The 72,089-nt window shown below is 41.2% G+C and overlaps 2 protein-coding genes across 3 annotated transcripts in view; one reads left to right on the top strand and one right to left on the bottom strand.

The window, feature by feature from the left end:
- Positions 1–11,553, top strand: part of SERINC1 (serine incorporator 1) — a 23,536-nt gene extending 11,983 nt beyond the window's left edge. Inside the window, exons 6-11 of one of the 2 annotated variants that reach the window (XR_008596779.1) lie at positions 817–986; positions 1,078–1,168; positions 8,003–8,144; positions 8,249–8,479; positions 8,688–9,028; positions 10,111–11,553. Coding sequence is in view for 1 of the 2 variants with exons in the window: in XM_054975640.1 (XP_054831615.1) it covers positions 817–986; positions 1,078–1,168; positions 8,003–8,144; positions 8,249–8,479; positions 8,688–8,826 (773 nt within the window). In the remaining variant the exon portion in view is untranslated. Of the gene's footprint in view, positions 1–816; positions 987–1,077; positions 1,169–8,002; positions 8,145–8,248; positions 8,480–8,687 lie in introns of both variants that reach the window. The other variant, XM_054975640.1, reaches the window with a different exon arrangement.
- A 1,857-nt stretch (positions 11,554–13,410) lies between these two features.
- On the bottom strand, positions 13,411–48,912 carry HSF2 (heat shock transcription factor 2). Its single transcript, XM_054991639.1, has 13 exons — positions 48,706–48,912; positions 25,580–25,688; positions 24,304–24,431; positions 23,782–23,906; positions 23,480–23,555; positions 22,844–22,905; positions 22,659–22,743; positions 20,296–20,441; positions 17,942–18,211; positions 17,162–17,267; positions 16,842–16,895; positions 15,485–15,569; positions 13,411–14,095 (listed from the first exon to the last, which is right to left on the bottom strand). Exons 1-13 carry the CDS (start codon positions 48,838–48,840, stop codon positions 13,806–13,808), a joined length of 1,671 nt encoding a protein of 556 aa, XP_054847614.1. The 5' UTR covers positions 48,841–48,912; the 3' UTR covers positions 13,411–13,805.
- Positions 48,913–72,089: the final 23,177 nt, after the last annotated feature.

Raw genomic sequence — 72,089 nt, 5'->3', positions numbered from 1 at the left:
GTCCAATTATACTTGAGCAAAGAATCTCCCCCTCCAGTTCCTTCACTCTTGCTGTTCTGGGAGATACATATTTCGTAACTCCCAGTGTTAATCTGTAGAAGATGAGGATGCATTCTGCCCCTGATCAGAAATGATGGAATCACATTCTTGCACACTGTTGCTCAGTACAGGTTTTCCCACACCATGGGTTGGGTTAAGTGATTTGTCAATGGAAAATGCTCATGGTTGTAGATCTTTTCCAGGAGCCATTTCCAACCCCAGAAAAGTTGATTCCCATGCTTTTGGGATCCCTGTGGTCAGGAGGCTTCAGTGGGATACAGGAAGGGGGCAAAATTGTCATTTCTGCTTTTTCATGATTGCAGCTTTGATGATAGAAGAGGAAGAAAGGAGCAATTTTGCTCCACTGCAGCCTCCTGATCTGCATGGTTTTTACTCTGGTTGGGTCTCAAAGGCCCAAGAAATCAGTTTTCCCAGAGTAAGAAATGGCTGTTGGAGAGAGAGGAAAATGGGGAAGATCCATAATCATTGGGTGGCCCTTGTGTGGATTGAACCCTTCAGATGCAGCATGCCCTGCAGTAATCTGCAGGCTGAATAAATCATCACCAAGTTGAAGTAATGATTTAGAATTATATTGCTTTGGTTAGGTGATGCTGCTAAGGTCTGTTGTCAGCTAGCACGCTCTTCTTCCAGAGATTATCTTGATTGTTGGATTTCATGAACTGGTCATATGATTTTTTTTAAAAAGCAGCATACTAATAAAACTTGCTTTAAAGGCACTCATCAAGTCTGAATATATCTTTGTTTGCTTATCCACAGCTTTGCTGTCTGCCACAGCCCTGAACTACCTTCTGTCCTTGGTGGCAATTGTCCTACTTTATGTTTATTATACTCGCCCAGATGGCTGTTCTGAAAATAAGACATTCATCAGTGTCAATATGTTGCTGTGTATTGGAGCATCTATAATGTCAATTTTGCCTAAAATTCAGGTATGTTTCAGTATTTGGTTGAGAATTGGCTAATACCTGGACTGCTTTGTGAAACTCTTGGCTTATTTTTCTTTGTTCTCTCTGCATGTAGGAATCACAACCAAGATCTGGGTTGTTACAGTCATCTGTCATCACAGTTTATACAATGTATCTAACCTGGGCAGCAATGACCAATGAGCCAGGTAAGATTTGATCATGTAATACTTATTCACTTCTCTTATACCCTATATCTCTCTGCAGTGGAGACCAAAGTGGATTACAAAATTCTCCTCCGTTTTATGTTGTCCTATAATGATGTTTATATATGTGCATAATGCAGGAATTGTTTTGGCTGAAACCCTTTTTCATGTTCATGATTATTTGTACAGCTAAAATTTACTTATATCTTGGAGTAAATAAATGGCATCACCCTTTACCATATTCTATATCATATCAAGTCATATAATGGACTGCAGATACTAGGCGGGGTGAGTGGGGGTTATTTAGGGCATTATTTTATATTATTCTCCTTGTAATTTTGAAGCTTCCTTGAGCCACAAAGAAAGGTGGGATACGAATGTTTTTAATAAGTGAAACATTACAGCAGAAAACTCTTTGTGATTTAGTCATAAGTTTGCTCAAATAAAGGGCAAAAATATTTAAGTAAATATAACAGTCCAGACTGCATTAGTTTTAAACAGCTATTCTACTTCAGAATATTGGGCAAAATGTTAATTCATAAGTCAGGTGCTGTCCTCCAGAGTTCCAAATAATTAAGAACAATCTTACTGATACTGAAGGAACAAGAGGCTTTTCTCCCTCTGAGATGGAGGACATATTCCTGGGTGATTCCTACCCTCCAGTCAGGGAGGTCGGAACAAAGTCTTTCCACTTCCTGTCTCCTTGGTAGGAGTCATCTATCTCCTCAGTTCTTTTCCAGCCTTGATAGAGAGAGCAGTTTAGAATAGGTGCTGTCTCACCTATTTGTTTTTTATTTCCTTCTCTTCAGCTTACTTCTAATTCTAATGCCTTTAATCAATTCCTTCTAATTCCTTCATTAATCTGCTGTATTTCATGTTTCTGCACGAAGAAACTTCGGGGAAAGACTTCTTCATTCAGGAGTTCTTATCACTCATGGCGGCCATTTTCTCCAAATCTGGCAGCATTACAGAGCGTGTTTCCCAATCGCTCTAAAATGGAAAACTGTTAGGGCAGTGACGGCTTCTTCTCCGAAAGAGAGTTAGAAGCCCCATTCACTGATGTTCTCGGTAACAACACCAGTGCAGTTGGTACAGATCACACAGAGACCGTAACAGCTACTGTTCACAATGCAAAAAGATCAGAGGCTCAAAAGTGTGCCCAAAAGAGGTGCCATTCCTCCCTACCCAAGGAAACCACGGTAGCCATTTCTGGCCCTTCTGACTTGGGAAACCTTGCCAACCAACCAGGGGGTAGCTGCAGAGTGGTTTAGCACATCCATAAGCCAATCAATGGGCGTAAGACCCAGTGAGAGCCAGTCAAGCCGTTTTTGCAGATCTTCAAATAGCAACAGCTCCAGGATCCAGCAATGATGTTGAAGGACTACCTGTGAGTAATGCATTGGGATCAGGAACCGTGATATTATCTTCGGATTTCCTAAACTTGATTACCCAAACTATGAGGAAAGAGAGTGCCAATTTTTGTCAAAGTGCTGAGAGAAGAGAGATCTCCCTCTGGTTCATTCTCCTGTCCTTCCCCTCCCAAACAGGGAAATGTAGAAGGGACAATTTCATACAAGGGAAACCTAGCTGGCCCACTAACGTAGCTAGAAAGGAAACCTATACCAGAAAAATAGAGAGAGAACTCTCAGTGGGAAACAGAAATTTATGCAGATAGTGAAAGTCAAAAAGGTGGCACGGTATGGCCTGATCCTGTCAGATTTTGGAAGCTAGACAAGATCAGTATTTGGATGGGACTCTACCAAGGAAGACTCTGCAGAGGAAGGCAATGGCAAACTACATCTGCTTTCTACGTGACTTGAAAGCCCCAGCAGGGGTTACCACAAATTACTTGTGACTTGACGACACTTTACACACATAATATACAATATAATATGACATACAACATCCCAGAAGAGGATGAGATAAAACCCCCAGAACTACCCCTAAAGTTCTTTAAATCAGAGGACTACCAGTTTCCCCAATCCAAGACCATGGCAGCCTTGGCTCTTTAGGAGAATCCATCAGAAAAAGAAATAGGTCGATCTACTTCAGAACCCAAGAGCAGACCAAAGGGGAATAAACAGTTCTTCGCTAGGTCGAGCATAGTGGAGAAGGTCTCCCCCTTCCCTGCATTTTTTGAGAAGCAATTAAAGATGGAATGGGCAAAAACTATGGCCAATAGGCAGTTTTTAATCTTTATTAAGTAACTGTATGCTTTACCATCATTTACTGATCAGTTTTTTCAGGTCCCACTAGTGGATGCTCCAGTAGCAATATTACAGTCATCTGAACTACTGTCAGAAGATGGTGAGGGCATGACTCAGGACAGCCTAAACAAAGGGCTGACTTCACCCTAAAAAAGTTCATGAAGCCACTTCAAGGGTCATCAAGACCTCTGCCATTGCTTTGATAATATCAAGAGCAGCTATGGTCTGGTCTAGAAAATCTCTTCAGCTCATCCCAAACAGCAACCTTTGCCAAGTGGAGAGAGCCGACAGAGTTCTCAAAGCCAACTCATTCACAGCAGATACAAAGTAAGATTCCCCAATCTTCGCATTCAGGGCTATAGCATCTTCAGCAGCCACCAGAAGAACTTATGACTCTGGGCCTGGCAAGCTGACTTCCAGCCTATTCATTTTCAGGGCAACAGTCTATTCGGGGATACTCTTGACAAGATCCTTATTGAAACCAGAGAGAAGAAAAAAGTGATGCCCAAGACACTTGAGTCACACTGTCAGGAGACTCCTTGGGAACTACTCCTTTCGTTCTCAAAGAGCGTTACTGAGATTCATCAAGGGCAACAGAAGACCAAGTTGGGACTCTTCTAGACAAGCCTCCATAGAATTCATTAGATCTGCACGAGAACAATGCCTTGCTTTTCCCATTTCCAAGGATTGAGGAAAGTTTTGCAGAACCTATGTGAAGGACAAAGAGTATCCTCCATATTCTTCATGGTGCGAAAAAAGAACAAAGATTGGAGGGTGATATGAGACTAGAAGTATCTCAACAAGTTCATCAAACTGAGGCACTTCAGATTGGAAATGCTGAAATCCATCTCAGAATCCTTACTACCAGAGGACTATCTTATCTCATTAGATCTAACAGAAGTGTATCTCCACATTCCAATTTCTTTTTTTAAAGATTCCTCTGTTTCGATACGGGGGTTCCATCTGCAGTTCAGAGCACATCCATTCAGCCTCTCAATGACACCAAGGGTCTTCATGAAGTTCTTGATCAAACCAGGTGTAAAACTAAAGGAACAAGGCATTCATGTACCCTTTTATCTGGACAACTTGTTAATCAGGTCAAGCTCTGAGACAACATCGCACCAAGACACAATATGAAATTGCCTCTTCCTAACTGAAACAAAGGCAAAGAAAATGAAGAAAATACCACAAGCGATCACAAGGCCAGGTTTTCATCATTGGTGACACTCGTGAAACTGATGGGCCTGCTGATTTTGAGCATAAATGCCATCCAGTGGGGTTAGCTACATACTAGACCCTTACAGCAACAGCTGAGACATTTTCAGCTACAAATTATGAACAAGAAAGATCTTTCCATTTGGGTCCTATTGGCAGTAAAAACCAGCCTCATATGGTGGACTAGAATGCCCAGTCTTCTGCAAAGAAAGCAATACTGCAGTACAGTAATAAAACAGATTTTCACAGATGCCAGTCTATTCAGATGGGGAGCAGTACTAGAAGGTTCACCAGTGCAGGGTCGACAGCAAGATGAGCCTTCCCACCAACCTATTAGAACTTTGAGCGATTTATCTAGACTACACACTTCAGCCCATGAATACTAGATCAACATGTCCTAATCAGAACAGACAACATATTGGTCAAAACTTACGTCAACAAACAGTGAGGATCCAGGTCTTCAGCATTACACAAGGAAGCAATCAAGTTCTTAGTGTAGGAAGACAAGAACCTGGCATTCATCAAGGCAGATCAAGAGATTAATGAATCTCCAGGGGAATTGGCTCAGCAGATAGACTATTCGGGAGTGGGAATGATCCCTGAAGAAAGATCTGTTTCAGTTCATCACAACACACTTCGGTCTTCCCCTGGTAAATCTATCACCAACCAACCATCAGGTGAACAGGTACTTCACCAGGCATTACCATCCCAAAGACGAAGTAACTGATGCCTTGTTGTCCCAGTGGCAAAGTGATCTGCTGTTTGCCTATCCTCCCATCCTGGTTCTTCCAAAATTGATTAGGAAGATCAAAAAACAGAAAGCAGACATCATAGTAGTAGCAAGGTATTGGCCTCAACATCCATAGTTTTTCCACCCTTCAGCAACTGTCAACATGTCCACCGCTAACCCTTCCAGTATCTCTAGACATGTTTCAACAAGGCCCAGTTTGACATCAACATCTAGAGCGGTTACATTTTAGATTGAGTAAAACAATTCTTACGATTAGGCTATTTCAGGGAGGTGACCAACACCTTTCTAGCTTCTAGGAAACATTCTACTAACAGAATATACAACACATCATGGAAGGCCTTCAAGAGCAGAAGAAAAGGTGTCGACCCCTTGAAACTTAAGATCAAATCTATTCTATCTTTTTTGGAAGATGGCCACTCAAGTTGTCTTCACTAAGACAACTGGTCACAGCTCTGACGACAGTGTTACCACGATTCCAGGGAATGAACCTATCCAGACACCCACGTATACGGCACTTTCTCAAGGGTACTACTCTAAAAAATCCACCGCAAATACACAGATTTCCAACATGGAAATTACAAGCTTTGCTATCATCTCTCGCCAGACATCCCTTTGAACCTATTAGAAATCCCTCTTAAGTGGCTGAGGATGAAAACACTGTTTCTTATATTGTAGTCCCATCAGCAAGGAGGGTATCAGAACTAGGTGTGCTGTCAGTCAATCCTGAGTTGTGCATTTTCCATAAGAACAAATAGTCATGAGAACAGACCCTACCTTTAAACTGAAGGTGAAGTCACCTTTCCATAGATCTCAGGAAACCTGGCTTCCATTGTTTTGCTTAAATCCCTCTCATCCTAAGGAAAGGTTGTGGCATACATTAGATTTAAGATGCACACTAAAAACCTTCATCTGCAGAACAGAACATATTAAGAAAACCAATTCCTTATTCATTCCATCCGTCTACCTAATAAAGGAATGAGGATGTCAGAAATCAACCATCATAAAAAATTACAAAGTTCAAAATTAGACATACTGGCTAAGATTACCACCCATTCTGTTTGAAGTGCTGCAACCAATGTTGCCTTTGCCGTACATGCTACAGTTGAAGGTGACTATCTTGTCATCAATATCCACATTTGTAAGACACTACAAGATGAACATCTACAAGTCAGCTGATGCAACATATTTTACAATCAGAAGATGATGACCCAACCAGAAAATGAGGATGCTGCTTTGGGAGGTCCCATGAAGCTGTTCTCCGCCTCAGAGGGAGAACAGACCATTGGATACTTTACCATAAAGGGTCCTTCTCTGATATCTAGTCTCCCTCAAAGTCATTGTCATTCTCCAATAATCTGTTTAACAGGACCACTTCCTGTCCTAGTGTTTCATTACCTGCATATTTTCTCGATTGTTGTCTTCTAGAACATTGAATTTGATAGTTTAGGACACTGTTAACTGCTTTGGGAGTGGACAGAATGGAGGAGATTGGTGACTCTCACCAAGGAGACAGGAAGCAGAAAGACTTTGTTTCTGCCTCCCTGATTAGAGGGTAGGAATCGCCCACCAAGATGTCCTCCTTTTCTCAGAGGAGAAGAACCCTTTGTGGTAAATATCCAATGGTAGGCCTCTGTCAAGGCAAGAGATTTAAGTCTTGTTGGGAAGAGGCTGAAGAAGTTCATAGGAAACCGAGCTACCCGCCATGAATTCTTTTATCTCCTCTGTTTTACAAAAACTTAATGTAATATTTCACATTGATGCTTAATAATGTTCAAGTTTCTGATTATGAACTCCAATTTTTGTGTGTGCTTGTGGGTATAGTTCCATGTTATCATCTTTACAACCAATTCTTAAGTATTTGCATAAGGTTTGAACATAACTTTTATTCTAGGAAAAAGGAATTAAAATTGAGTAATCTTGTTAGAGTAACTTCCACAAACTTTTTTTGAATGCTAACATTCACCAATTGTTCTCTATGTTTCTGGAGACTAGAAATAAATGTCAAGCTATCTAGTGTCTTGTACCATGAGCAAATAAGATTTTCTTTCTGCCATTAGGCAGTAGTAATAAAGTGAGCAGAGGCACATCTTTGCCTATGCTGATCTTTCTGAATGTTGCTGTTGACTTAATGTCAGCTGGCAAGCCTGAATTCAAGTCCTATACACAACAATATATCTGCCTGTGATTCTGGTAGAACAGGTTTGTAGGGTGTTATTAATCTGTTGATTCCCTCCAGTCTGTCTCTCATTTATATATGATGCATTTTCTTTTTGATTGAGATGTTACTACACAGTTTACGTATCTATTATACTTTAAACCTTTCAAACGCACTGGTTTATACTGAGAAGTACTATTAATTGCCTCGGAACCATTCAAATAATGTTGGCATTTAAGCTACACAGATCCTCTGCCCCCGCAGTGTTCTGTTGCTTGCTCCACCCCTCTTTTGCTGTGCATCAGCTGTTTTCCCTAGTGCCACACCAAAGCCGTCTTCTATATATGCCCAGTCCATTTCGAATGTACTGAAACTGCAATCTCCTTATCCTCATCTTTCCCTACTTCTTAGGGTGTGTGTATTTTAGTTACAAGAACAGATTCATGTTCAGGGAGACAAAAAGTACTGAGCAAAATTTAATGTTCATTTTTCTGTCTCTGCCAACACAGATAGACGATGCAATCCAAGCTTGCTGAGCATAATTGGCTATAATTCCACAAGCACTCAAAGCCAGAGCCAATTTGTCCATTGGTGGGATGCCCAAGGAATTGTGGGGCTCATTCTTTTCTTGCTGTGTGTGCTGTACTCAAGGTGAGGAGAACTTCTAGGAAACCATTTTTTCAATTTCTTTTTTTTTTTTTTGGAAATTATTAAAAATAGGCATTCAGTGACAGTGCCTTTTTTTCTGACTACAGCATCCGGACATCCAATAACAGCCAGGTAAATAAATTGACACTGACTAGTGATGAATCAACTCTGATAGAAGATGGGCTTCCCAGGAGTGATGGTTCCCTTGATGATGGAGATGATTTCCACCGTGCTATTGATAACGAAAGAGATGGAGTTACTTACAGTTACTCATTCTTTCACTTCATGCTTTTTCTTGCTTCGCTGTACATCATGATGACTCTAACAAACTGGTATAGGTATGTAAATTTTATAGGAAATTATGGCACTTCAAAAAATTCAAATGATACTGACAGATTTTCAGTGTTGGTTCTAGTAGTGATAATGGCTTGTATATTTAGGAGTGGGGCCTTGTCGCCTCCCTCTCCTACTCAGTAGAAATTCTTTGGGATTAGACTTACTTTTTATAATATAAAGAACAAAATTAACATTCCTTCTTTCTTCCAGCCCTGATCCTACTTCTAAGTCAATGACCAGCAAGTGGCCATCTGTCTGGGTGAAGATATCTTCCAGCTGGATTGGCATTGTCCTCTATGTGTGGACTTTGGTGGCTCCACTAGTGCTAACAAACCGTGACTTTGACTAAGCCAGGGATCTCATCTGAAAGAAGTTGTTTTGGTTGCTTACTTGAAGCTATCTGTATTCCTTACAAAGTTGTAAATATGAGTGTTGTGTACTATCATTGCATTTTACTCTTTGTTCTGCATGGTTACATTTAAATCATGTTATCTTGCCATTTCAGTGACTGTTTCCAAGCTGAGCTCACTTACTACAAGATTCACTTACAGGTATGCTAGATATGATGGTGACCTTTCTGAGTGTTTCTCCATTTGTATAGAAAAAGACGACTGGGGGTGGAACTATTAGCTTGGATCCTCAGCAGTGCAGGCAGAGTTCTGCTTCCCTGCTGCTCCCCTCTTCCTGGGAGCAAATCGGGAGTCTGCAGTAGGAGGCAGGATTTGCCAAAAATCTCCCTTCCCTCCTGCACAGTCAGAAAAACCATTTCATCAGACGCTTTCCTTTGCTGACCAGAACCTTAGGATCACAGACACTGTTTTAAAAGCAGGCACAAAAGCCTCACTTGCCCGTGGCTTATCATCCTATAAACCCTTTACTATATTCTACTCTTTCAGTTGGGTTTCTCTACTGAAAGTGACACTGGCTGAAGGGCTGCAAGGATGTAAACCATGGGAGTGGTGGGAGAGAGCTTGACTCGCCTCACCTGTGCACCCCATTTGCTTTGAAAACTGGATTTCTCCTCCTGTCATTCTAGGAGATTGGGGTAGTTTGGAGTTTAAATACATCTAGTTTGCATCTTACTACAAAATACTGTGAGTGAATGGAATTAGGAGGGTCCTATTTCATGGAGCAGGGAAGGAATGGCAACTGACCATGGTTCAAAAATATTATCTTCCTTTGAAGTGGCAACTGTAGTACTGTTTCTTTGAGCAGTATATTCCTCCCCTTCTCTTAGTAACTGCAGGAGGACTAGGATCCACATATTGCAAAGGAGATTCCTTCCTTTAGTGTTCTGAAGTATCCATTTTAAGGAAAGCAATCTGTAGACCTGTTTGCAATGAAAGGACAGTATTTTAGAGTCCTGACTTTTTGCAGAAAAATGCGCATTCCACAAAATGCTTTGAATACTTAACCCCATGAAAATTTGGCTCAGCCCTACTACTCACTGCTTGGGTATGCCTAGTTCTTGTGCTGAAAGATTTTTTTAATGAAAAGTATTTGCAATGTGTATAAATAGGACTGGATTTATCGCCAAATATTTGCTGCTATAATTACATGGATAACCACCAAGTGTTAGGAAAACTACAAGCCAGGGCTGCCTTTGACAATCTTCTTGGCCCTTCATTTGCAGGGTTGCAATCCAGTACTAATTTTGGTGCAGCTCATGTATTAGTATATAATCCTACTTTCAACCGAGATGTGTGTACTAGAAAGATGAAGAAATTAAGGCTATGAGAGAGAGCTGATGGCGGCAAGGCTTTAAGGCTACCGGTTACTTGGGAGAGGCTGAGTTTAGGTCTGATGCTTGAAGGTATGTCTCATCTTATTTTACCATTGACCAGTGGAAGCTGGAAGCCTGAGCTTCCTGAATGAGGACCAGCAGGAGCAAAAGAATGTCCAGCCTTTGTTGAAAGAGGAGGAAGCCATGGATTGTTTTTTGGGAGCGAAGGAACATTAGCTCAGCAGCCACTTCCTTCAAATTCTGGGTTTTCAAACGCTTACTCTGAAACGTATTTCTACTAGGAGTTTTCTGTCACTGGGGAAGAGTCTGAGCTGCATGGCCCTTGCATTCTGTAGTTGGTGCTGCTTTGTACCAAGTACAGGTCTTGCATTAGAGGGATGGGGAGAGAAATGTTTACTACAAATTTGCACTTCAAATTTGAACACTCTCGCATGAGGTTTCTGGATGTGAAAATAACTATCATGTTGCTCTGGTTTGTTTTTTAAAAAAATAATGTGCATTGCAGTGTAATATTAGTTATTAAAAGTGTATAGAATATATATAAGCTTGTTCATTTTTGTATCATTTTGGTAGTGCATCTTTTAAAATAAACTCAATCAGTGTTTGAAGATATTTAGCCAAGTGATAATTGCAGGAACTGAAGCCTCAAACTAGTGTCCCTCTAGTGCTGTTAACTGTAGTGGTATACCATTGTTTGCAATAGAACACACCAAGAAAATGGACTCCTGCTGTCAGCATTTGATTTTTAGTTTTCGGTTTGCAAACACATTAACAATGCTTTTTATGCTATTCTTCCAAAACTGTTCCTTTTGGGTTATTGTAGCATCCTTTGAAAAGTTGTGCTCTTCAGAAATATTTTTTACAGGATAAGCCGATGAGATTAGTATTAATTTGCATTTAAAGAACATCTGCATTTTATTGCTGGTCTCTGCAAGGATACTGGTTCATATGCAGCATGTCTTTCATTGCTGGCAATGGGCACATAGATTTTTACTGGGGGAATGCCTTTGTCTGCATATCCAGTAATTTAGTATACTTTAAGAACTTAAATATCATGCTTGTTGCTTTAATTGAAAGTACAGTTCTGGCTTATTCCAATTTTAAGGTTGTCCAGTTGGAAGTGAACTATATTTCAGTTTCTGTAGCAATCCTACTACTGGATACACTGCTTATTAAATTTATTCAAAACACATTGTGATGTATACTTACATGCTGATTACGTTCAGTGTGAAAAATACAGTTGAAGGTAGGTTTAATATTAAATGTGTAGCCATTTTGAATGTGAATGTATGCTGTACCAATCAATAAATGTTCAGATATATTTCTTCTGTTGCACGAGTCTAGTAAAATACTTTCTATGTTAATATGGCTTCCTGACTACCACATAGCAGCTGGATGTTGAATTTTGCTGTACAACTGGTCAGTGTCATAGAAGAATGTCCATGACTATGTAGTTTTTTAAGAATAGCTTTAAGAATGGAGGCTATCATGTTGTAAATTAGAACATGGGGTAGGTACCTGCTGCTGCAGGCAAGGTAGCCTAAACATGATGGTACTAAGGCCACTGTGAGAAGTTACCCTGCCTTTCACTGCCTTCCTCTTAATGTATGTAAAAGGAGCCCTGCTGGACCAGAGCAGTGGTCCAAATAGTTAAGCATCCTGTCTCACGCAGTGGCCAGCAAAGGCCTGCCTCTGATGAGGTTTACTGACTCTAAATCTGAAGGTTCCCTTTAGTCACTATGGCTAATAGCTACTGACAGACTTATTCTCCATGAATTTGTCAAATCTCCTTTTAAAGTTGTCAATGCCTGTGCCCATCACTACATCCTCTGAAAGAAAATTCCACATTTTAATTACTCATTGTATAAAGTACTATTTCCTTTTGTCCATTCTTAATCTGCTGTCCATAAGCTTCATTGAATACCCTTGAGTTGTAGTATTTTGGGAGATCAACCCTCTCTCTCCCTCTCATGTGCTTTACCTTATAAAGCACCTTACGTCATCCTTTTGATGTTTCTTGTAAACTGAAAACCTCAAGGCTTTGATCAGGCAGGCAACAGTACACAGTCACACCCATTTTCAGATAGAGCTGAGAGTCTGACAAAGGCAAATTTGTCTCATGAAAGCTCACATCCTAGAAAGAGTAAATATCTGTTATGGCCAGTATTTCTACCCATATTGCTTCTGATGAGTTCATTCCACTTACTTCACTCTGTCTCCTGTTTGCTATTCACTGCAACATCTTCCTGCCTGTTGAGCGTATACCCAGGAATGACCATATCCCATTATTTCTCTCATTCTACCCTATTTCTGAGACATCTGCTATTTTTATTTTTCACAATAGTACACTTGCTTTGAAGCTGCTGGAAGGGGCTGAAATAAACATTCAGATAGATCCTGAAGCCAAGGGTACAGGGTCGTTTTGATTACAGTGACACAGGTTGGTTATTCAGCATCACATACTGCTCTTGGAAAGAACCAAGTTGCAACTATACCCCAATTTAGATAATTTTAACACACTAAACAAATGCAGATAGGCACGAGACAATCTGGTGTATCGCCTGTTTTTATACTCTGGGACAATATGACAGGTTGCCTAAAAACACTGGGAGACATGCTTAGTCCTCCTGGTATCCTAATGATTTTCTTGCAAATGCTCTCTCCCCCCTTATGGCACGCAGAAAGCTTTTGTTTCTTTGTATATGCTCAAATATCCCTTTTTATCACAAATAAAGCAGAATGCTAGATTTTAAAAAGCACAAGTGTAGACCTCCAACAAAGAAGAACTTCCTTGGTTTGAACTACAGAAACACAATGAAAGGTACGATGAAGGGTAAAAGCAATGTGGTTATTTTGAGTTGGTTCAGTGAACCATGAGCTAAGCACTGCAGATCTCCCTCACCACTCACGCAGACTTTTCCATCCCCAAGGGAACTAATGACCTCACAGGTAGGGAAGAGGTTGAGTTTAGGGGGGGCGGGGGGGATGAACTTTCCTACTTTTTCTGGCTAACTCCAGTATGGGTCGTATAACCGCAGACATCTACTTTCTTCCTCAGTGAGAAAGGACCGATTGAGGAAGGGGAACAATGGAAAGATTCACTGGCAGAATGAATTCTTATCACTGGATCCAAACCTTTATGCCTGCAATACTGAAGATGTGGCAGCTCAATGATGCAACCATACTGAATTCTGGTCCCCTAACAGTTTTATTTAAACAAAGTTGTAAAAATAGAAAAACAAAGTACAGGAGAATAAAACTGGAGTGCTATGTCACCCCCTCCCCCCCACAGTACACTAATGAATTACTTGAATCAATCTTACATTAGGACCAAAAGCAAACAAGAAAACCGTAACAGGTTAATAGAGCATATTTGATTACCTGGTATATTCAGAATACATATAGTTCCAAATAGACGGCACTAAAAGTGTACTAATGTGAACAAACTGGGTTTGTATAAACACTTGAACTGCTCTGAATTGGTGGGATATAGAATTAGCTGTTCTGGGTTCCACATTATATGCTCTCACCAAACGCCATTTACAAAAGATAGTCTAAATAAATAATGTGTGTCATCTCTTGTGTTAGTTGTTCAGTAGTGGCATATCAGTGTCCATTGGCACAGGAGCAAGTTCACACAGATAAAATAGAGTGGCTTCATTGGCTTCTGCTTCCGTCAACGGTTCCAGGCGGACGAGTTTGCTTTGGGTTGGCTGAGGATCTAGACTACTTTCTAGGAGTTCATCTACTTCTAATGGTTTATCTACAGAAGATGCCGCTTCAGATGTGGAATTTGCACTTTCTACTGCGGAGTTGGGATTTCCATCAAGGAATGCAAGAAGGGGGAAGGCAGTATACTGAACAAGTTGTTTATCTACAAAAAGAATATAAAACAACAAACAATTATCAACTACAAAGAGTAAAAAACTAATGAAATATATACAATTTCTATATCTAGCCACTCCACTACAATTCCCTGTCCAGATATTTGCATTGCAAACCTTTATTCTGCTCAAAATAACCTGATGAAATATTAATAAACACAGGCTGATTTGGAAACATTCTTTCTACTATTGGGGAATACAAAAGGAGAATCCACAATGGCTTGCGGGGGATACTTCATTTTTTCCGATCTTACTCTCCTCCTGGTAGCCAACCACATTCTCTTTCCCTACTTCCTTCTCTTCCCACTCACCATCCAACTTTTCTTTTATCTGCCCCCTTCACCTTTATCTATTTACTTAATTTGTACTCCACCTTTCTCCCCAATGGTGGCCCAAAGCTGCTTACATTATTTCCTTCTTGTCCATTTTATCCTCAAAACAACCCTGTAAGGGAGATCAGAGTAACATTTATGACTAGACCAAGATCACACTGCAAAGCTTCCATTGCAGAGTGGAGAGTTTGTCACTCTAACCACTACATCGCATTAGCTTTCAAACTTTTCCTCCTCCATTCCCACTGGCAGCCTCTCCAGGCCTGGCCAAATCATGTCAGTTGTATGGAAGCCGTCACTGGGCCTAAGCAAGTTGTGTGGCATCAAGACATAGCCACTGCTGTACATCTGGTGTCCTGCACAAATTGCATCCTAGCAAGTTGCCTGGTCCTGATGAGTCCACTCTTAAGACAAGAAAGAGGGAATCAGGAGTAGACTGGGAGGCAAAAATAGCCCTGGAAGGGCCCTGCCCCCTCCCCATGCCTTTTATTGACAGAAATGTGTAGGCTGGCAATATTGTTGTAATTGTTAGCAAACCTCCCCCCCAACGACAACCAAGTTATCAGAAGGCATCCGTTTCTTAAAGGTACAGGCACTGCCTCTGTGTGCGTGTGTGTTGGGGGGGAATTTAGAGCTCAGTTTTTTCTGCGAGTCCAGGTCTTTTCTCAGGTTCGTAGAAATAACTGTCTTGTTTATTCAAGGCTCCAACCTCTGGATTCAAGCAGGGCTTTTTTTCAGGGGGAACGTGGGGGAACGGAGTTCCGGAACCTCTTGAAAATGGTCACATGGCTGGTGGCCCTGCCCCCTGATCTCCAGACAGAGGGGAGTTTAGATTGCCCTCCGCGCCGTGGAGTTCAATCTAAACTCCCCTCTGTCTGGAGATCAGGGGGCGGGGCCACCAGCCATGTGACCATTTTCTCCAAGGGCAACCCACTGAGTTCTACCACCTCTTTTCCCAGAAAAAAAGCCCTGGATTCAAGTATCCATGCATGTTGAGCAACAGAATATATACGTAAGATATACATACATAAATACTGATGCACCAACCTGATTTGGAGGTACAATCAGGCACATCTTGATTAGCTGGGTGACTGCCATTTGTTTTCATAGTTTCAATTCCCTTTGTCTCCAACTATGAAGAAATCATTACAGAAATCAGATTTTAGTAAGGCATTAAAAATGTCTAAAAGAACAAAATGAACAGGTAATATCCAACTGCAAAAACCCAATGCTGAGAAATCTAGGAGTTAAGACACAGAAATACCCTTATTTCCCACCCCCAGTAAGTATGAACTTGTTAGGACTAGACATGGGCACGAACAGCATTATGAACAGAAAAAACCCACGAACAGCCCAATCTGCTGTTTGCGAACAAGCTGATCATGATGCCCCATCCTAAACAGGTGGTCGTTGCAAGCCTCTTTCCTTGCCTTCGCAGCAGTTTCTCAAGCCAGACAGTCTGGCACCTGCAATCAATCCCCTTGGCAACCATAGGCAGGGACTGAACTCTGTCTGAACTCCTTCTGCCTTTCCTTCTGGCTTTAACCCTTCAAAGTACTTCCAGCAGAGACTCCTGTTTTTGCCACTGTGAAGAGAAAATGAAAGCCAACGGGGAGATCCATGGATCATGCCTTTTCCGGGGTGCAATCTCCCTGAAACTTGGGGGGTCTTCAGAGGACAGTGAGGACTATGTCCCCTGCAAATTTGGTGGAAATTGGACATCGGGAAGGTCAGTTGGTAACCCTTCAAAGTAGCTGCCAGCAGACACTGCTGTTTTTGCCAGGACAGGGCCCTTTAAACTATCAGGTGGCAGACAGCAGGGGGGAATCCCCCCTGCCAGCTGATAGTTTAAAAGGATCTTTAAAGGGCCAAGTAAGTGGGTTTGAGGGGAGGGGGGCTAAGTGGGGGAGGGGTTGGGGGGGTTCTGGCCCCCACAAACAACTAATAACGAACATGTCCAGGAACAGTTCATGTTCGTCCATGTTTGTTGTTTGTGGATGGTAACGAACGACGAACAGGGTGTTCTGGGTTTTTTTTCCCGTTCGTGCCCATGTCTAGTTAGGACAACCTCAAATAAAAAAATGAGGCATTTAAAATGATGCAATTTCAAAATCAGTTGTCAATGCATGCAGCTTTTCTCTGCTAATAGATCACATTTTAAAAGGAATTACTTGTGTAAAACTACTATTCTATCAGAATGGATCAGTCTCCAGTTACAGAACATGAAGACTGTTTAAATGCAGATGGGTAACTTTTTCATAACAAATTTCTAGTACTGGAAAGCAGCATCAAGTACATCATCCTTAACATACTTCCTTGCTAAAATAAAAAAAAAAAATAGTAACATGCCATTTCAACTGATACAATTGGTCAATGGGCTCACTGATGTACTCTTTAAACTTACTTTTGTACTACTGATATGACCTGTAGGATTCATCTGCACGGAACTTGAAAAAAGCTGAAGACAAAACACAAATTTCTATATTATAGATCTATACTTAGTTTAATTGCAACCGGATTTTTTATTCTTCAAAATGCAAGACTGCAGAAAATTGTAAATCAAGTACAAACTACTATTTTGCAAAAATTTCTTTCAAATTCTAAAGTTTGCGCTTAATATTTATACAGAGAATTCAAGCAAGATAAAAGTTATAAAATGCAACTGTATTTTCCATACCGAAGGCCTTTTTAAAAAAGCCAAAGGAAAATAGTGTTAATATTTACATCTACTAGAAGATCTGGGTCTATGCTGAACTGCCGTCCTGAGAGCATGGCCTGGAAGTCCTCTAAACTGCAATCAATGCTCTCAAGGTAGTCGAGAAGCTCAACCCTAAGAGAATACAAGAAAACGCCATAAGATTCTAGCTCTTCTAAGGAAAATGTTGCACCAATGAATCAAAATAAGGTGCAGAACTGCAAGTCATCTTAGGTTTCTCAAACGTTATAATCAAACCAGGAACACAAGCAGGCATCTCTTTTCAATTTAAAGGTGGTGATAAGACATACAAAATACTTTCCTATCCCCATAAATAGCTACCGCCTAAAATTTCACACCTAAAATTGTGATTCTCAGTCCCTACTGGAACTAAAATTGAAATATTTAGGATCAGCTGCTCAGAAGGAAGCCATTAAGTATCTGAAACACAGTTTTCACCATGGAAATGTCAAGCATCCAAGGGATGATCCAGACAGATCATCAGGAGTGGGGCACACTATTCATGCACACCAATTTTGGAGCTCTTACCCTTCTCACAACCCCAAACCTAAACGTACATACTATGGGGAAATTTGTCACTTAAAAAATTACAGCAAACAGTACAGTTACTTTGAAAATACCTTAACTGAAGAAAACACTAAAGACAGGTTTAAACTCAACTCCAAAATCACACACATTGTATCCGAAAACAGTGAAAAGTATGAACTACCTTTTGCAGTTCAGCTTGAAATTCTTGAAAAAAAGAATACCAAGAACTTTAGGATACAGATTTCAAGAAAATGACTCACTTTCCCAGAAGATTGATATTTTGTGAAATCACACCATTCTCACTGAGTATAGAATCCATCATTGAGACTGGATCTTCGGCAGTTAAGGCTGACTGGCTGTTTAACTGCACAGCACTGGACATTAATGGACTTGAACCATCAGTGGAAGGACTGACAGAACCACTGGCTGGAACAGTTACTGATGCAGTATTTGTATTTTCTTGAATTATAGGACCGTAGTCATCCTCATTGTCATCTTCTACTATTACAATATCAGGAGAATGGCTACAGCTGCAGTAGAGAATTAAAAAAAAGATTATGAAACAACCCCTACCTTTTCTTTACAGCTAAGCTGTAAATGTATTCAGCTATTTCCTGTGTTAGGAGCTATAGAATGCTTTTAGTACTACCTTCTCTGAAGTTCAAGATATTCTAATAATAGACATTCCTTTCTTTGGAAACAGAGACTTGAAATACACTTACTATTTATAGTGCAAGCCAAGGGTTCACATATAGCAGTCATCCTTACAACAACTCTGTAAGAGAGGCCAGCATTGTTCACTCTTATTTAAAGATATACAGCTGATAATGACTTGTTTTATGGCCACTTGGTGTTTTTATGACTAGAAGAGTTTTGAACCAAGACAAGGCTAGCTATCACTTAATGCTTGTTTCCTGCTGGTAGAAGGACACTTCTATTAGTGAAAATCAAACACACCTTTCACTATTTCCCCTATCCCACTTCAGATCTCAACATCATCCTCTCTGCAGTTCCTGGGTACCACTGAATCCCTTGAGGCATCATTTCAGGGGACATAGTAGATGCAAGAAACTTCAGTTCTACAAGTGGAGTTATGCTTGGAATACACTGGTTCCAACCCACAGTTGTCTTTGTAATAAACTGTTAGGAGTACATGCTGAGCAAGTATTAGTACTGAAGAAGTAGTAACAGATGGCACTCTATTCATGTCCACAAATCTCTATCACCTGCCATCTAGCCAATAACATATTGCTGCTAATACTTTACTACTTTCTTCACAACTTGCCAGATAAAACTAGTTTCAGCCTTCGCCGTTCCCATAGCAATGTGTGAATCAAAGCACATTTCAAAGTGGCTTTTAACAAAGATGAGCCAAGCTGCTTATTAAAAAGGGACCTTGTACTCACGACTAACCACTGTGCTATGAAAAATGAATTCCTGCCATCAAGTCATAGCTGACTTATGGCGACAAACAAAATAAAGGAAATCTCTTCACACTGTCTGTAACAATATTGAGACATCTGTCCCAGGAAAATCTACAATTTAACTAATTACTAGCAAAAAGGAAACACCCAGAGACAAGCGATGGCAGCTATGAGGATAAATAAAAATATTACACAAAAATCAGGTTAGTAGAAGATATAGCATCTGGTCTCCATTCAAACGAAGTAAAAGAACTTTCCCAATGAATATTATAGTGGCAGGAGACCGCCTCCTTCCAATAACTGAGCTCCTGATTCCGTGCAGGTCTTGTGTTAAATTTAAGCTTATAATATCTCTTTTCTTAATCACTTAAAGCCTGATTTTAATGACACACAAGGCAGTTAGATTCACGGTAGTAAAAAAGGGAACACATTTTATTGATAAAAAACATCTCTAGTGGGCCATTTCAACAAGTGGGTGTCTTTCCACCCCAATCCTGGAAGACGTTATCTGTTAGTGATGATGCCCCAACTCCCATCTTATGCTAATGTCGGAGTGATCTCACCACTTTGGCTGCATCCCTGAAACAGTGTAAAGTATGGTTCTTAGCACTTCAGAGCCACATATATAAAGATGTGCAAAAGCAAGTCTGGCCAACTCGCTACCACAACCTTACCCTTCAGATATGAGTGACACAGGCAGACTCCAGTATTGTCTTTTCCAGCTCTTCTGCAACCAGGCTGAACTACTGCAATATTTTGCATATGATCTGCCTTTGAAGACAGTTCAGAACATGAGGCTGCAAGGTTGTTCACCAGCACTATGTACGAGATCCTTCTACTTCAAACTTGAAAGGTGTACTAACTTGCACTATGCCTCTGGGCAAGATTTCAAAGATCTACTTAATAATAAAGCTCTACACAATCTTGAATCTGACAATCTGAAGTGCCCCAACTTCTCACATACAAGCCTCTGCCCTGCTTGGATCATTGTCAGGGACCTATTCTGTACATTACTACCTGCAGAAGCAAACTAGATAGACTAGCAACAGGGCCTTCTTTATAGTGGTGCTGATATTGTAGAAGTCCATCTCACACAAAGGCTCACCGAGTGCCAGCTGAAAGCATCTATATTCTCCATAGACTTTGTTTTTATGCTTTATTTCAGGAAGCCATGTACAGAAACTTCTTACTTTGAATCTGAAGCCATGTCCTCACTGGTTTCTGGTGTAACTGGAGCTTTTTCTTCATCACCAACATCATCAGTGATATCATAAATAATTATATCCTCTAATAACTGTTCTCTTTGCTTTAAACTATCGGTCCTGTTGAGTGGTACCTGCCCAATAAACAGGAACAAAATAGTTTCTTAGAAAGACAACTCCCCAAATAGGCATACTTCAAAGCAAATCAGCGACTGAATACAAGGTAGCAAATATTGTAATCTTAAAAGCAGAGGACCTGCAGGGGACTTCTGGTGTGTTTGAGGGGTGGAGAGAGATGTCATTCCTTCCATTCTGGTCCCGTTTTCCACACTTTTCCTCTTTCCTTTCATGTGACACCACCATTAGCCTTGCCCTTTGTTCCACCCAACCCACTTTTTCTTTTTGATTCTGGGTCTTCAGCTTTAACACTAGTCCCTTCCCTTTCCTTGCTTGCTTCAATTCTGAGAGCTTTTAACTCCCCCTTTTAAAAAATGTTTCAGATTTTTTTATTCCCCTATTTATACATAGACCCATTAGGTGGATTTTTTGCTTTGAACTCTGAGGCCAAGTTTGGAATATTAATACACTGAAACTATCAAGAGACCAAAAATCTGTATAAAACATGAATACCATTATATAAGAGATGGAGAATTAAGACTAGTAGGGAGATCTAAATGCAGTGGTAATGTTTACCAGCAATTCCATATCACCACAAGTCAGTGTGTAAATAAGTAATTACAAATATATCATGTCAGAATTTAATACTGGAAAAATCCATCACAGTTAAAGAATTTTAAAAGCTTTAGGTACATAAAGATATCAAACTATGTGGTAGATTATGCCAAAGTCTTTGCAAAAAAACTATACCCTATTGGTTAAAAATATCTTTTTAGATCCACTCTTTACTGCTGGCTTCTGACTTATCTTTAATCTTGTAAGACCCAAGTGCAAGTGAAACAAAACAGTCTGTTCGCTCCACCTTCAAAAACGCAGACCAACTGATATCACCCATGCCAGAAAGTTGTGTGTTCTGTGAATAGCTCCATATCCATACCTGACATGATGCAAGACCATTCTCAATCTCAATAGCAGTTGCAGATTGAATTGCAACAGCCATCTGTTAGCTATGAAAAACTCTATGACTGCAATGGTTTCATGTTATTTTACATCTGTTACTGTCACTTTTTCATGAGTGTGTCATGAGCTCCGTAACTGTGCCTTTCAGTAGGTACAAATCCACAGAGTCACAAATCAAGAAAATCAACTCATAAGGCTATGAGCAGCTTTCATTCTGGGAAGGCAAAAAAGCAGGGAAGGGCTGGGCAAAAGGTTCCATCTACTGCCATCAACCCAAAGCAGCCTGTACAGTCTGTTAAAATCCATTAGAAGCAATGTATGACAGAGCCAAAGACAGGTAATAATTTCCTAAACTCACTTCATCACTGTAACCTTAAGACCAATATTCAAACAATACAAATAACAGAAACTGTTGGATAAGTTGCAATCAGCTAAGTGACTATATTCACATGTGGTGGTCATGCCCTGTAGTATCAAAATTTAGGGAGAAAATATAGAAATGGAAAATATCAAGTTACTTATGCCACACTAGCACTGGCCCTACTAACAATCTGGGGGGAACAAAATAGAAAAGTGTCATTCAAAGGATTAATACTGTTCATGTTGATAGCGGAAGGTAATAGCAAAGTACTGGGAATCTGTAGAATCCTTATCATTACATTACTGGTACTCTGAATTACGGCAAATAGCTATGGCAATTGACATATTAACTCAAGAGTTGTTAAAAGTAATGCCAGAATGTCAGATTTTTATGAAGCATGGCAAGATTTCATTTCATACACTCATCAGAACAGTACTCAATATCAACATTTATCTGAACCTTTCCTCAAGCTATGGAAAGGAGATCAGATTTGTAGTATATATAGAAATATTTCAGAAAAAAACTCCCATATGCCATTAAAGATTTCCTCTCTACATTTTATATTGTGCAAGATAAATTTGAAAAGTCTTCCATTAACAGTTTGATTCAACATAGCTTGTTTTCTCTTTTTCTTCCTTTTGTTGTTTAATCCTTTTTTCTTTTATTACTTGCTCTTTTCTCTATTCTTCAATGTAATACTGTATGTTATGTCTGATTTAGATGGTGGTTTTGTGTTGTGTTTAAATTTTTTTTTAAAAAAATGAAAACAAAGGGACAGACTGTTCTCATTAAGTGCTGCTGAGTGTTGCTTTGTTTGTCTAAATAGTTTTGCTGAAGTATTTCTCTATTCCACTAGGCTACGATTTCTGCCTGCTCTTGTTCTTTGCATAAATATACTTCAAAATGAACTCACGTGATGTTTGTTTTCTGCAGGTTCTTTGACTATATGCTGGAACAAGTTGGACTTTGGAGCCCCATTGGTATTCAGAAGCAATGGGCTAAAACGGAAAAATACATGGTTAGTGAAGAAAGCTTCTAAAAGTGACAATTTAATAAAAACTCATTTTAAAATTTCAAGTCACTCAATGTTATACTTACCGCTTGCGTTTTAAACTTACAAGCTGGTTATTCTGAACAAGGGTAACAATGAACTGTACAATCTGACGAGAAAAATATTAACAATGCTTAAGTTTACTATGTATATGAGCACAAACTGCCATTCATTTTTTAAGGTTAACCTGAAACTAAGCGCAATGCATTTTCAGAAAAAAGTAGAGGAGAAAGAACCATAAATACGTTTTTAGCTATATTTCACAAAGCACTAGCATGTTTAAAACAGTTGTCTCCATTCATAAAAACAACAACCAAGTACACTGCACTACTGTCATGCAAATATATTAAAAAGAAAAGCTATTATTTCTTACAAAATCTACATTAACATTTCCTAACAAGTCGACTGAATGTTTCATCATCCTCTGTCCAAATCATTTCTGGGATGGAGAACATTTTAAAATCACCTTCCACATTTCAGATTTTTCTTCAACTCCTACAGCTACTAGGATCTGCTAGTGTGTTGCAGTTTAATCTAGCTTGTTCTAAAACCATCTTCCCTTCACAATCCCTAATTTTTTCTGGCAAAGGCAGTGCAGTTTTACATTGCTTTCCAGACTAGTCTACACTCCTACTATAGTTGAATTCAGTACTTTTGAATTACAGAAAACAAGAGTTAGTTACCTTGCGAATAACTTGTTGCTGCTGCAAATGTTTTGCTCTCAGTTCTGCTACTTCACGCCAAAGAGATTCATTTTCTCTGTTTAAAAATGTTAATAATCAGTCTGAGGATTGAAAATTGACACAATACTTTGAATTCTTCCTTTTAAATTATATTTCTTTTTGAACTACTACCAATAACAGTCATAGAACTGAACTAGAAGCTTCTCTCTCTCTAAAAAATATAGCCTTTCCTCTCTTAATACTCCTCTTCTAAAAATCAAGTTATGCAACCATGACCCCCCCAACTTTTTCATCAAACCTACCTTTTCAGAGCAGAGAGTCTGGATTCAATAGTCTCTTGTTTAATTTGAACTTTCTGAGCGCTACTTATGATTTTAGATAGGTCTTCCTGACGAATTTTGTTTTCCTCTGGTCTTGAAGAAGAAACCTGTACAAATTCATACTATAAATATTAGCTGTCCAACTATTTGAGGATCATCTGTTTAATATTTGGTAACATCTATGGCTAGTCAGCTATAAGGTTGCCAAATACTACATGAACTTACCTGTCATACTCTGAGCATACTCAGCCTCTTTCTAGGTAAGAAACAGTAGGTTGCATAATAATACAACTACTATATACAAAATTAGAATGGTAGGTCACTGATTTATATACTACTGTTGAGGCAGAGTTAGTAAGTAGTTAGTAAAAAGTGGGCTGTTACAGAATTTTAACTTTCCTTTAAAATAAAAAGCCAAAAATTTCGATGGCTCTGAGAAATTTTTCTAGCAATTTGAACAGAAAGGTGTAAGGGTTAAATGGTTCTGTGGAATTTGTCACTAACCTTTCTTTTAATGAGTTCTAATAAATCCTCCCGTCCCTGCTTGAAATAAGGGTGCTGGAACTCAACAGGGCCATCCCGCTCCAATTTGACAATACCAGAGTCAACATGGACTACCTTACGGAAACCGTCTGAAAAAACAAACCAAACTATGCAGAAGTTACTGAATACTTGGAGGCTACAACTCCTGTTCGTCAAAATAAAAAACTTCTAAATTCTGCAATGATGCAAAACAAACAAACAAACAAAAAAAACCCCTTGGTATCTTTGTTGCATTATCCTTCCTTTTCTCAACAATGAACCCCACTCTGCTAAAAGCTGTATTTTACCTATGGAACTATCCCAGGTGGATGCCTAATGCCAGAAATAAGAGGACTGAACTCCATGCACATCCTCTGCAATGGTGCCCTCTTTTGGCCTCCTTCTATCCCTAGAAGTACTAGATCTGTCTAGATAAAGAACAATCCATGCTTTAACTACATTGCTATTTGACCTGGAGAAACATAATGACAGTGGCAAGCATGGCATATTTTTTTCTTCTACCCAAAAAGCCAGTTACTTTAAAACTGGATGAAAGAATGAAAGTCATGCATAGGTGTAATGTGTTGAAGTGGGTATAAATATGGAAGAGTTCTCCATTTCACTACTACCTTTCAGTAGCAGCAGTTTTAAGGCTAGAAAAGCTGAAAGCCACACAGGCAGTTGTGATACAGCTATGTATAAACTCATAGAGAAGCACTATGGCAGTTACACCGGTCTCCATCAGTGCAGCAATTAACTCTCGGCATGCTTCATTTACTAAATTTTGTTACTAAATTCACATTTTGGATGTTCTTCCTAGACCAGGATATGAACGCACACTGCTACAGCATAGATTAAAACCCACCCAGTCTAGGAAATACTATCATCATGATATCTGTTAATAATCACAGGCTTGCTCATCCTCTCAAAAACCTTATATTCAACAGATTATTTTCACTTGTCAGAAGAGACAAAATAGATCTTGGTACATGGGTGCAATTGTAAAAGCTGCTCCCTGTTTTGAATCCATTCTCGCACAACATCAAATGTCCTTCCCTCTGAATTCTGTTTTGAGAGATTCAGCATAAGTAGTTCTGAGTCTGCAGTTTGCTTGCCTTCTTCATACGCCATCAGAGCCAAAGACTGCAGCTGTATATAATTCAGTTTGCCTATTACTGCAAGAGAAAACCTATCTTGGAATGTTTATTAGATTTCTCCTAGTTCTAGCTTAAGTTAGACAGACATCAGCAGAACTCACACATATTTAATTGTCTCACGAAGCTTGCCATGTTGTTGTGCTTGAAGTACTTCGGAAGAATCTCTTTTGCAAACCTCTGTTCATCCAATACAAGGAAACTCTGGCCATTCTGAAATCAAGATCATATACAATTGTAGTAGTTCAGCAATTGCAAGCAATTTCTTAACCTTAGCCAATGACCTCTCAAAACAGATCGTCATGCCTTTAAATGCAATCAGAATTCAAATTGGTGTCAGAGATATACTTGGTACATTTCAACACAGTAGCAGAAATCAAGTAAAAGAATGCTTCTAAATAAATTTATGCAAATGCATAGTACCATACTTTTTTTTAATTGTCCCTATAAAATATACTAAGTCCCTTTAAGCCTGTAAATCTTATCTGCTGAAAGACTCTAGGGGCAGAATAAACAAAATATTAATTACTAGAAAACAGGCAAAAATACAAAAATAAATTTAAAACTCCACTTGAGTAAATTGTTACGCGGAGATGTGAAAATACTAAGTTACTGAAAGTTACTGCAGCACATTTATTTTGCTTTGTCAAAAAATATGAACCTATTTAATATTTATTGACTGCCACACACTTTTCTTCAGCTCTCCTCGTATTGAGTCTGCAGGGGCCTCTTTTTGATTCATTTCTTGTTCAAACCAGGACCACCAGAAAGGCTAGGAAAATACAGCTGGATCTAGTGATCTATGGATTCAGGAACCATGGTTCCCCTCCTGCACCCCATTTTCTGGGCTTTCCAATCTGTGAGTAATAGTAGCCATGGCGGTGCTGGGGCTGGGGGTGGAGAGAACAAGTTCGCCATCTGCGTGTCAGGATCAAAAACAATGGTGTGTGTGTGTGTGTGTGTGTGATGGGGGGGGGAGATGTAGGAAAGTTTCACAATCATCAGCACCTTCCACTGAGAGATCACTGAAAACAATCTAGAATTCTGAAGTGCACCAACATACAGTAAATCTAGTCTTGTACTGACCATATTGGCACAGTGTCTTTTTATTATTACAGTTATAGGAACAAGCCAAAGGAAGCTGAATCCATATACCACTGATACAATGACAGCTGATAGGACCCGTAACTTGGGGGATCGTAAGGTCATTTACCACCCCTGGACTTGATGAGGGTAAAAAGAGAACCAGCTTTTAAGATTGATGGTTCTATGTTCCAAACATAGACCTGCGCAGGCATTTAGGTTATCAGAGATACTCGAAATGTCATCACCACCTGAAATATGATGGGTGGATAAGCCCTCTCATGACAGCAGAAGTACAATTTTGCAGTCCTTCTACAGGACATTCACATGGCTTCATTTGTGCTGAGGTTTTGTAAACTGCTGAAGATAGCCCTCTTAAGAGGGCCTTTTGCTGTTGTAGCTCATTTTTATAAATAATTTTAAATTGTGGAAAAATTTGAAAAGTAGGAGTAATTTACATTTTATAAGTATTTCTGCTGTTCACTAATGTATGGTTTTTAATCTTTGCGAGTAATTATTTTTATTGTATTTCAAAACTGGAAGCTACTTTTGACTGGTTACTGTTTTCTAAACTGCTGAAACCATTAAATTTTATGTCATTTTAAGCCTATTGTAACCTGCTATTTTCAGGACACAATGACAAAGATAAAATCCTTGGAATACATACATCTATGAGTAAATCAGCTTCCTAATGCAAGCCTCAGCTAACGCTGAACCAGCACTGTTATGACCTTTACTTTTTTGGGGGGGTAGATTTTCTCTAAATCTCCCCCTTACACCCTCTGGGTAGTTTGCTGCCACCAGGAATATATAATTCCAAAATGTGTTATTTAAATTTTCCCTTTTGTAATGTGTTTAAGCGTCAGGCTCCTTCGTGGTTCTATGTGGCCCTGAGGATATGAATGGGATATAGCAATGACAGCTACACCGGGATATAACAAAACAAAATAAATGTTGATTTTTCAAGAAGCGTATTGGTTTCATAAAAGTAGTTCTTAGTTCTTAAAGTTACTTCCTATAAACTCATTCATACAGATAGATCCCTTCTAAGGCTTCACACACAGTTAGCCTCCTTCACTAGACTCAATATTTCTCTCACAGAAAACTCCTCAGGCAGCACACAGCTAGCCTCTCTTTCTCTTATTCACAGAAATATGAAACCGGCTCAGGCAGCACACAGCTGGCCTCTCTTTCCCTGACTGAGTGTCCTTTCATAAACATGCTCAGTTCAGGTTCCACACAGGTTATATTTCTCTCATAAAACACTTCAATGTATTCAGGCAGCACACAGCTAGCCTGCTTTCTTCTGACTCAAACTTTTCTCTCCCTAATGTCAGTCTAAACTGCATTCACTCCGCCCACACTCTCAGTCATCAACCAATCACATCACTCACTCTTCCCTCTCTCACCCCCACTCTTCACCTAGCTCAAACCAAGCATTTAAAGACACATGCACACATTTACTTGGAATCATTACAAGCACATATGTATGTGCCCCTCACTATTTTTTGCCAACTTTTTCATGAGAATACTGCATTAAGCATGTGCAGAAGTCAGAGGCAATGAAATAAATAAATAAAAATGAAGACAGAGGTATGAACCTCAACTTGAAAAGGGATCTGAGAGAGACAGCTTAAATTATTCTTGCCTCCCATTACTAAGCTTGGCACTATTTAAATTTGTATTTAGCTTTACTCACCTCTTCATAAAAAGAGATGAACAGAAAGATCCCAATAAACAGAACAGTGCCAATGCCTAAAGAGGGCCACAGCTTAAATCAAAATGTAACAAAACAAAACTATTAACCTACCCATTTAGATCAACAGTAAATATTCAGAGGTCAATGAAGAAATGTTAACTTGAATGCAATCCATTTTGGAACAACATTTTACTGTAGAATCCTTTTATCTAACTACACATGCTAACCTAGTCAGTGTGATTTTGGAGGCTGTTTTCTGTCAGCCAAGGCATTAATGTCCAAGTCAAGGTTTGTGACAGACACCCTTAAAATGTCATGTAAATGTTTATCTGTAAGTCATGACCTACACTTGGATTTCACAATTTTCATCTTGGAAAAAAGTTTTTTACAGATTTATATGGTGCCAAAGACTGTGAACAATCCTGCAGCAAATTTCTTTAGGTTGATAAATGTACCAGATCCAGAGGAGTTAGCCGTGTTAGTCTGTAGTAGCAAAATCAAAAAGAGTCCAGTAGCACCTTTAAGACTAACCAATATTATTGTAGCATAAGCTTTTGAGAATCACGTTCTCTTCGTCAGATGCATGGAGGGCAGAAGGAAACTGGTCAAATATAGAGGAGGAGAGGGGGGAGGAGGAGTTGTTTACATCCCCCCTCTCCTCCTCCCCCCTTCCCCCTCTATATTTGACCAGTTTCCTTCTGCCCTCCATGCATCTGACGAAGAGAACGTGATTCTTGAAAGCTTATGCTACAGTAAAATTGGTTAGTCTTAAAGGTGCTATTGGACTCTTTTTGATAAATGTACCAGGTAGACCACAATAGAAATTGAAGACTATTTTCTTTGTAAATGTCTCTGAGAAGATCACTGGCTTGCAAATCAATTAGTTCCATCTGAAAAAAGTTACTTGCATCTTCTGGTGCTACTTCACATGGTTTTTGAAACATTCTTTTTTCCTTTCTGTGCTTATGGCAATCAGTGAATCTGTTTTGGAATCCCACCTGCAATAGGTTCAGTGCTTTGACATGTCCTTCAACATGGAATTCCTGTCCTTCTTAAATTTTAGTTCATTGCAGCATGAGAAGTTTGAAAAATTTCTTTCACTAACTTGCTTCCCAAATCAAAAACCCATCCAGGGTCAGAAAGTACTTCTAGACTTTTCTCCTTGAGAAAGTCATCAACTTCATGACAACGACTGAAAAAACTTTTGAGGACTTTGCCTCTGCTAAGCCACCTGACTTCTGCATGGTACAATATGTCTCCATATTCTGCATCTATCTCTGAGAGAAAATTTTGAAACAGATGATGAGTAAGGCCATGATGATGCCTGATGTTATTAATGCTGGATACAACAACACGCATCACACTTTCTCACTGGAGAATCTTACTACACAAGGCTTGCTGATGGATGATGCAGTGAAATTGCATGGGACATGTACTGTTTAATTTCAATATCTCTTCATTGATTCTTGCAACTACACCAGTTTTACTTCCCACCATATTTCTTGCACCTTCAGTTGTAATGCTTTATCCCAACTCAGACCAAGATTTTCTATTGATTCACACACCTTCAAGAATATGTTTTTTGTAGCTGCAGTGTCTTTCAAACTCTGCACTGCACACAACTCTTCTGTAATTCTGAAGCTGGAATCTATCCCCTGATAAATATTAGTAGTTGAGCAGTGTCTATAATGTCATTGCTCTCATCTAATGCCAAAGGGGAAAAAATCAAAACTTTTTGCCTTGGCAATCAGTAACATATGGCAGCTCTTTTCCTAGTTCTTCAACATGCCTGGTGATTGTAGATGCTGGTAAACTGACACAACTAACACAAGATACCTTATCAGGACATATTTCCTCCATTACTTTAACCATGGACTTTTAAACAAATTCACCATCAGTGAACAGCCTACCACTCACAGCAATAGATTTTGCAACAATGATAGCTGGCCCTCACAGTAGATAGATTCTCCTCAAAGTGCTTTCTAAAACTATTTCACTGCAAAAACATTAATTTTTAAGAGAATTTATCTTGTTCATTTGCACCTCTCCTTGATATATTGAGTAGCTTTTGTGACAGGATTCAAAGTGCTTTCTAACATTGTACTCCTTTAATACTGAGACAGTTTCAAGACATATCAGACAAACTGATTTATCTTTGTTTAAAACAAAGAACTCAGTAGTCCAGTTGTCATTAAAGACATGGTGCTCATCTGCAATTTTTCATTTCTTTGAAACAGCACTTTCTTTTGAAGTCATCTTACAATTTTTTAGCAGAGCAGCAGTTGCAGAATTTCAATATTATCCCTGAATAAATAAAAATATGAAAAGTAAAGTTTTAGGGATCTAACTCTTCCCTTTCTCATCAAACTCACCCCACTTTAGCTGCTATTAGCTTGGGGGGTTCATTTCGACTGTGGTAAAGAAGAGAAGAGATCTCTGCCTCTACCGTTCTCAGGAGCATTGTGGCATATGCACAGGCTAGGAAGAATTTTTAAAAAATGGATTATGAATCTGACCTACCAGATAGCAGAGTTGCAATCCTAAGTACATTGAATACTATGACAGTTATTTCTTAATAAACACACTGCTTTGAGGTTTAAATCTTCACATGCTAATACTTTGGGGGATCCTCCAAAAAAGGGCAGATAGAGAGAAAGAGTGAATGAAAGGGCAGCCTCCTGCCTGGAGCAGAAGACAGGCCATTAAGTTGCCTTCAAATGGTATGCAGGGTGTACATACACATCACTGCCCATCAGCCAAGTCTCAATCATGAGAAGCAAAATGGCAGCCGGGCAGAGGGGAACTTGGTTCGAGGAAGATGTGGGAAGGGGGATCCCATAAGCTTCCCTGCTAAGGGAGTACTCCTTTGCGCTCAACCCAAGGGGCCACTCACCAGCTCCTGCAATCCCTGATGCATGAGAAGATTCCTAGCGGGAGTGAGTGGGGGAGGAGAGGCAGAAACAAGCAAGGCAACAAGTCAGAGCAACCAGCTCCTGACTTGTTGTCTGCAGCAGCAGCCTCACCAGTAACCTTGGAAGCAACTAGGAATAACCTTGATGGGTGGAGCCTCTAGAAATGTTCAGTATGCAAAACACTTTGTATCCTTTTTTTTTGCAAAAATACCAACCCTTTGACTGTCCCTTTCCTGCCTTTTTTTGCAAAAGACATCTCCTGTACTCTTTCACACACCTGCTTTATATAGCCTTCAACATAATGCATGGAGAGGGGGAATGTAAAAGTTGAGCAAAGCATCCCAAATGGCCAAAATGCTAGAATGGAGGATAAGACCAAGAGGGGGCTGGCAGAAGGAACCATGAAAACCAGAAGAAACAATGTTGCTATTGTGTTTTTTGCAAGAAAGGGACACAAACAACAGCAGTAGCTGGTGCCTTTTGAAGCAGGAAGAATACTGTGGGTCTGAGGGAAAATGCCTTGAGAGTGATAGCAGCAAGTAAGCAGGTTGGAGGGCCACACAGAAAGAGTTTGGGGGCTGCATGTGGCACGCGGGCCGCAGGTTGGGGACCCCTGCCCTAGATAGAAAACAAACTGATATTTGATTTTAGTAAACAATTTTAAAAGTATGTTAATTTAATGTCCCAGTAGCAACAACTTCTTGAACTAAAATATTTGATTAGGAAAAAAAATGAAGTATGGATGAAATGTATTCAAAGCAAGGAAAAGCTTTATGTGGAAATTAATATATTCATATATAGCCTGCTTCTCTACCCAATGCAGACCCAAAATGGCTCATATCATTCTTATCCTCTCATCAATCCTGTGAGGTAGGTGGGCTGAGTGTGTCAAGGTCACCTTATGAGCTTTCATGGCAGAGTGAGAATTTGAATCTTTAATTTTCCCAGATACTAGTCTGACACTCTAATGACTACACCACACTAGGTTCAATTATTTTTAATTGATTACCAGACTTAAAAATAGGGCTACCTTTTCAGTTATTTCGGATGACGAATCATTCAGAAGATGGTACACCATTAAGGCCGCCAAATGACCCAGCATATTAAGTAAAATTGGGTCTAAAAGATTAGAACGTATATCAGCATACTGGGAACAACGGAGTAGGATATGAGGAACTAACTCAACTGAATTTGAATTACAAGCACAAAGTCTTGCAGAATATGTGATCTTATATCTGCCATAGGTGACTGCAGAAGGGACAGTGTTGCACCTAGCAAGTGCAAATGTTCTGCACATTTGTGAGGTATAAGAGGCAGATAAGTAAGGAGCCCGTTGGCCAGTAATTAAAGGGATTCCAAAATTCAGAGGAGAGCAGGATTTTGGGGCAGAACTGGCAAGCTTTTACAATTCATTATCCAAAATTCTGCATTTAATTGATCGATATGCATTTGGAAAAGGGAGCATAAATAATGAATTCAGAGAAAAGCCCATTGTAGTTATTTTTCCTCTATGGAAACAGTCCAGTTGGAGACGATAAATTCTGACAGCATTTGATGTAAAAGGCTCCTAGGGCCAGCATTATAGTGCACTCGTAGCCAATATTTAATTGGCATAAGCCATGCTCTTGTTTCTGCCATGTTAAGGCCAGTTTCTAAACAAAGCACTGCATATGGAACACAGCATGGAAGACCCATGATTTTTCGCACAAACTTGGGTTGAACTCTTTCAATACCAGCCTCGAAGGCATTTATCCATGCTGGAATACCATACTGTAGCTGTGGGATCACTCTGGCCTTAAAAATGTTTAGCGCGGCTGGAACAAACTGATTGCCTCTATTGAAAAAGAAGCATGAGATGGCTGATGCACTAATGGTAGCTATATTAAGTGCTTTACCTGCTCTATTTCTTTTCCATCAAATATCCATTTTTGGATTTTGCAGGACTTGGCAAATACTAATATTTTGTATTTCTCATAATTCAGTACAGCTCTTATATCTAATATGCATTTCCGTATCTATAAGCTGTAAAAGTGTGTGTGTTATGTGCAGTCAAGTCACCTCCGACCTATGGTGATCCTATGAAGGAAAGACCTCCAAAACATCCTATTATGAACAGACTTGCTCAGATCCTGCAAACTGGAGGACATGGCTTCTTTTATTGAGTCAAGCCATCTCATTTTAGGTTTTCCTCTTTTCCTACTGCCTTCCACTTTTCCTAGCATTATTGACTTTTCAGAGAATCTTGTCTTCTCATGATGTGACCAAAGTACGATAGCCTTAGTTTTGTCATTTTAGCTTCTAGGGAGAATTCAGGCTTGATCTGATCTAGTACCCACTTATTTGTCTTTTTGGATATCCATAATATCTGCAAAACTATCCTCCAGCACCACATTTCAAATGAATCCATTTTCTTCTTGTCAGCTTTCTTCACTGTCCAACTTTCACATCCATACATAGTAATGGGAAATGTGCGCCGCTTACGACCGACTGCAGGTGGAGACGGACGGACAGGAGATGGACGGCTCCGACGAGGAGACGGGCTCGGTTCTAGCCTCGGCGACCGAAGGGCAGGTGATGGTCGGCTCCGACAGTGTGGGCTCGGCTCCGGTCCCGACGAGAACTCTGCGGGCACCGTCTCGAAGGCCATCGGATCCGGCACCGGCACGGAGATGTCCTCTGGTTCGGGGGAACCCAGATGAGGGGAAGGCGTGTGAGGAAGCACGATGACCTCCTCCTGAGGAGCGGGATGCGGCGACCGATGATGTTTAGTCTTCTTCTTCTTCTTTGCCGGTTCCGAAGAAGACCTCGGAACCGATGCGCTCCTCGCCTTCGACCTCTTAGACTTTATCGGAATCGATCCGGTCGTCGGTTCCGATCGGGGACTCGGTACCAGGATCCTCGGTTCCGATGTCGGTCTCGGATCCGACCTGGTGGATGACGCGCTACGGGGCGGCCGCACCGGTCCCTGCGCTGGAGAGGCCGCTCTCGACGCCGAGGCACTCGGGGGACGCGGTTTCGACCCCGACCTCGCGGAGGCCACTGAGCCAGCTCTTGATAGCCGTTCGGCAGAGGGGCTAGGGCCGGCCTTGGACGGACGTAACGGGGTTCCCTCCGACATGACCTTCTGCCACAGCGAGGAATTTAGCCGGGCCTTGCGATCCTGCCGGGCCTTGCTGGTGAAACCCTGGCAGATCCTACAGGCCGAGACATTGTGGGTCTCCCCCAAGCAAAAAAGGCACAGATCATGGCCATCGGATTTGGCCATTTTAGTGTGGCATTGCAGGCAATGCTTGAAGAGAGCCGTAGAGGCCATCTTCAGGGGCACGCGAAAGAAGGGTCAAAAACAGTCCGAGTCAAATTACCGAGTCCACGTCAAAGTCCAAAGCGAGATCCAAAGAATAGTCGAGGTCACGAAGTCCGAAGTCAAAAGCCAAGCAATCAGTTAGAGAAAGCACGAAGCACAAAAGCACAGAGCAACGAAGCTCACATTCTCTCCAAGCGGCGGCAAGAAGAGAACTGAGGGAAGGGGCCGTTGGTCGCTGGAGGATCACGTGACCGTTTGGGCAGGAAAACGGTCACTGAGGCGCGTGACAAACGGCCCCTTCGGAGCCATGGAAGCTCTAGAAAATTCTCCGGCGGCTGGCCTGCGCCTGCGCAGTCCCCATGTGTGGAGGCACAGAAGAACGAAGATGAACTCAAGTTTTCCTTTCTCTCTTGATTCTTTTTCTTCAGTTGAGCATTATGTTGGATTAAATTACCTCTAATAAATGCCTTACTTGCACCCCAGACCATTCTCATGTCTGTGCCTTTATTTAGATTTAATTCAAAAAATTCTTTTAGTTTATTTTTACAGTCTTTAATAATCACTTCATTTTGTAACACAGCATTTAATCTCCATTTAAAGGTACCCCATTTCCCCCTATAAGTCATAGATAAAGTATTATGATCTGAGAAGGTCTTGGGTAAGACCTCTATTTTAACCACCATAGTGGCAATGTCCCTTCATATCAAAATCATATTTATTCTTGAGAAAGATCTATGTCTTTCTCAAGAATAGTTATACTCTCTTGCATTGCCATTTTTCTGTCTCCACAAATCAATCAAACCCAAATTGTCCATTAAATCAAAGAAAGCTTTGGGCAATTTACCATGGAGTGTCTTAATCTGTTTCTCAGAACATCTATCTGTCTTCAGGTCAATCACTCCGTTCCAATCCCCCACCAAGCAATAATTTTCATATGCTAAATCTGTTAAACATTCCCCATTTTTTTTTAAAAAATCCAGTTTTATTCTCATTTGGAGCATAGAGTCCCATCACCAACATTTTTGACCCCTGTACGTTGATTTCTACTGCGACATATCTTCCATGCTCATCACTCAATATCAATTTAGGCTTGATAAGCAATGTATTTTGGAGGAGATAAAGAGCAAGGAGGAAGAACTAAAGAGGGCTCCTGGAAATGCAAACATATTGCAACATATTAAGATCTTACAACAACAACTATTGATGTTAATGTCAAGAGAAATCAAAATAAAATTGAATTATGCCAAACAAAGAACATTTGAATATGCAAATAAGCCAGGGAAATGGTTGGCATATAATTTGAGTAAGGAGAAAGATAAGAAAATGCTATTAAAAATACAAGAGGCAGACATGGTATTAACAGACACTTTAGAAATACAAAAGGCATTCTATCAATATTATTTTCTCAAGGCCAAGTTAAAATTAAATCAAGAGACAACTTAGCAGCAGAAGGGCACGCTTGCCAGTGGTTTCCCTATATGCAAATCTCACAGCGATTTAAATTAGACAAGAGTCACTATGATTTTGAGCAATCGAAAACTGAATTTGAAATTGCCCTCTGAACAAATGATAAACATGTTATTTCTAAAACATATAAACTTTTGTTGAGGTTTGAGACAGAAGAAGAGCAAATAAAAGAATGTATGATTAAATGGGCACAAAATTGTGGACATGACATTAATGGAGCAGTGGGAAAATGTGGACAAGGGGGTTGAAGTTTACATTAAGCTCTAGTATCAAAGAAAAATTTTATATGATGATGTATCGTTGGTATATGACTCCTGAAAAATTGGCAAGACTGTATAAGGGTGCTTCAAATGTATATTGGAAATGTGCTAAACAAGAAGGGACATTTTTTCATATGTGGTGAACATATAAGAAAGCAAAGAGTTTCTGGTTACAGATACAATTATCGATTCAGAAGATTTTGAAGATTAAAATCCAGTTGAAACCAGAGACTTCTTTGTTGGAAATAATGGACAGCCAGTTGGAAAGAAGCTTTGGAACTTTGTTTTTATATCTGATTACGGCCGCAAGAGTACTCTATGCACAAAAGTGGAAAACTCCAACATTGCCTACAGTGGAGGAATGGTGGATAAAAGTATTGGAGTTTGTGTCAATGGCAAAACTTACTTCACTGATTAGGGAAAAGACATTAGTTACATTTTTGACTGAATGGAAACCGTTTATAGACTTTTTACATGAAATGGATAAGGATTTGATGACATCTGGATTTATGGATTAAGAACCATGAACAATAGAAAAAAGGGCTTTTATGTTTAATTTAGAATAAGTGAGATTCTGAAAATGATCTATATTTGTGGCGGAGAAAATTGTAGTTTAGTTTAAGGGTTTTTCTTTTTTCACTTGTCTATGTATTGTTAACAGAGACCTGAGGCACAGAGTGGTAAGCTGCAGTACTGCAGCCCAAGCTCTGCTCATGATGACCTGAGTTCGATCCTGGCGGAAGCTTGGTTCAAGTAGCCGGCTCAAGGTTGACTCAGCCTTCCATGGTCGGTAAAATGAGTACCCAGGTTCCTGGGGGTAAAGTGTAGATGACTGGGGAAGGCAATGGCAAACCACCCTGTAACAAAAGTCTGCCAAGAAAATGTCGTGATGCAATGTCCCTCATGGGTCAGTAATGACTTGTGCTTGCACTTTACCTTTTACGTATTGTTAGTGTGTCTTCTTTTTAGAATTGTTTTATCCTTTATGTTTGTTGTCTATAGTTTTTACGTTATCGTTTATAGTTTAAATAAAGAAAAAATATAACTGGAAAAAAACTCAAGTTTTCCAAAAAGCTGCATGAAGATAAAAACAAAGGTTCAGAATCAGAAGTTTCAGAAATTAATTCTGATTAGAGATTTAAGGTGCTGATACTTTTCATTTCTAAATGTAACTAATTCTGTACATAATAAAAATGCTACAGTACATATACTGATAATACACTACTGAATAGTTCAATGCTTTCAAGTTATGACCTTTAACTACATAACAAAATATGTTAATTTTATTGTGACTGCATGACCCTTTTCCTGACCAAATAAGTTTTATGTTATTTAGTGCAAATCTTGGGTTTTAACTATTTTTTCTACTTTTCACAGTGAAAATTAAGGTTCATGTGCTAAGGAAGCATAGGGAGGATCAACTTGCAGTTCTTTCCTAAGTGTTAAGTATAGCTGCAATTTTTCTTAATTTAATTTATTCAATTTATACTCCGCCCTCCCCACACCAGGGGGCTCAGGGTGGATCACAACAAGGCTTAAAACACATTACACAATTCAAAACATTATTACCATTAAAAACATAAAATACTACATACCACAATTTAAACATTTTTAAATTTTTAAATTCCATAAATACATCAAATACTGCAATTTTATATACAAGTAAGTTATACAAGAAGCATTTTATGTTGTTAAAGCAATAAAACTAGTTTAAGTTTGATAAGACTATAAGTATCCTACTATATAAAAGGCAAGCCATATTGGCAACAACTCACTTTTTATTCCCATGCAGGCACACTCGCAGGCCCATCCGCAGGGATAAAAAGTGAATAATTGGCTTGCCTTGGAGACCCCAAAGAGGCTGCCACAGTGGTGAGAAGGCCTGCCATGGTGGCAGGAAGGTCCAACACAGCAGTGTGTCACTCTCGAGGCCAGGGAAGGCCTAGCGCAGTGGTAGGAAGGCCCAGCACAGCTGCACCCCCCTCCAGAGGCTGTTTTCCAGAGCCTATTGTTTACACAACAGTTTGGTTGCTAGTTGCATATATTTCAATTATTCCCAACCTTTCCATTCAAAAAACAGAAAAAAAATTCCCTCCTGTAGCTTCAAAATTTCCCCAAATTTTACATTTCTATGTCCATTGCTGTCCACTCATCTCTTTCATCAATGTTTGACTCTCTCCCACAGAAGTCACTGTGGTACCTCAGTTTCAGTCACTCTAATCACTTGTGAATTCCAAATGTAAATCCAGGGGATGAATCATGTAGAAAGTAGTTCTATAGCCATATAATCCATAATCAAGTACTGGCTACAATTGGACAGCCTTTTTTTGCATGGGCAATTTTTGACACTTTGGGCCCCATGCCTCTTCAGGTTTTCTTCTGAATTCCTAACACTTAACTCCCCCTTCAGATTTCAATATAGAGTTCAAAAAACGGAGGCAGAAAACTAGGAAAAGAACCTTTGAAACACCGCACTGAAATTTGAAGGGGGAGTTACACATCTGGAATTAGGAAGAAAACAAAAGAAGCATGGGACCAACAGCGGCAAAATCACTCATGCAAAAAAAAGCCAACATTTGGAAACCACAAGGAAGATATCAGTGCAGTAGCAGAGAGTTCCTTAGCACCCCCCCCCCCCCGGTACAATTCCACCTGCTAGAATTTGGGTGTCATATCCCTTCTATTTTTGTTTTTGATTTAACCTGTACAGCCAATCAGATGAATTTATAACTTCTACAAGGACTACAAAAAGCAGCTTGGAAGCCAAACCTCCCCCTCCTGGCTGCTTCCCACCAACTAGCTTCCAGACACACACTACTCCAATGAGACTCAATATAGCCATTGATGGACCTACTAGAAACAATGCCCATTGTGTGAAAAAATACAACCGGCTCTAAAAAACTGATTTAGTGGCCCCCCCTCCCAGCAGCAAGCAGGTGCTTCAGAGTGGCCTGGAGGTCAGAGCAGGAAGGTGCTGAGGAGGGCATGTGGAGGAGTGCTTATTTGTGGGCCCCCTCCTGGCAGTAAGTGGGCACTTCGCAGTGGCCTCAAGGCCACAGTCGTCGGCAGCATGCCTGCGTGAGAATAAAAAGTGAGTTATCAGCAATACAGCTTGCCTTTTATATTGTAGGATTCCTTATCAATCCTTCTAATCCTCTTTAAAGCCAAAACCACTTTCTATTATCAATGAACTCCACAAGTTCAACGGTCACCCTCAGCTATCTTTTTTTCCTATCCTGAAAAGCACAATCCTAGTTGTCTGTTTTCTATTCTGAAAAGCATTGATCTCTTTAGACTTTGTTCACAGAGGTGCCCTAATCTCTGGATCATTTTGACCGCCCTTCTTGCACCTCAGTTGAGACCCCCCCCCCCCATCTTGTATATAAAACAGGTATAATTTCGCACTTACTTACAATGTGGCTCATTCACTCTGTCTGAAGAGATTCTGTTAGAGCTCTTCATAATCTGCTTTTGTTTTCACTGTCCCGAATAAGGTATCAATGCACCTCCGATTTCAAGTGACTAAACATGTTAAATAGCATCAGTCCTAATACAGTTCCCACAGGGAACCCACTAATTAATGTCCTCCACTGCAGTAAAAAAAAATTTAATGGGTCACCCAATGAGCTACATGGCTGAGCACAGATACAAATTTAGACTTTCCCAGACATAGGCCCATTCTGCATGGCAACTTTAAGCCAGTGATGCTGAGCATTCACACCGATTAGTGCTGAAACAGCTTGGGGTCCCATCATTCTGCACTGCACAACCTCGAGGCAATTTGGTATCTCATGATGAGTTGAGATGTGTCTGTTTGGACCCGCATTTTGTGGGGGCTGGAGCTGATGTCTTTTTATTTTTTCACATGTGCGGTAACATTACAATTTTGGAACCCATTCCCTCCCTGATTGGGCTGTCCCGTGCCAACAGCAGCCAGCAGCTTCAAAAAAAAAAAAAAAAACCCACAGAATGTGTGCGGGGGGGGGGAGATGGACAAAAACCGTTTCGGCTTCCCATAACTCCCTTTGCAGGTGAAGAACTGGGGAGAACAGGGGAAGCAGAATAGATTCTGAAATGCTGTAAGGTGACCATGCAGAAAACACCATAATCCCAGATTCTAAGCCAGTGATACTAAAATGTGGAGTTGCATGTGGTTCTTGAACATGTACCTGTGGCTCTTTCAAGCACCATTCCGAAATGAGGCACCCACCCCATGTTCCAGGAAAGTGAGCAAGCTAATTGGGCAGCTGGTTCCATCCATGGAATGCTGGACAGACTGGTGGATGGGTAAACTATGAACCCATCCTCTCCAACACTCCCCCTTTCCAGCCTCCACACTTTCATCCCAGCATCCAGAAGACGTAAGGAGAACAAGTTAGCCACAAGAAGATAGAGTAAAAGTACCACCATGGCAGTCACTCAGGAAAAGAGCAAGCTGGCCACAGTGACATGGAGGTAGTTTTACTACCGATTCTCCACAGCCAACTTGCTCTCTCCTGGGGCCTTGATAATCTTGCTCTCATCTGAGCTGTTGTGCCTCATGCTGAGGAGTGAGAAGGCAGAGGGAAGCACATCCTCCTTAGTCTAAACATGCAAGAACTGGCTACAGTTCAACAGTGGTGGAGAGACAAACCTACATGTTCAGAGGCACTCTGGAAATTTAAAAGTTTAATATTAAGAATTATATCTTATTGTATGTGGGAGTTTGGTAAGGTAGCACACAGGGCAAACAGCAGTCATAGTTCTTCCGGCTGACTGTAAAAGTAATGTAGCTGTCCGCGACCCATGGAGTATACTAGCACTACACCAAAGTGGCTCAACATACAGAAGCTTCGTGTGCATACAGCACAAAGACACAAGAACTCAGGTATGAATCAAGTCAGCTAGCCTTTATTTACAATGAAACAAAAACTGTCACAATAAGTTCATGCCACATTGCAAGCCATATACTCACTTCTTCACAATCAACTCAGTATTAATGCCAATCTTTAGATTCTTAACCCATTCTGTGCAAAAATCCCAACCTAATTACTTTAGTAAGCAAGCATCCCAAAATTCTGGGGGGTACAGGAGCTTCCCACCTAAAGCTATCAGGTCATACCCCTTCACCCAGTTTTTCGCCCCATACGATCAGGTTCACAAAGCCCCGACTCTCTTTTGACAAAAAGCAGAAGATTTTATAGCTGAAGTTGCTGCCAGACACAAGATTTGAAGCTGCAGCTTAGTCCCTCTGGCCATGTTCTACTCAGGAGTCTCAGGACCCACTATAAACAATGGTGGTTTACTATGTTCTCTGCAGTCACCATGCTCTTCTCCATGGTAATGAAAAGCAAACAGTTATTGGTGTGTGTGTGTGGGGGGGGGGGGGTTTCCAAAGAGGACAAGCCCTTTACTTCCATTATTGGCCCAAGGCCTGCACTTCAAAGAGGCTTGCAGTTTACCTGTTTCAAGGTAGGAACCAACTGTTAACCATTAAAACATAGGATGGATGCTGCACTGGAAAGAAATGGTCAGAAGAACTATAGGTAGCATGTCAAAGAGCAACATGTGGCTCCCAAGCCACTGAGTATCATCTAGAGCAGGGTGGATTTGATTTAAATCAAACTGATTTAAATCACGATTTAAATCACTAGTCAGTAAGGCTTGATTTAAATCATAGTTTTCTACATAAAGACTAATTCTTGCTAGTATAACTTTAATATGCAAGTAGATGAAAATTGTTCACAAACTGTCATCAGAATAGGCCAGTTCTTGATATACTGCTCAAAACAGTCCACCACAGAGTTCCATCTAACATCTTGTGGGAGCGTTAGCTTGGTTCCACCCATCCTTTTCAGAGCTGCTGCAGCAAAATGATTGTTACGGAAGTATTTAGCAATTTCAACAACATTCGTCTTTATTTCTGGAACACTTAAGTCTTTGGCTAAGAGGTGCAGCAAATGAGCACTGCAACCATATGTTATTAGCTTTGTATTCCCTTCCTGCTCTTCTAAATTTCTTCTCATCTTGGATACATTTGCAGCATTATCTTTAAGGTCTTTTTCTCAACTCTGTTCATGTTATAACATTTTCGCTGTGAAGAAGAGGCATGTGATCTCTGCTGAGCTGACACAAATTCAGTTTTGAGAACTGCAAAACCAAGCATCTGTGATAATATCTTGTAGGCAGAGAAACTGCCCAATAATCTTACAAAAACCTCTGGAAGAGCATGACATTGTGAATGGATTAATGGAATTTATTTACCAAAAAAATTAAACATATACAGCCTTATTCTACATAATTAAAAACTAATCTTTATTTCATGATAGAATAACCTTTGGATGGTAATATATTTTCCTCAAAAAGCATTTTATTTTAAAAAAAATCCGATTTAAATAAAAAAAATCCGATTTAAATAAAAAAAATCTGATTTTTTTGATTTTTTTAAAAAAATCATTGATTTTTATCCACCCTGATCTAGAGTAACATTGGGTTAGCAACTTTTTCAAGCTGATGTGTAAGAACATAGAGTCCTATTGGATCAGCCCAGTGGTCCATCTAGTCCAGCATCTTGTCTCACACAGTGGTCAATCAGTTACTACAAAGGGCTAACAACAGGGCATAGAGGCTGAGGTCTTCCCCAGAAGGTGCCTCTTGGTACTTGTATTCAGAGATTTACCTCATCTGAATGTAGAGGTTCCCTTCCGTCACCATGGCTAGCAGTCACTGATAGACTTGTACTCCATGAATCTGTCTAATCCCCTTTTAAAACTATTTAATACCTGTGCCCATCACTACATCCTTTGGCAGTGAATTTGACATCTTAACCATTTGTTCTGTGAAGAAGTATTTTTTGTGTGTCCTGAATCTACTGCTCATCAACTTTATTGGATACCCTTGAGTTCTAGTATTTTTGGAGAGTGAGAAAAAGTTCTCTGTCTACTCTCTTTACCCAGTGCACCTCTATCATATCCCCCCCCCCTTTAGCCATCACTTTTCTAAACTCAAAAGTCCCAAACTCTTTAGCCTTTCCTCATAGGAAAGGTGCTTCAAACCCCTAATCATCTTACTTGCCTACTTCTGTACTTCTTCCAACTCTGCAATGTTCTTGCCTTGCTCATCCCTCCTTCCCTCAAACAGCAAGATTAAGGTTCTAGGGTTTCAGAAGCCTTGAATGAAACACTACTGGTTGAGGTTCCAAATGCTGACACCAGGATGAATTGGAGATTAGAATCCTAGGAAGGGGGAAGGGATGTCAAATTTACCCATGCACCCGCATTCAGATGTCACACCAAATTGGAGCTACAATCAAGGCTACCCAGAAACCTTCAACAGTACTAAATGTGCAGCTGGAAAGCAGGAGAGGGAGCAAGGTGAACATGGAAATCGAACTTTGTTTGTGCCTCTCACAAACAATTTGTTGCAATTTGAAAACAGCCACTCAATGCATGACCGTGAAGGGAGCAGTGAGCCCAGAACTCACTATTAACTTGATTCTCGAAAGCTTATGCTACAATAAAGTTGGTTAGTCTTAAAGGTGCTACTGGACTCTTTTTGATTTTGCTACCACAGACTAACACGGCTAACTCCTCTGCATCTATTAACAGTATGACCACCATAAAGATGGCTGATTTCTAAGTCAAGCCAAAACTGGTGGACCCTCAATACTGAAGCTACAGTGTGACAAAAATGACAGTGCTGTCCTATGAGCTATTATACATTAAACACAGCTAAGAGTGTTGTCAGCAAAGAATGTGCATTAGAAAATATTTGAAATATACTACTAATGCAATCCTAAACTCTATTTCATGTTTATAAATCCACTAAAGTCAACATGCTTAGAAGGGAGTAACTGTTTAGGATGACATGGTACATTAGGAATTTATATTTCCTTTAAACAAAAAAATATCAGTTACAAATATACTACAATAAAAGACCTCAGCTAATATCAGAATGTTACATTAACATCCATAAACAGAATTTTAGTATCATGTATTTTATCAACAAAAGTTAAACTGAATTTAACAATTTCACACTGGAGCCGCCCTCTGATACTCTTTTGCTGGAGAATGGTAACTATGAGATCAATACTTGCATGTCCTTCTTGGAACTATTGGCGACACCCGCGAGGGCAACTAAAGAAGAAGTTAAAAGCGCCATTTTGGAAGCCCGTCGGGCTACTTCAAAGTATGCAATGAAGCGTCAGTTGCCGCGCGAGATCATCATCGATTTTTCATCTAAGAGGATCCGGGACACTATCCTATACAATTCATACAATGCGGATTTGGACTTCTTGGGCAACAAAATTAAGATATTGAAAGACGTCCCATTTCTAGTCCGGAAAAGACGTTTTAAGTATAAAAAGTTCGCAGCTCTTCTGAGAGAACGTGGAATAAAGTACAAATGGTTATTTCCGGAAGGAAGCTGGTTCACCCATAAAGATCAAGCCTTTAAGATATTATCAGAAGATCAACTAAGGGATTTTGAGGACAGGAACCCAGAATTCCAGTGCACCAAGCAAGACGAAAAGGAGAAGTCTGAGGGGGAGGGGGAGGAAACGAGCAATGCGGCTGCAGTTGCGCAGAGAGAACTCCGTCCGGGACCCAGGAGGGGAAGAAAAATTTAACTTGAAATTAAATTGTAATTTGCATTTAGTAAGGTCAACCACTCCATCAATATAATATAAAGCTTTAACTTTTGAATAATGGCAGTATGAAGGGAAAACAGAAATGTAGTGTTTAGTGTTTAGTGTTTGTAGGGTACCTTCCCCTTTTTTCCACCCCTCCCTCCCTCTCTCTTTTTTCTTTCCTCTTTCCTATCCCTTGTGTTATTGTAGTCTTTTGTAGTTACTGTTTTGTAGGGTATGTATGTATGTAGTAGTTGTATGTTAGATATTGAAAATAAAAAATTATATAAAAAAAAAAATACTTGCATGTCCTTTGACTAAAATAATTTCCCACTCGTTTCTAAATATTGCCATTTATAATAACACACTTGTGTCCATGTATTCTTTTGCACAGTGACTGACTTGTACAGCTTATAGAAGAACCAAATGGCAGTGCTGACACATGTCGGCACCTCTCACATTGGAGGATGGGCCTGAAATGGTATACTGTAGCTAATACAATTGGTCATAATAATAGCACTGCCTAAATAGATATGATGACACATCAAGCATGTGGCTTTGGTTCCTGGCCTTGTGTCTCTGTTAGCCATTGCAGGTACGATGGTATTTTATGTTTTAAGTTGGAAGACAAGTGAAACTTACCACTCATGACCTGTGAAAAATGATGGGCTGTAGAGTACTGTGGAAAACGTGCCAGAGATGAAGTATTTCCAAAACCTCACACACCCCAGGATAGAAAGGACTGTACACTTCTGGGAGGAAGAAAGTAGACAGAAAGGAGTAGAGCTAGGGACAGTTGGGCTTCTAGGTTTATAATTTAGATCCCCAGCTACTGCTGTTAGCATATACATTTGTATTATTTGGCATATTTATGGAATTTAGAAGTATAAATGTCTGTTTTCTTTGTACAAATATCTATATCTGAGGGTGATTTGCAAACTGCTGTACACTATCCTATCCACAGCACATGTATTATAACTTCTGTCCACTGAGAAGTAGGGAAAAATAAAAGTTGACGGTACAAAACAAAATAATGGTGTGGATCCCACCTAGATTTCCCTTGCCACAAGGACGGTATATTTTTGCTAGGCTATTCTTGAGGGCTACCCATTCTCCAGTAGCCACAAGTGATTAAATATATTATGGCATATTTTTGCCAAAATTAACCCAGAAATTATTGTCCAGTGTTGCTGTCACTAACAGCACTGCATACTAAGGTCCCTACTTGAGCCATGCACAGACACCAAAAATTTAGTCATGACAGGAATGCTACCCAAAAAAATTCTAGCTGGCAATGAGCCTTGTAAATATTCTAAATAAATAAAAGACCGTGTCATCACCCCACCCACTTCACAAAAAATGCACTAGCTGGTGGAATTAGCACAAAGCCCTTCCACACCAGAGCACCAACATGCAGGATGGCAGCAAACTAATGATCAGCCAGGTAACAACTGTGCTTATACATCTTGCTTCTAAACAGATCAGCACCCCACTCAGAGCAGTAAACAAAGCCAATGGTGTTATTATCCCGATGATACAGCTAAGGAGCCAAGGCTGAGAGAAATGGTTTACATAAGGTCACCTACTGAGGCCATGGCAGTAGTGGGATTTGAACAAGCAGAGTGCTGATTTGCAACCCAACCACTATACCACAAAAATGATGGGGAAAGCACTGGTTTTCATTTGATTTTGTTCATCTGTAACCCACCTCTCTTGCTGAGACTCAAGATAGATAGACAGGAAAAAGTCAATCACACACTGTCTACAACAAGAGTATTCTAAAGGGCAGCACCTTTTATAGGCATTCAGTTATAGTTACACAGGAGATGGGGACAACCCCTGAGCACATACCTGCACAAAAGTTCCCAGGTGGTAGCCTACCACAAGTGCAGACACAACATTAAATAGATCCCATGCCATGGAAATTTAGGAATTCTATCCTGACTCAGCAGATTAAGTCAGGGATAGGATTATGTTGTAAAGTCATTTTCCTATATTTATTAGAATGGTTTAACAACTTGTTTGCCTTGAATTCTTATTTAAAAAATTAGCAACAAGAATATTATGCAGCCAAATCATAATACACTAAAAATAAAATGTCACTGTTGCCAAGCTGAGCAGTGTGGCACCAAGACAAGGCAAAATATGAGTAGCTCCCAGATTCCTGATGCTATTTGCCTTAGTCATACAAATGTTATGTTTGAAAATTGATCTCCCTAGCTCCCCTCCACACCATTCCATTCATACAAACCCCAAGACAATTGTAACAACTTTTTAAATGTTCTACAAATGAAAGGCAGAAATTAAAGTACACACTACTATTCTGCTTACTAAAGTACAGTTATGCTCCTTTAACAGTGAAAGGACTCGCAGCCTGACACTGTATATTGCTCCATCAGCACTAAATCCCAGTGTTCAACGTAGCTTGCTCCCAAATAACAAAAATCAGCTTTGATTCAACAGATCATTTGGGGGGCCAGAATTATGTTTGTAATGAGCAACCCCTCGACTCCCCTCCTACTATGCTGAAAGATCTCTCTACTGGCTGCCTGTTACGTAAAGGATAATCTCACATACTGTCCACCTGCCCATTAAGATCCTCTTCCCAAGTCCTGCATATGTATGCACCTGCAGTGATAAGCCAGGTAGCAATTAAGACACAGGTTTTTTTCCTCCCACAAATGGTGTCACTTCATCTTTGGAATGCTCTCCCCACTAAGGCTCTCCAGGCATCCACTTTATTTTCCTTTAGTCAACAGTATTTCTCCTTACTGAGGTTTTTAAAATTTACATATTGATTTATTAAACTGCTTTTATGGACTGCTTTTAGCCTAAAACTTGTTTGTAGGTTGCCTAATTATTTACAACTATGATTTTATATTTAAGTTTTCAGTTTATGAGTTTCTCTAAAAATGTATATACTACCTCTCCAAACAAACATACTTCATATTTACACAGCACTTTCCTTTATTCAAAGTCTTTCACATTCATCAGATATGAAACATTACAATATCTCAGGCAAGCAGCCCTGAAGCCAAGAGAACAGTGGCTCGTCTAAGGCCAGTGAGCAAGTTTGCAGCCAGGTCGAGGAGCTAACCAGAGAATCCCCAGTCCTCCCTCCTTCCTGGCCGTCAGCGGGATAGCCCAGGCAAGGCAGATCTCGGAAGTTAAGCATAGTCAGCCTTTGTTAGTAACTGTCCGGGAGACCTCCAAGGAAGATCAGTGTTTCAATAACGAGGTTGGCAATGGCAAACCACCTCTGTTAGTCTCTTGCCTTGAAAACCCCAACAGGGGGTCACCATAAGTCAGCAATGCCTTAACACCACCACCTTCCCAGGTGCAACAGTTCTCTCTGAACCGGCGGTCGATTTCACTTCTTCTGCGCACAGGCACAACACGCACTCGTGCAAGTGACACAAAGAGGCCGAGTCACACGTGCTCTCTCCCCCTCAGGGAAATAATCTCTGTACAAGGCAAGGCCGCACGCCCGGAGGCTCCAAGCCAGGCCAACCGCGTGCACCCGCATGCCTGTCACGCCGAAGCCCCGCTTCACAGCCACATCCGTCCGCTCTAGCTGCGCCTCTTCTCGGCCTCTCTGAAGCCTTGGGATCTCCTTTGACAGCCTTCCTAGGCGCGCGCAAAGCGGCCAAAGGCCCTCTGGATCTCGGCCCAGGCGCCTCTCCCGCCTCGCGGCCCGCCAGAAAAGAGGCCTGACCACACCCCCTCTTCTCCCACTAGGGAGTCCGTTTCTCCTCTGTTGGGGGGATATGAGGAGGAAGAAGCGCGACCCTCCCCGTGGAGCCCAGAGGGGGGGCGGGCGGAGAGGCCATTTCTCCCTCTCCTCTCCGTTCCCACCATGCAACGGAAGGGAAAGCCTCGCCCGACCGCGGCCTGCCTTACCTGGCTCCAGGTGATAAGCTGATTGCTTGGTGCGTCTCCCACCAGCGCCCACAGCTTACTGAGAAAGGCCGGAACGGCGTTGCCGGCGCTAGCGGGGCTGGTTGTCATAGCGGCCGCAGCCGGTTGCTGTTTCATTATCGTTCTAAACGAGGCCAGGCAGCCTCGTCGGCCGCCGCCTCCTTCCTCCGCGAACACCCGCCCCGCGCGCATGCGCGGCGGACAACGCGCAAGGGACTGCCCGCCCTTAGCCCCTCCTTTTACATAACCGGTACACGTGCGCGGCCTTCACGTGCCACAACAGCGCGGGCTCTCGGCTTTCATTGGAAGCTGCGGACGGACTTGCGGAATGCTCATTGGCTGGGACGGCCGGAGAGGAGGTGGGAAAAAGGAGAAGGCGGAAATTTCCACCGAAGGATAAATGAAAAGTAGCGAATCGACCTGGCCAATCAAGGAAAACGTCTCCTAAAGAGACGGGAAGGAGGAATGCGCATGCGCACGCTTGACAGAAAAGGAAGGGGCTTTGTGCTGAAGAGAAGTTGGCTCTGTTGTGTGGGAGGGCGGTTCAGAATTGAAACGCTGGTCAAGGAGAGTTGTGCGCTGGGATCGTGTGGTGCGCGCGCATGTTTGCGCGCAAGACAGGTTTAAGATTTCTTCTGGGCAGACCAACGTAGATCTCTGCATGCTTCAGGATGCTTGCTTGTTGTTATTGCTCTACGTTCATTATTCATTTGCAACGTTAGTACTGGTACAGCACTTACTTCCATGAATATAACGTATTATTCATATAAAGCCGCTCTCTCCCTCATCATCGCTTAAGCACCAAGGTTTGTGGTTGAATGCCTCAGAAGGACAGTACTACTTGTATTCACTTTTTTGAGAGAAACTTGGGACTCCAGTCATTAAAGGCGTTTGCTTAGTGTGGTATCTTGAGTACATCAGCTTTATATACAAATAAGGGAAGGGGTAAAAGCCAGAACGGGCATTAAACAAACGGTGGTACCACATTAAAAAAAATGGGATGTGTTAAAGACACCAGAGAAGAATATTTTAGAAATGAAAACATGAAAATCTCATACTTTTCTTAACCCTTTCCCTGCCAAATGCTCCTGGAACACCACAGAATAGGCAGAAATGGGCGCTAAAGAAATGGTAGTACCATACAAAACAGTGGGAAGTATTAAAGACACTGGAAAACATTTTAGAAGTGAAAACATTGAACTGGCATGCTTTTATTAACCCTTTCCCTGACAAAATGTTTCCGGAATGGGGCGGAATGAGCACTAAAGAAATGCTAGTACCAGAAGAAACAGTGGGAAGCATTAAAGACACTGGACAACAATATTCTATAAATGAAAACACTGAACTGGCACACTTTTATTAACCTTTTCCCTGTCAAAATGGCCCCAGAACACTTTGGAGCCGGCCAGAACAGGTACTAAATAAATGTTAGTACCATAAAAAAAAGTGGGAAGCATTAAAGACACTGCAAAACAATATTTTTGAAATGAAAACATGGACGTACCAAGATTTTATTAACCCTTTCTCTGACAAAATGTTCCCAGAACACAACAGAACAGGTCAGAACCAGCACTAAAGAAATGATAGGACCGCAAAAAAACAGTGGGAATAATTAAAGACACTGCTGAAAAAGATTTGAGAATTGAAAACACTGAACTGGGATGCTTTTATTAACCTTTTCCTGCCAAAATGCTTCCAGAACAGCACAAAACCGGCCAGAACAGGCCCTAAAGGAATGCTAGTACCATGGAAAACTTTGGAAATCATTAAAGACAAAGTGGTTTGGAGCTAGGCTTACCAACAATTCTGGAGAAAAATGTCTTGTCCCTTTAATGGAGGAAATGGGCCATTGAAGCTTTTCATGGTATGGAATGGCCAGGAGACACTTAGGACATATGTTTATAAAAATATAAGGTGTACCCTTGTTCGCAGAAAAATCTTGAACTAAACATGGAGGTTACAATCCATCCAAACTATTACTACTCTTCCACTTGCTCAGACATTGCACTGAAACTGTCTGAAATATGGGGTTGCCAAGTTCCATAAAATGGCAGGAATGAGGTATGGTGAGTTCTGGATAGTTTGCCAGATTTTCAGGTGGGAAGAACAATGGAGAATTGGGATTCTGGCTACTCCTCTGGTACTTTGCCCACTGCAGCTCCAGCTACAACCCTTTCCCCTTTTTACAATAGTTTACAGTAATATAATGTGTTACAATAATAAAGCAGTCACACAGACATATCACAATGCCACTGTGCCATCATTACTTGGAGATCTCCGAGCAAAAGGGATTTAATAGTTACCGTATCTTTGTCCAGCCGGTATAACGGAAGGATAAGGTTGCACCTTAACTCCAATGAGTCTATTAATATCTAATTATATAGTTGTGGTAGCCCTTTTATTCCATTGCGAAGTGCCAACAGCTTGATTTCTTCCATAAAGAGAAGGGTTAGCTTGAATTTCTAATCTGTTTTTCTAAAGCATATATGTCACATAATTGGGAGTTATTGTAGAGAAGAGATCCTAGAAGAGGTACATACAATATATAATGCTTGAGGTTGCAATACTAATGGGAAAAAACCCTATACACATTGATGGAAGAGAGGTTAAAGGCTTACTGAGAAACTGAGCACCCCTTAATTGAACGACCTTCATTTTAGGGTTAGTCTCTATGGAAACACAAATACATGGCCCTATGTGGTGAAAGCTTTAAAGGAGCTTATTGCATTAGTAAAATGCCAGAAGTTTCTATATGCTTATAGAGAAGCTTAAAACATGCAAGCTTGAGCAAACTTCACAAAGAATCTGACAGCATACTTACTTGCTAAAACTCCACAAAGCTATGATTAAAATAGAAAGTTTCATTCTTTAAAGATTAAAATGGGGTAGAAAATGTGTGACAGTGTGACAGAATAACAGGATAGGACCTTTTGGCCGGTGCCTGGGTGTCCCCACATTACAGCCTCCAGTTTCATCAATGGCCACAAAGTGCTGCCCGGCTGCCATGCCATGACACAAGGGTCGCCCCCACCTCCCAGCATCCTGTCGGTGTGGCCGATGCTCTGAGCGGGGGGGACATTTGTTACTTTGTGGTGGACCCCCCTCGCAGCACTGCCCCTCAGGCAGTGGATGTTTGGGTGCCACCTAGGCAGCATTGGCCTTCCTCAATTGGCTACTGGGGATCAATGGCATAAATGGGGGGCCTCATCAAAACATACTTGAAACCCCATATTTGGCAGGGCAAATAATGGTTATGGGGGGCAAGACTGTTAGCAGTCAAAGAGCCATTTCACCCCCATTTCACCCCCCCACCCCCGCCCCCCCACACCCCTCGCGACCCCCCCACGCCACCTACCTGCGTGCCTCCGGTCCTCCCAGCTAGGCTGACCTGCCGCCTCCCAGAGTCGCCTCATCTCGGCGAAGAAAGGCGGCCTGGCACTCATCCTCGGGATGCCCTGCCACCGCTCAAGGGTCCCGAAGAAGTCGGCCTTCACGCGTTTGAACTTGGACCAGCACTGGTCCGCCGTTCTAGGCCAACCCCTCTCACCCAGTTGACGGGCAACCCGAGCGAAAATGGCTTTGGTGGGCAGGTGGTGGCTGCCCATAAGGCGGGAAGCCCGCCCACTCTGAAGCAGGAGGTCAAGGAGGGCCTCGACCTCCTGATCCCTCCAGTAGTGGCCCTTACTCGCGGCCATTTCCACAGTCCGCCATTCCTGATATGCGCAAACGCGCGGCAGTGTAACTGCGCATGCGCGGATTTGAAACCAGCGGTCTGCACCGGCAACCACAAGTCCGCTTCGCGGGCATGCTTCCCCCCGCCACTGTTCTGAGCACCACTGTTCGCCAGAGCACACCTCCCTGACCGCAATATTATGCTATGTTTAGACCCAATGCACGGCCGGGCTCCCCCTCATCTCCTCCCGTCTCTTTTTTGCGAGGACTGACATTGGTTGTGAATGAATGCGTTTGCGCATTCTCGCAAACACGGATACCGAATCGGCTCAGGGACCGTAAGCTTCTGCATGGGGCACCATTCTGCGATAACATGTTTGTGTTTATATTTCCTTAACAGTGGAGCAATGCCATAGTAAAGAACCCCCCCCCCCATACACACACCACTCTCCATGCAGGGATGTTTCTCGCGGCGGCCCGCACAAGACGTGGAGGGGTGGGCACACTGCACAAAAACCAGCAATTGTGCATTTGCGCTTTTGTGGGTTAATGTTTAACAGTGTGCAAGTGCGCAGAGCGCAAATGCTGCCAGGTGTGCAATCCCTCTCCCCCTCCCCCTCACCACACGCCCAACCAACCCAGAAACGGACAACGAAAGACACAAATAGTCCACTGTACAATGCCAACAAACTTTATTGTGACTACAAATTGCTCCAGGCAAGAGCTGCAATAGATTGAAACGAGTTTCCCTGCCCCGCAATGAAGCCCAGAGCATCACCGTCTGCATATGGAAAACATGAATGCCACCATCACGTCACGAACCCCCTTCCCCTCCTCAAGCATCCCCCGGTCGTTCGCCCCATACTCCAGACCTTTCCCGGGCATTGTCAAGGGCGTGGGATCCCTCAGTGAACCAAGCACGGCATGTCCCTTGGCCTCACACAAGTTGTGCAGGATCACACACATGGTAACAATGGTCATCACGTTCTCCTCTCTGGCCTTCAGCCGATGCAGGAAGCACTGCCAGCGTCCCTTCAGACGGCCAAAACTGCATTCCACCTTGTTTCTGGCCCATGCCAGGCAGCGGTCGAAGTGTTTCTGTTCCGGCGTGACAGCAAATTTCCCGTAGGGTTTCATCAGCCAGCGCCGCATCGGATAAGCACCGTCCGAGATCATCAGTGGTGGCACTGAAACACCGTTCACCCTCAAGGATGGATTCCCAGGCACAAAAGCCCCAGTGTCCATTGCTGCACAGAAAGCTGAGTTGCGGAACACGAAGGCGTCGTGGTTCTTGCCACTCCAACCCACCTCTGCGTCCACAAAACGGCCGGTGTGATCAACTGTCCCCTGCAGCAAGATGGAGGAGTAGTTCTTTTGATTCCCATATTGGTCTGGCTTACCGCGTGGCTGACCGATGCAGGTGTGAGTGCCATCTATCGCCCCGACACAATGAGGGAACCCCAGCACAGCAAACGCATCCATTATCTGTAAAAAAGACCAAAAAACATCAGGCTTTACTGAAAATGCGGACATGCGCGTCATCGGAAATCCGAACAAACGCCCCCGACTACCACTGTGTCCATGCCTGCGCAAACCTTATGGCCCGCCTGAATAACAGTATCTCGCAGCTGCGCAAATCAAGAACAGCCCCAAAGTTACCATCAGGCACATGAAGTGTCCGCGTGCAGCCATCACTCACCTTCCCGACCTGGTCCCCGAGGCACACCGTCTTTGAGAGCAGCTCCTTCTCAATTGCGAAGCAGACCTCCAACACAGCATCGGATACAGTGGATAACCCGAGACCGAAGTGATCCGCCGCAATGCGGTAGCATGCACCAGTAGCAAGGCACCATAACGTCACCGCCACCCTCTTCTCCACGGACACGGGCTCACACATGTTGGTGGAGTGCTGCTCCAAGGTCGCCCTAAGCACATCCACCAGCTCATTGAAGGTCCCCCTGCTCATTTGGAAACACTGGATCCAATGTGTGTCGTCCCAAACACGTAGTGGTATGCGCTCCCACCAGTCCCGGCTGCGGGGGTATACCCAGCAGTCTCTGTGCTCTCTGATTTCCGCCAGTGCATACCATCGCTGCCGCAGATGTATTCTTCGCAAAGTGGACCGATGTGAAGCCGAACCCGAATTTTCGCTGTGGAAAATCAGCTGGGCAGCTCTTCTCCTCCTCAAAATGTGCCGCAGATGCGCATGGCAAAGTGACATCGTGTTCTGCAGCAGGAGAATCACCGCCTGTGCCATCATGAGAAAGAGCTCTCTCCCGGGCGCCATTTCGGGGTCCAACACTCACCACGGACCAAATTAGCAATGGAGACTCTCGAGCATAATCTTCATCCAATGTACCTCACGAGACGCCCCCGACCAATCATTGAGCACATCGTCGACGCTGCGCATTCGCACACATGCGCATTTGCGCGTTTGTGCAAAACAAGAAAAAAAACCAACCCCCCCCAAGATGTGAACCAATGATGGTCCCCAACGTCAGTTGTGGCGGTGAGGAAAGAACCAATCCCGGGTCCCTCAGTTGGCCGTGCGAACATCCGGAAGTGGGACGGCACGGCACAAAGTGGATGGAGACGAGACAAAGCGGACGGAGGCGAAAATACACGCGTGGCCGGTAAGCAATTATTCCCATGGAAAAAACGCTATTTCTGGCCGTCTGGAATCGGCCAAACTATCCCTAAAGACACCCTTTCATAGAGATGCATGCAGAATAATCTTAAGCAGGTTTACTAAGAAGTAGGTCCCATTAAGCTGAGTAGAGTTTCCTCCCTATCATGTGTTTACAGTACAATCATATGCAGAGTTAGAATCCAGTCTTATCCCTTGGGCCTAGATTGGAGTCTTTTTGTGTAGGCTTACACTGATACTCTCTAGCCAACAAATCTTATATTGTTGATGTCTTTCAAAATGTCATAATTGCTCTACATCACTAGTAGAGTTCCTAGGTGCCCACTGTGTGTGTGCTCTCAAGGGGTGCAAGGACGTCACCCCTGGAAGTGACATCATCGTGCCAGCTGCAGGAGCATTCCTGCACTTCATTTGGGGCCAATTTGGGCCCCAAACAGGCTGAATCAGGCCTGCACAGAGCATGGGAGCACTCCTGTGGCCAGTGCGACAACATCACTTCCGTGGGTGACGTTATCACCCAGGCACCAGTGCATGCCTGCTAGCATGAGATAAGTGCCAGGTTCTCCCCACCTTTGGCAGGAGGGTATAGGGATCTGGGAGCCCTAATCACTAGGGAAAGGGATCAAATTTCTGTGGGTCAAATCTCACTCTTCCTATCTGTACCTTCACAATGTCACTTGTAGCCTGTATTAATTTGGTTTGAACACAGTTTTGGTCCAATACAGAAGCAGCATCAGCTAGTGGTGGCATTTTTCAGGGGCATGGACTATTTCTGAACACGAGTCATGTGTTTCCCTTAGTATCTGTTTACTGACAGGTAAAGTGCAAAAGTACAAGAAGGTGCTCTATTATTAATCAATACACTCCTAATAACATTTCTACAATTTATCCAAAATAGTCATCTAACAACAATAGTTATAGTATAAATAGTTACAAAAATATACCTTTGCAATACAGTCCTTCATTCATGCAGGACAATCCAACTGGTGAAGAAATCCACAATCCGTACAGAGGAAACTCTCTTTGGATAGTTAACGAAACGTAAGCTGCTGCAGTTTGGGCTGTAATGAGTCCACGTTCAATGTAAGTGTCCAAAATTCAAAATTCAAAGTAATAAACATCCAATGCCAAAGGCTACAAAAGCCAATGGGTTTTGCTAACATATCAACAATCCTGTTTTGTACATAAACTTCTTCATAGGCTCCAACTTCATTAATCAATCTGTAATTTAATTACTTTAATATTCAAACACTTATAAAACATCATTCAGAATGTACACTCACAAAGATAAAGACATTCACTAGCTCACCACCATGTTGGTATGTAATAATGGTCCAACACCATATTTGGGTGTTGTCAAACAATAACTTTATGCTATCTGTGTTTAAAGTGAATGCAGCCTCCAAAATTCAATTGATAAAGGAGCCCTTTACAAAAAGCAAGAAAGATCCGTTTCATTGTTCAAACCATTTGGGGACATTATTATGTGCAAGAACGGGAGCCTGGTAGTGGTCGGGGGGCCTCTAAATACTAGGGGCAAGCATCTGAAAAATATTTGGGTTTCCCACTTCGGATTTATCCAAAGTGGGAAAACAATCCGTAATAACCCAAATTGGGTGTTTAGATCACTTTGGTATGCTCCATAGAGATTTGGGAGCACACTAAAGCTTTAAATTTCTCACCCCGCCACCCTGTGGCTTTTTTCTCCTGATGGTGAAGAACACAGCTGGGAGTTTGAAAGCAACCCTTTTTGAGCCACTTGCAAGTGGCACGAAAAGGGTGGCTTTAAGTTTCAAATGCCCCTGTGTTTTCTTCACCTAATGGGGTGAAGAAAGAAGTGGAGCATTTGAAAGTGACTCTTTTTGCACCGCTTACAAGCAGCACGAAAAAAGTGGCTTTAAATTTCAAACCCTGCACCACTTGCTTCAGCCGATGGGCAAGTGAGGAGGTGCCCCCTTCCATCAGCTGAAGCAAGCGGTGCAGAGTTTGAAAGTACCCTTTTTCATGCTGCTTGCAAGTGGCACGAAAAGGGTGGCTTTCAAACTTCCTGCCCTGCTGCTTTTTTCCTCTGTGGCAGGGGGAAAAAGAGTTTCTATGGAGTCAGATGTCTAGGATCCTACATGTGTTATTTCCCAAGATTTGGTATTGTCTCAATTGTTCTTCATTGATGATGTTAGGATTTTTAATGAGATCACCCATAGCTTTTCTGGCTGTTTTTCGCAAATGCAAACAGCCAGAAAAGTGCTGCCAGCTGCCCCTGCTTGACTCAAAGCTTTCCAAAGCAATCCAAATCGCTTTGGAAAGCTTTGATTTGGTATTTCCGAATCGGAACAGCAATGCTGGTGTCATATATTCTAAGCTTCCTCCTCTGTTCCTCCTCATATATTCTATATTCTAAGCTTCCTCCTCTGCTGTCAGTTTTTGTTAGATGTTTTTTCTACAGAGATGGAGAGGTCTTACCCCTTAGTCTTTCAATTTTCACGTTAAATTCTGTTGACTGCAACATGCAATGGTACGCTTCATGGTTTTCTATGGAAAACTAGTCTGAAAGCCTGAGAACTGAAGGACCACTCCCTCTCCTCCGTAGCAGAAAGAAAGACCTAATGTCCTTCCTCCAGGGATTATTGGAGAAGGGGTACTAAAGTGGCCAAATGTTCTCCTCTACCTCAAATAGAAAGGAACCTTCACAGTAAGTCTCAAGTTCCTTTTTAAACTTGCTATTGGTAATTCCCTTGGTTAAGCATATTCAAAGTCAATGAGGCTAGAGGCACTGTTACTTTCTTTTTTTCACAAACCTCCTTCTATTAACCAATCAAGGTCCCATGCTTTCTTCCTTCATCTGAGGTTGGTGGGAGGAACTTATAGGAATGCCCTATAAATGCTATGTCATCCAGTATGAATTTCTGATTAGGAATTTTGTGTTGTGTATCTATCTTATTGTGAAGCTTTTAAATATTTAATTTAAAATAACGTATGCATTGAATGGCGCAAAATATCAAATATACTGATATTTTCAACATCAGCCTGTAGGTGGTGCAAGTGTCATTCTCATCTTCAAAAATGGTTGATGAAAGAAATACTTCATGACAATACCTACTGGCAATACACTTATTAGCCTGAGTAATGAAGAAGCTCACATATATAATGTCCAGTGATGTACTTCAAAATATATGTTCAGATAAATATTGAGAGGCTAAATTAAAAGAATCATGCTGGGGTGTTAACTACTGGAACTGCATGATTATTTGCATCATGATACTGAAGTTGACACGTCTAATTCCATGCATATATTCACTGGTACAGCTTTACAAGTTACTTTTTTCCAGCAAAGGAATTAACACTTGTTTGGGGGAAAGGTCTACAAATATCATGAATATTTGAATGATCACACACCAGCAATGTTTTGCACAGATGTTTCTTTTAAGGCCTCAAAAGGCAGAGGTGTTTACAACTGTCACTCAAGTTTGTCTTGATGGCATCTTTCTCCTCTTAATGCACCAGTATAGTGATTCAGCCTGTTAATGCTGTTAATATTTCCCGCTGCAGAACAGATACAGCCTAAAGGCCACTGAGACCTTTTTGAGATACTTAGAATGTAAAAGGAATTGAAAACAAAAGTGGTTCCTGCTTCTTGTTCTCTATGGTTATAAAAAAAAGTCTAAAGCACAACTTTGATATATGTTTTAATGTCCCAGGCTAGCCTGATCTTGTCAGATTTCAGAAGCTAAGCAGGCTTGCTCTGGCTAGTGTTTGAATGGGAGACCACCAGGGATGTGCAGGGTCAATATGCAGAAGCAGGCAGTGGAAAACCACCTCTGCTCATCTCTTGCCTTGAAAACCTTACTAGGTTACCATAAGTCAGTTGTGTCTTGATAGCACTTTTCACTTCCACCTCTCACTTAATGGCATATTTATTTATTTTTATTTACGTCATTTATAGGCCACCTTTCTCACTGAGACTCAAGGCAGATTACACAGTATGAGGTTAATACGATCAGTATCAAGTACGTACATTTCAATACTATACCATAAGGTAAACCTATACAAGTTTAAAGACATAGCATTAGCAAGGATCTGAGACATAGTAGAGATACTGAAGCAAAACATAATCATTTCTAGGACTAACATTAGACAGCATGGAGCGATGGTTGTACATAGGAGTACATATTTAAAGCAGCAGCTAATATATGAGGCAAAAATGGTGATGAAGTCTATGATCCCCAACTTGTTAGTGAAGTGCTTGAGACCCCATCCCTACAATGCAGCCCTCCCATTTGAGTAAAAAGCCTTTTTGAATAGTTTTGTTTTGCATCGTTTACGGAAAGCCTGGAGAGTGGGGGCTTTTCTGACTTCCTCAGGCAGGTCATTCCACAGGATAGAGGCCACCACAGAGAAAGCCCGTGTACGGGCTGCTGTTGATTTCACCTGTGCGTAGCCTGGTACCTGCAGGAGATCCTGTTCAGATGAGCGAAGTTGCCATGGAGGAACATAGGGAGGGAGGCAGTCCCGTAGGTATGCCGGACTAAAGCCATGAAGAACTTTGTATATAATAACTAAAACTTTGAACTGAGCACGGTAAATGATGGGTAGCCAGAGGAACGGCTGTAGGATGGGAGTGATGTTCATGCTACTGCTCACTCCTGATAGCAATTGAGCTGCAGCATTTTGCACTAATTGGAGCCTCCTAGTTAACTTAGATGGGAGGCCAATGTACAGAGCATTACAATAGTCAAGCCTTGAAGTTACCATAGCATGGATCCAAGGGGCCAGGTTAGCCGTGTCAAGATAAGAAGCCATCTTCCAGCCTAGAGTGAGGTTGTAGAAAGCATTTTTTGCCACTGCCTTAACTTGTTTTTCTAGTAATAACGCTGGATCCAGTATAACCCCTAGGCTTTTAACTTAGTCTGCAAGGGTCAGACAAACTCCATCGAAAGTGGGGAGTACAATGTCCTTCAAGATCTCTGCCTTCCCAACAAGCATCACTTCAGTCTTGTCTGGGTTCAATTTCAATTTGTTGTTTTTCAACCATTTCACCACGGCTGTCAGGCAGTGATCTAAGATTTCCACACCTTTGCCTTGCGGCTTGAGACAGTTTACAGTTCTAATGATGCAATAAAACCATGTAACTTGCTGCCTCCCCCCCACCCACACACCCGAAAAGCTTGAAGATCAAATCCCAACTAGCTTGCAACTATAATGGCTTTTCAGCTCCTAAAAATTTCTAAGGATATCAACCCTCCACACCTTATCAGAGGGATGTTCCACAAATTGTGAGCACCTATGGAAGATGAATAGGCTCTGGTGATGCCAGGTGGGCAACATTAAGTGGGGCTAGGGAGGGCAAGCAGAAGATTGTAATTAGAGGGCTGTAATTGGCAAGAAAAGGGAGCAGTGATAAAGAGATGCACTTCACAGGGGGTGCTCTTAGCTATTATAGCAACCTACTTTTCAAACAGCAACACTGGATCCAGGAGAACTCCCCAGCTCTTAACTTGCTCTGAAAATGTCAGCTCTAGTCCCTCTTAAACCATGTGGATCTAGCTCCTCCAAAGTATCCACCTTCCCAACAGCATCATTTTTGTCTGATTCAGCTTCAGCTTCTTCTGCCTCAAACACCTGACCACAACCTCAAAACAATGGTTCTGAGGTTAGATGTATTGCCCTGTTGATTTGTATTGATTTGCATTGTGAAATCTGCCTTCAGTCTCAGTGAGAAAGGTGGACTATAAATAATATAAATAAATGAATGAATACAGATGCATATGGAGGGTTCGATAATTATAGGCCTGGTTGTCATCCGCATGTAAGAATAATCACTACAAAGCTGTGGAATCAGACTTATTAAAAATTTATTCCTCCCAACATACAAAAGCCCAGGCAAAACTGTAGGAAAAACCCATTATGTTTTAGGCCTCTAGAAACTGCAGTAGAAATATGAAAGTTCCACTTTGGATATTGCAAATTAGTTTGGAGAACAATAAGTGAGAATCACTTGCACTTCCGATTCCTCTGACATGTAGAATTCATGGCTCAATCCTCTGAAAATTGAAAGGGTGTTGTTTCCATTTGTTAGTAGCTGGACACAAGAAAGGCTCACACTCTCTCTCCTTACAAACAATGTGTGGACTAGGAACATGCGATTCAGTATTTTCAGTTTAAAAATATACCCAAACAATACCTATTTGATATTATTCAGGTATATCTGGATATGTCTCCCTTATTTGGGTATATTAGGATAAACTGGTATTTACATCCCCGAATTATCTGGATATATTTGGGAATATCTGGAGATCACATTTTAAAGGTTGAAGCACCTTGTTCCTCTCCCAGGCTACAGGAGGAGAGAGAAGGGAGGTATTGTTATTGTGTGTGTCTGTGTGGCTTGCTTGCCATATGCCATTGCCAGGTTTGGCTGGCTGCCTTGGTGCTACTGGCTTGCCAGTTTGGGTGATGGGATTCTCTGGTTTGATGTTGGTTCTGTTGGGCTTGCATTGACCCTGAGTTCTGCCTGGCATCTGTGAGTGACACTGTTTCTATCAGGGCTTGTAACAGTGTCCCTTGCTTCAGCTTGGTTCTGCTGGGATTCTCTGGGTTGATGTTGGTTTTGCTGATATTCTCTGATTTGACATTGGTTCTGTTAGGCTTTGTTGGTTCTGTTCACATTGCGAGTCTTGACCTGTGTGGTTGCTTTTGTGTGTTTGTCTAAGGTTCTATTTTAGGCTTCTGTCTTTGACCTGGAAAAATCGTTAGATAATGGAAGTTTTTCCCATACGAAATAATGGAGAGTGTCTGGGGGCCATCATTTCAGGGGCCCATAGAGTTGGATTCCTTGACCCAATCGACTTGAAACTTGAGAGTTCTTTAGTGGACCAGCAGGACTAGATTCCCTGGAATTCTGTGCAGTTTTCTTGAAAAACAGCCCCTCTAGCCCCCCAGAAAAATTCCCCCATAGGGAATAATGGAGCAGAATATATTTGGAATTGTGAATAAAACTTGAATCTGGATACTATTCTGGGATTTTTTTACCCAAATGTTGGGAATGCTACATGTATATGATATTCCAGATACCTCAATTTAAAAAAAAAATATTTTTTTACAGTGCACACCCCTAGTGTGAACCTTCTGGTATGATATATCAGAGTTCCATGAGAATACTTGTTCTAGTTTGTTTAGTTGCTACCTGAGATGGCTTACAGCAGTTTGCCTCCATCTGTGTATATTATTTTCCTGATTAGTATGGTGGGAACACCTCCTCTTCCTGTGTCCATTGTGAGAGATCTCTCTCTTCCTTGTGGCTTACAAAGGTGCAGGATACACCTACATCCATCTCTTGCCATGGAGGTCTAATCTACATACATGCCTGCAGGCATGATGCCAGAATAACTGGCCTTATCCAGTAAGAAAAGTTCACTTTAGTCTAAGATTCTTTCTTCTGTCTTCTACAGGAAATGCTGTGAATAGAATCTACCTCAATAAAATATAAGTTCTATCTTTTCTACATGTTAATTGATTGAATTCTGTGTGTTTGGTTCACCCTTTCCCTAATAAGATAATTCTGTTGAACTAAATTAACATAAATATTTCTAGTACTTCAGTCCTTCTAGTTTTTATTATTTTGTATGGAAGCTTCCTTCTCTTCAAGTGAGATGCTTTCTCAAGGATGTCTATATAAGTCATCATGAGCAATGTTAGCTTGTGATTTGGACTTCCCTCTCTCACATCTTCTACTGCTTGTTGTATAAAATGGGGGTGGCCAACCCTGGCTTGTGAGTTGCTAGCATTTTCTCATCAAAGATGTTTTTTCTCTTTTCTTCATCCTGCTCCGAATGTTCAGACTGCAGATAAATTACCACACAGTGGCAGTGTGGGACTGTGAGAGCCAAATTAATGTGAACTTTGTTTAAAGTATTATTTAATCCTCCAAAATACTAAAGCATTCGGCTTGTGGTTAATTGATTGAATTCACAATTAATCACAAGCATTTGACTTGTGATTAATTATATGATCATAATTATTCTTTCTGATGTTGTATTAATTTATTACAATCTGAAGGTTTTTAGAATTCTGTCCCTTTTTAAATGATAGTTGACTATGGTAACGGTTAGATTTCGTTAGCAACAAATTTCAAGCTGAATTTGTGGTTCTGACAAAACAGTTTTGAGTCTACAGGCAAGCTTACCAAAATCTATATCACTTTTGTTGAATCATTTTCATCAGGTAGTGTTTTAGCATCTCGGCAGCAGGTATTTTGTATTCTTATGATTTGTTCTTTCCCATAATACATTTTAATTTGCACAAAATTCTCTCAATTCCTTGTCAATTCAGCTTTTTTATAACCTGTTTAAAATTGTAGACATTATTTCAAGATTTTAACCAGTTTAACAGTGCAATCCTATGGAGAGTTACTCCAGTCTAAGCCCATTGAAGTCAATGGACTTAGACTGGAGTAACCCTCCAAAGGATTGCGCTGTTCGACTTTAATCCCCCTGCTGCATTGTGATCTCAAGCAAAATATACATGCATGAGAATAATTAGGTGTTCATGCAATTTTAAGTCTTCAAAGTGTGTAATGCAGTGCAACTTTGAGTAAAAATAAATGCTCATAGACATTTTCTTCAGAAAGCAGAGCCCTGACGAGAATTTACCAAAATTTGTTTCTGGCGATGGATTTTCCATAGAAATCTATGCCTTGGCACTGAAAAACTAGAATTAACAATGGAATTTCAATTAGTTTCATACATTCCTGCTCTTGACTTCTTGATTGCCAGGAAAGATTTCCTGGCCCTTCACAGCTAACTTATCATTTTATCTACCAGTGGTTCTCATCCCACAAATATTCAGAATTGGCTCAATAATACGGAAACTACTTTAATTCAGCTTATTTCTCTCTGAGTTCCCCCTCCCCTCAAGACTAGCATATTGCTGGTTGGGATTTTATGTCTGGAAAATATCAAATTCTTACCGAGGAAAAGGCTCAGGAGTCAAATGTCTTGTTAGATTTCTTTGTACCAACCAAGATTAGTGGTTCTAGTACAGTTGCAGAATTTGTAATTTTTTAAAAGGAAACTTCTGGTCTGCTGTGGTATGGTCTGCACAACTTTTTTTCTATCCATGTTCTGTCCTAACTTTAAATATGTTGCAGTTATCTTAATGATGCCACTTTTGTACCTTTAAGCAATTTAGAATAATTGGTATGGCTGTTGAATTAGTCTGGCACCACTGTAGAATACCTATTTAATATACTTTGATACATTTTGGAGTGTTTGTTACAAATATGGATGATGATGATGATGATGATGATAATCGATTTATATACCGCCCTTCAGGACAACTTAATGCCCGCTCAGAGTGGTTAACAAAGTATGCCATTATTATCCCCACAACAAAACAACCTGTGAGGTGGGTGGGGCTGAGAGAGCTCCTAGAAGCTGTGACTGACCCAAGGTCACCCAGCTGGCTTCAAGAGGAGGAGTGGGGAATCAAACCTGGCTCTCCAGATTAGAGTCCCGTGCTCTTAACCACGACACCAAACTGACAGCACTGAGCAATTTAGAAAAGAACAACAACAAGATGACCTTTGTTTTCTTGGCCACGCTAAAGGAGATCTTTGGCTTCACTTGCTGGTCTGTCATTACCTATCTATGCATATATGTGCTTTATGCATGATTTACGCTTGAAACTGAGACTGAAACCAGACTGAACCTTTCGGTAAGTATTGGTCAGGACAGAATTCCAGATTTTGAGCTCTAATACTAATTCAGCCTATGCATTCATTTTCAAGAGATGAAATTGTAAAATAATATTATGTGCTATGTGTCTGGAAAACTTAAATATTAGAATGGAATGTGATGACTATTTTCAGGGTACAATTATACATTTCAGGTTTGGAACTCAACTCATATCTATTTCCAAGGGGGATAAAACATGTAAAACATAACAGGACAGCTTACTTGAATACTGAGAGGTCACAATAGATATGAAAATATGTGATATTGACTTCTTCCATATTGAGACTATTCCCCATGGGGCAGTCATTGCCACTGCAAATGTAGCTGTATTTGCAACAGCAATAGAGCATTCACACTGGTGTGTGTGTGTGTGTTTCTTTGGCCGCTCCTTGCACCTAGCATTTTTCTCTTTCCATGCCAATGGAAGGCATTGTGCCTTTTTAAAAAATGGTAGTGGCTATATCACTATAGTGTTAGATGACTACAGTGATGTAGCCGTCACTGATTTTATAAAAGGGTGCTAGTGGCCTTTGCAACTGGCACCCCTCTGCTAATGGGGAAAGTGGGGAATGAAGCTAGACTACAGGCTGGCAGGCGGGTACGTAAACAGCAATTCCCCTTGCCTCACTCAGCCTCTGAGCATGGCTCTCCCTGTGAGTACATATTCTCTTGAAACTGCTCTGTTTGACCACCCACTCCTCTCTCTTCCCTCTTTCTCAGCATTTTCTATCCCTCCATTCCCTCTCTGAGGCAATTTTGGAGTCAGAAGTGCCAACTAGAAGCAGAGTGCACATGAGGAGGAGAGGGAGGCTGGGCAAGCCCCCATGGACCTGTCACTTACATTTTTAAAGAAAGCAAAAATCTCTCCCTCAGCATGAGGGGTGGCAGACACAAAAGGAGACCTAGATAATGAAGCCAATATGGGTGGGGAGGGCCAAAAAGTCTGCACTCTCCCATCCATGTGACAGCCAAAAGGTTTTATTATAAAATTGTACTAAAAATCTTCATAAGAGATTGCAGAAAATCAGGTTTGAGGGGAAAAAAAACACAGTGAGGCAGAGGAAAACCAGAAAGGGAGCCAGTTATATGATGATGTCATATGGAAGCGCCTGAAAATATAAATATTGACTTAGGTGTTAGTATCAGATTCAGCTGTAGTCCATTCCGAAACAGAGCAACACCCTTCTACACCCATTAGAAGAGTGTAACTCTGCTTAGGATGTAATTGCAGATGTTGAAGAGGAGCTTCTAAACACCAATGGATAATAGTCATCTTCTTTACTTGAACGCCCTTCTCAGGTTTGTCTCTCTTGAGCTGTGATAAAATTGTGGCAACAGGTTAAATTGGTGACCTGGAGAAACCCAAGATAGCTGTCATAAATTCTAAATATCTGATTATGTATCATGAAATTGCAACATCATGATCTGTGGTGTCATTAATGTATTATTGGTCAATTACCGTATATTAGTACTGTGGCCTGGGAACTGAGTCAACATTCGATTTTTAGTTGGTTGAGTTCTGATCATTAGTTCATGAAGGCTGCCCTGTGGCATGAGTGTCACATATGGTACAGTAAGCAACAAGTTGCAGTGTGCCCAGATGAGAAGAGGACCTGTGGGCTTGACTATGGAATGAGGGGAGGGGAGCAGCCTGCACTTATTCCTACCTTCCTCACACTACACTGTTGCCTGCTTACCATCTCCCTAAGCTAGAGGCAAAAACGCATCTCGTGTGTGTGTACGCGCATGCGCACGCATGCGTGCAGCCTCTAGTGCACACTAATGTGGCACTATCTCATAACTGACATGTGGCACACATGCTGAAAACAAAGTTGGCTACAACTTCTCTATTTCAACTATATTTTTATTCTGCAGAATTTTGAAATTGTAGCCCTTTATTAATGAGTGTGTGGACTGAGTATGATCTAGAAAAATTGTTTCCCTCAATGTAGCCTTCAGCCATATGTGTTTGTGTGCATAGTCTTTAAAAGGGGGAACTATCAGCTGTCAGGAGATTCTACCTCTGTTATGAAGAATTTTTTTAAAGTAACAAAATTATGTTGATGAAAAATAATAACAGCAGTACACAGTGCCTTCAACTTTCAGAACTGTACTTCATTTGATATACGAAAAATAATGAATCATGGCCACATGCTGAGATGTCGGTCTCAGTGTTTTGTCAGAAAATGGTTATCAACTTATATTGAACATAAAGAACTATATCTAGTTAATTTCTTCTCAGCAAGCAATCTTTTTTCATTTTAGCAGAATGTTGATGTGTTATTGCAATTGTCATATGTTTATAAAGGGCTATGGTATTTGGGGGGTGGTTGGAGGGTAGATTCTGAATCTGAACAGAAAGTTTCCAGTGATGGAAATGAAGCCATTTGGTTTTAGTTATGAAGAGATCCATAAAATCTGATGTGTAAATAAGATGGATGCAGAAAAAATTAAATGCTGTGCTTGTTTAACAATCTGACCACTGTTATCCTTCCTGTATACTTCCTGTTTTGTTTAATGTTTTTCAACCCACTTGAACTTAATCGGCCTCATTAGCTTTCTACAATAATATAAATCAGGAAAGGTTATAACAAAGATAACAGAATGAAGTATTATAAATCTTGAAAGTGTATATGTGTTGTATCATTCATGTTACCACCATGTATCCTGCTACCACTTCTTTGTGCCAAATCAATATAAAGCAAAAGTGCAAATCTGTTCATCCAAGATTGTGTTGGAGCAGCTTTGAATTGAATGAAATCAGAATGCTAGTCAGTCTTCTATGGATTGGCAAAGCCCTGTTAATACTCTTGGCAAGAGGGTTGGCCAAGATAGTAACATAGTTGGTAAGAGATCTCCATTCCCCGGTTATGCTGCCATTTTAAAATGTAGAGCTCATGTTCCTTTTTTAAAAAAAATTTACATTGCAATTGCAAAATTTTTAAAATTAGCATTTAAAAAAATTCCATTGATGGGCAACAATGAAATTGAATAACTGACATATCAATTAAAATAAAGAAGTAAACACTTCCGGGATACTGCCTGAAATTGAGCAGAATATCACAGAAGTGCTAGAGATGAAGCTGGCTGAAGTCCAGAAGAAGGAAGTGGGACTCAGTAGAACTGCCTGAAAAGAATTAGAATGTTTGAGGAAAAGTATAAAGGGAGAAAATGTGTGAGGTTCTGGAACATGAGGAAAATCCTTGTGTACAAATCTGTTGCTAAAGCCAGAACTATACGAGATACTGCTCCCAAGTCTGTTCCCAGGCAGAGGCAGATTTACTGTGGAAACTAATGAAGCTTAAGCTTCAGGGCCTCTAATCCCAGAGGGCCCCTGAAGAAAATTTTTTAATGAGTGAATTTTTCAACAAAAATTAATGGAGTTTTTTTAAAGTGTTTGTTATTAAAATAAGGTTATTTTAGTGATAGAATCATAAGTCAATGGGTTGAAGTACTTAATATTGACCTTAGAATGGAGCATACTCAGTGTTGTAGTGTCCCCTAAAGTGGGCTGGTTGTTCCCAGCAGCCTAGCAGTTTGGCCTGGCCCAGGAAGAAGCAACAGCACCATAAGGGAGGGGAAAGTCCTGCACAGATCTTGTTGTTTCAAGGTCTGTTTTGGATTATTGCAGGTAAATTTTGGTAACCTGTGTAATTATTAGAAATCTTAAAACAAAGGTGAAGTTATTACCTGGGAAGTTATTAAATGTTGGTTTGGAATTATTAAGATTTTTAATGAGAAATTCATATGATTGTGAAAAATATGTTATTTTATAGTTATTAATCATTTTAGAACTGTTGCAATACTTGACAATGTTCTTGACAATGCCTATCACAAGCTATGAAGCAGAAAGGAATTTCTCAAAGCTTTCCTTATAAAGAATAAATTTTGGTCTACCATGACTGAAGAGCACTTAAATTCTATATGCATATTGTCTGTAGAAAGTGACATTGCAAGGAAGCTCTCATATGACAAAACTATATGTGAATATATTACTAGAAAAAACAGAAAAAAGAGCATTTTGTAAAACGTGCTTCATGTAGTATTCCCATAGATGTCTAAAATAAAATATTATACTTACTGTGGTCTTTGCTATGTTTTATCTCATCATTCTATGATGCATCATGCATGTATACAACATTTCCCTAATTTTCATCCCCCATAACTCAGAAACTATAAGGCATAGCCTAGGAAATTTTTATTCATACAAATGACTTTTACATGTGAGATAACCCAGTACAGCAATTTTAATCAAAATCTGAGATGTAGTGGTTAATTTTTTTTTAAATTGTGGTTATCTGCCATGGAACAACCCCATTGAAGAAGATAAAAGTAGTTACCCAGACCTTGTTGCTGGTGGGAAGGGGCTCACTGTATGGCCCATTTTCAAGGGCTCCACCCCACTACCCTGTTCTCTGCCATTTGGGCCTTGAGGTCCTTGCAAGAGTAGCAAGGCCCTTTGGACCTTGTTGGATGTTGCCCTATTGTTTCTAGTTGCGAAGGGGCCCCCATAACAGTTCAAGCTTCAGGGGTCCAAAAATGTAGATCCACCCCTGTTCCCAGGTCCTATCCAGCAGATGGGTTGTAGACTGTATTGGCTGAAACTTACATCCCGAGATGCACAGGGGCCAAATTGGATCAGAACTGCAACAGGCAGATTGAGGGGTCTTAAATCTTTTCCCCACATGTACCAACCTGAAATGGCCCCAGGAAGTTGCTATTTATTTTATTGGAGACCCTTAAATGTACTGATGGGCTACACATATACCTCCCTAACAAGTCAAATAAAAACCAACTGGGGCAGTTTGAGGTCATGAAAAATGGTGTGTTGCCACACCCCTGCAAACATGTGAACATGCATGTCCAGACTAGTAGAAATAGTTACATTTTGTTTGGTAGTATAATTACCAAGTCAGAAGCATTTCCCCAACATGCAGTAATTAATCTCCAGGCAATCAAAACTGTACAAAAGAGAGAACTTACAGTTTATTGAGGTAGATTCCATTCACAGCAATATCTTGGAGTAGAAAGAAAGAGTGCTAGTCTAAAGGATGTGGGTGTGTCGATGAGGCCTTCATGGCAGGAGCTCTGAACAATACATCCTTCCCCTTTGGAAGGCCATGAGGCAAGAAGAGAAAATCTCCCAAAGGAAACAGAGAGAGAGGAGGAGTTAGCCATATATAAAGTTGGTTAATCTTAAAGATGCTACTGGACTCTTTTCTTGAGAGAGAGCAGGAGTCAGGTGTTCCCACTTAGACAAAAAGAAGCAGTTTACTTATCAAGAGACTGTGGGTGGAAATACATGTTACTATGTACCTAGGGGCACTCAAGTGAACCTCATTTCATGTGTCCTCCCTCCAACATTCCATGCATGGGCTCGCACAGTCACACTTCAATTTGCTCTATATGAATATGTTCACGTGTTCGATATCAGTTCCTCGTCAACTGCTAAAAGTATCCCAGTTTCCCCCACTTCCCACATCCATTCATTGAAATTCAGATATTGACAGATTCTTGCACCTCAAAGAAATGCAAACTGGCAAGTCAAAGGAGCCTACAGTACTTATTCTTGAAGTGAAAACAGAGTTGAAGTAACGCTTTGCCCTCCACACACTTACAGATGCAATCACACAAAGGGAGCTCTCATGAAAGCGGCATGCATTTGTGCTGAGCAAGAACAGCCTGCACATGAATTGAGGACCACACATAAAATCCTGCTCTTGAGGATCCCTGGGTAATCCAAAATGTGTATTCCACTCTAACACATACACACAGAGAGACATGTAGCATCCCTCAATGTCCAAGGCATGCTGAGGAGTCTGTTACAACACAGACTGATAATGGGAATTGGCTCACTTGTTTGTGCAGGGAGTGAAAACAAGGATCTTTTACCTAAACAGCTGGCTGCAAGTAGCTGCAGGAAGCATGAAATAGTATGAAAAGGACAACAGCAACAGTTTTAAAGGGGTAAAAAAACCCATGGAGTTTATTGAGGAATTTGGTTAGGCTTTCACTGGTAGGGTTGCCAGGTTGTTTCAACAAAAATACTGAACACCCTTGATAAAAAAAATTGTCTCCCCCCCACCACCCCATGTGTAATATGGGAAGTTTATTGATGACATTCTACATTACAGTTTATATTTTTTCTTCATTAATCAATAACAGACCATACCCAACCACTTTAACTTTGATACGTAAAACACTGCCAATGCCAATGAATCATGCAAATAAACAAATAGAACCAGTCCTAATATTTTACTATACCTGGACTTTTTATTAGACCAGAACATAAAAAATTAGTTCAGTGAGATAAATTGACTACTAATTTGCAAGACAAGCAGACTATATACTTATTGATCCAGATTTTCAACCATTTACCAAAAGCAAGATCACATTGGGGAGAGAAGGGAACTGAATGGCTCCTAAGGAGATGGCACCGCTGCTATTTCCAGGCACTTGTATTTGCCTTAATCTACAAAGTTACAGCAATCTCTTTTCTGCTTATGGATAAGACCCAAGGAGCAGTAACTCCGTCAGTCATTTCTTTAAAGAAATGCAGACATGGGTTTTAAGAAGGAATAAAGAATGAAAGATCGCTGTGATCTGTTTTATACAGCATGGAGGGAGTAGGAGAAAGGATGACCCTCCTTCTAAGCAGAGCAGAGAAGGGATCCCATTCTCCCGGTAGAGGCAGGGGATCCCCTGCTCCCACCTTTCACCCCCTGCTACCACTTACATGGCTGGCGGCAGGGAATAGGCCTCCTGGGTGTGTCCCCAGGGCCAGCATGGCAACGTCACTGACTTCATTGTGCCATCTTGAGCTTTGCAGTGGGCCAATTTGGGCCCCAAACAGACTGAATTGGGCCCATTTGGGGCCCAAATTGGCACACTGCAAAGTGTGCTCTCTCCTGCCTTGTGCAATGATGTCACTTCCCAAAAGTGATGTCATTGCCCTGGTGCAGGAGCGAGTGTGCAAGGAGCATGCTGGAAACAACAAGAAGGTAAGCACTGAGTCACCCCCCTCCCACCAGCAAAGTAGGATCTAGGGTTCCATTTTGCATAATTTGCCCTTTCCAGTTTCTCTGCCAAAAGGCTTTTTTTATGAAGTTGGGAGAGATGCTGCTGCTGCATAGGGGTGTTGCTGCATAATTTCTGAGGCCAAGCCATCTTGAAATGCAAAACACAGTAATTGCTCCCCATTTTCTGTGCTTGCCTGTGGGAATTGGGGCTTGCTCCCAGTATTCCATATTCAGTATCAGTACATACATTCAGGCTGGGAGCAAGGGGTGTATAGATTAAAAGGGAGGGGGCTTGCAACA

This window comes from Eublepharis macularius, chromosome 1, assembly GCF_028583425.1.
Source record: "Eublepharis macularius isolate TG4126 chromosome 1, MPM_Emac_v1.0, whole genome shotgun sequence".
Lineage (NCBI taxonomy): Eukaryota > Metazoa > Chordata > Lepidosauria > Squamata > Eublepharidae > Eublepharis > Eublepharis macularius.
Note: the sequence above shows the minus strand (reverse complement) of the source record. Positions and strands in the feature narration are given on the sequence as shown.

Coding starts and splice junctions, on each gene's coding strand:
- HSF2 (XM_054991639.1), bottom strand. CDS start 48,840: ATGAAACAGCAACCGGCTGCGGCCGCTATGACAACCAGCCCCGCTAGC. Junction 20,442..22,658: donor CTGCAGAAAACAAACATCAC/GTGAGTTCATTT, acceptor TTTATTGGGCAG/GTACCACTCAACAGGACCGA. Junction 17,268..17,941: donor AATATCAATCTTCTGGGAAA/GTGAGTCATTTT, acceptor GTATTCTCTTAG/GGTTGAGCTTCTCGACTACC.